The following is a 72089-nucleotide window of genomic DNA, read 5'->3' as shown; positions in this document are numbered from 1 at the left end:
TTTCCACATCAGATGTGATATTCCAGTGTCTTCTTGGAAGGAGAGGTTCAGAGTCCTCCGTGCTGCGCAAGTAACTTGGCAGCCCAGGATCTGCTCTGTTAGATTTGAACATTACAAATAAGTCTTTTAACTGATTGATTTATTGTATTGGTGCCTCAAGTGAGTGATATGGGTCAGCACTTTGAATCTGAGATTGTTGTTATTATTATTTATTACTAGGCATCATGATTGTAACATAGCCTTTAGGAAGTGGTACATATATTTGATATGCCAGTATTCTATCAAGCATAACCAAAGTCCACATATCTGAGTTACTAATATTTAGCACTTCAGTGGTATGTGATTACAATAATTGCAGCAACAGTAATGAAGACATATATGGAATTTAGTTAATAGTACTGTAGTTCCGTCACTGAGCTAGTAGTCCTATTCAAACAAGCTTTTATTCAGAACAAAAAAACCAGCTAGACAGTAGAATTGACAGATACCACTGTGTTTAAGATGTAGTACTTCAGAAGCTATCTGTTTTCGAAGAACAGGCTAAAATATATTAATTCTTTTTAAGGGATATATAATGTGTAAAATATTTCATGCATTGGCTATATTTGGTGGATTGTAATAACATTGTACAATCTTTTCTTTTATAATGATCAATTAATCTGGTGATTTTAACTGACACCTAGAGATGTCTGAGAGACATCATAACAGACCTGTTGCCAAATGACCAGAAACACAAAGCTGCTTTATTATTACATGTATTTTTCTCTTTTATTTATTTTTAAATCTAAACAGGCTTTGGAAAAATGTGGGAATTATTTTTGAACAATATTCATTTGGTTATATAAGACATGAATCAAAATATTCTATGGCATTCAATAAGCTACTATTTTCTAATCGAGTATGTAAGGGGAACATTAAATCAATTCTAAAGTATATTTTAAGAAAAGAAAAAGAAAGAAGACAGTAAAGAACACTTATTTTTTATGTAACAATGGACTTGACCCTATTAAGCGTTGAGGAGGCTATTCCTGGTCAAACTAAGCATATGAGTATGTGATTAGGCACAAACTTCCTTTGAAGTTAACAGCTCTGTTCCCATGTTGAAAATTAAGTACATGCTTAACTGTTTTATTGAGCAGTCAGCACATCAAGAGGATTTTTCCCACCATCCACGATGAGGAAGGACAGCACCTTATTCCAGTCCCATTGAAGTCAAGGAAAGTTGATGCTGCGTAACAAATACAATGTTCTCGTATCTCCGGCTTTTAATCTCTGAGGCCTTTCTGATGCGTTTTTTTTTTGCCATGCAAGTACCTTAGGCCTCTGTTTTGCATCTATAGTTCTGCCTGTGTTTAAATTGAATGTACTATAATGGTTTCGTCTTCTTAGTAAAGTATTTGTACTCTCTCCGATTTTGTGTAAATACAGTATTTCAGAAAAAAAAAGTTGTCTATGGAATCTTTCCAGTTTTACTATCTCCCTTTCTGCCTCCACACGCCTCCTCCCTCTGCTGTTCCACTACAAAAACCTGATGCTTTAGTCTTTCATTTCAGCTGCAACATAAGGACCAGATATCTCTGTGGGGGGGTTCAGTTATTTTTTAGTCAGTTTTGTGCCAAAACGTTTTGATAGACTACAGAATTTGTCTGTGAATAAACATCAGTTTAATGATACCTACAATTGTTAGTGTACCTTTGGTTTCCTAAACAAAATGGTGCTCACTTTAAGAAAGGAATGTGTTACATAAAGTTAAGTGTATTAAACTGTCACCTCCAAGACATAGATGAAACAAAGCTCTACTTTCATTTTTTCTATCTTAGTATCAAGAAAATATTAGAAGAGAAAAAAACTTTAAAGGTATTACAGTAATAAATTTCTAAAGTTTAATTAAACTATACGCTGCATCTTAAAGGTGTAAAACAGGACATAGGTAAACTGCTACATCTGCTATTAAGTTAATTAACGAAGCTTATTCATGCCAGCTGAGGGAGTTGTCATGCACACACTTTACAACACCACTCAACCTCACAAAGCATTGAACATTTCTGGAGGTGCTTAGGTGTAGATGGAGAAAAAATAAAAAGAAAACATTTTGAGCCTGTGCTGGGTGTTTCAGAATGTCTTTTAGATTTAATTTCCATAGAGAATTAGGAAGCTAAGGTCTAGAGTATGCTCCAAATGTAAAGACACCAGAAACTAAGGAAGGGCAAGGATAGCTGTAGTCCTGTCAGTCTTGATTTGCAATGAAGTTTAAGTGCCTTGTTTGGCATTACCAGAAGGCATCTTCCTCTGCTCAGTATGCACAGAGAGTTCTGCAGGTAAATTTTTCTTTCTCCCTTCTTCTCACCACCTCCTCTTCACTCCCCACCAGAGAAGGGCTTGCTCTACTCTTCTAACCAAGTAGGAAATGTTCAGTGAGAGGTTTCCTGATGCAGGCAAAACTCCTGTTAGCTTGGTGCTTCGTTCACCATACTCTGGGTTATTCAGGGAGGTAGGGGGAAACCACACTTTGCCTCCATTTTTTGGCATGCTGCAAAAAGGATCAAAGGATTTAGTGCTATGCTGGAGGTGAGAACATATATCTCACATGATGGGAGCATTCACCAGAGGTGGCAAGGTTGTGGATTCCTTCTTAGTGACATTTTAGATAAAACAAACATTGGATACACAGTCCTGACAGTAGGGTTTAGTTTGGATCAGATGATTTCCAACAAAGCTGAAGTGTGATATCCAAAATGGCATCTTGCCATTGACATACTCTTGCCAATCTGAAGGTAGTGCTCCAGGAAACTTCATCTGCCTTTCCTGCCCAGTAGCCTGGAGTGGCTTTTGCTAGGAGACAAGAGACTGGCAAATAACTGGCAGGTGTCTTGTGGAGTTGGAAACGCCACGGGGGTCATCAGGAACTGCCTCATACCATGACTTCCCTAGCAGAAGGAGCAGTCACCCACCTGTGGCTGCTTAGGGAAAATGATGATGAGTTGTTAAAAAAGAGTGTGAGAGAAGCATCATTTTCTAGCAGCAGTGCCCAAAAAGCTCCTGGGATGTGATTTTTCGGCTCCTGGTCACAATCTGAATCAGCAAAAAAAGTCCTCTCCTCTTTTCTAAACTTGTATTTTGGCTGCAGAGACTGGGGTTGAGAACTGCACCTTCCCTGGGTGACACCCTCATCCTGATGGCAGTCAGTGTATAAACTCTGCAGTACAACAAGCCTTTAATGAGTCCATGCAACTGAAGAGACATTCAACAACTTTTTTTCTTTTAACACACCTCCACCAAAGCATGTCCAAGCCTGACAATTTGGACATTTTCTGGTGAGATCCAGGCTTGAGTTTTGAATCTGCCTTTTTAGAGAAAGGAAGCAAGGCTGCATGCCTGTCCTGGTTTCAACAAGGATGGACCTAGGTGAGTGCTCTGATGTTTATTTATCACAAAGAGAGTTGCCTTTTCCAAAGGAAACAGAAACTTTTTTTTTTTTTTGCCTAGTATGTATATTGCAAATAAACTCTGAGACTGACAGCCAGATGGAGTTTCTGAGGCAATAAAGGTGAAGAAGTACTTAGAGTACAGATTCCCAAAAGGTTTAGGTACGAGCTGGATCCTAGTCTGCTAAGTCCTGACAAGATAGATGTGCTTCAGTCCAAGTGCAAAACTAAAACTAGTTTTCTTGGGTTGTATGATACTGAAAACGTACGTGTCTCTGAGCTTAGATGGCAAGCTGAGCAATGAGGACCTTGGGTTCTGTGAATTTTCACTCCACAAATTCCTTAGCCTCACTGAAGAGCAGGCATATTATTCATCTCAGTAAGTCGGCACCTAATAAACATTTGCAAATAATCTGTGCAGCTCAGTGATTTCTGAATACATATTTACCTTGTCTTCACATGAGTAATGGTGGTACTGAACTTAAATTTCAGAGCTAATTGCAATATTAGGCTTGTTACGTGGTTAAGCATGTGGGAACCAAAGTTCTTTAATGCAAGTGCTCTTATACAACCAGAGAATGATTGTGCTTTTTACAACTATGGGTTAAACTTTGAGCTCTTTGAGAAATTTAGCAGCCTTGAGCCTTGTTGGGTAAAACGACCTGTGACAAGATGTTCAAACTCATCTAGGAAAAGTGCTTAAAAAAAAAACCCCACCCAAACTAAAGAGAACTATCCTGTGTGAGTGGGAAGGTTTGACTATATCACCTGGAGAGTATATTTTCTGTTGTATTTAAAGCTTTTTCCCCCCAAATAATTATGTAATCTGGTGCATGCAGAATGAACAAGCAACCGTGTGTCTGTCTCAAAAGCACACAGCATATTTCAGGATTGTGAAGTGAAAATGGCTGGTTCAGTCTGGTTCAGGAGGACACCTGGTTTGTGGGAGGTGTTAATTACACAAGTAAATTAGAGGTTCTGCTTTTTATTTTTGGAAAGCAGGTCCAATTAATATTTAATAGCTCAGCTGGAGACACAGCAGAGATGACCTTAAGAAAGGTTGTAAATATATGAATATCTTTCAGTGACAGAAGCTTGGGAGAGCAAAATGTCACCTGGCACAGTATATGCAACCCGCTCCTTGTCTGAGCTGGAGCTGCTTTTCCCTGTGGCTTATGGATGTGACAGAGGCCAAATGTCTGGTCCCATTTCTGCAATATCCCTGGCTATTCTCCCTTTACCAGCAGGTTTTCCTTTCCAGGACAGGAGGGTGCATGATGCAAACTAGGTGCTTCTGCTCTTTTCTGTAAGTGAGCAATGCATGAACCATGAGTTGCTCCCAGCCAGGCTTCTCATACATTCTCTATGCAAATGAAACATATTGTAAAGCATGTATGCTAAATGTCATAGGTTCCATATGGTTAAATGTGTTTTTGAGTGTTGAGAACTACAAATTATTCCAGTCCACTCACACCACTTCTTTAACCAGGTACCTTCAGAAATGTTATAAATCATAATTGAAGCATCTTCATTTCTGAGTCCAATCCACTATCACACATTGCCTGTGCAACGTACTGAGCAGCCCACTGTGGGCAGTAAAGACTCTCCAACCAAAACCCAAAAACATCTCTTTTGGGGCATAACCTAAGTTATTTGTTGTGCATGTTTCATCCATTACACTGCATCCTGCTGTTTGCACATGGCATATATGGGTTTGTACCCAGCAAATTTGGAGCAAACTATCCAGCATGTGTTTAAGTTTCCAAGTTTCCTTTCCTAAACCAAATGGATTAAAATCTTGCAATGCTTTCCAAGACCCCTTCTTCTCATGCCTAACCCTAGAGTAGCTTTACTTAATCTACTTGCTTGGTTTGACTTCCCCCCCTCCCAGCTGAAGGCTTAGCACTCTGATTGTATTTCAGTGGAGCCTGACCTTAAGTGGCAGAATCATTACCACCTTCTTTTCACTTTTATGATTCCTGTCTTTACATATCCAACCACTCTGTTCTCTTTGTTTGGGGCTGTCATCCCTGAGGCACATTTTCACACCGTTTTATCAAAACCAAATAAAATACTCAATGCCCTTGCTCCATGGTATAGGACTGGAGATTGGGTTTGTGTATGCAACTTCACAAGAATATTTAAACATATTTTAGGTCTTCCGTTTCATATTTGTCCTTATTCAGGGTAAAACAAAGTGTTGATTGGTGATACATGACCTTTGTTTTACAAATGACTGCTGATCACTCCTTACAAGTGCATAGCTCACACTGGCTTTCAGCTTGAAATCTGGCTTTTCAGCTAATCAGGTGTCCTGGTTTGGCCTAAACCAGGCCAATTTTCCTTTCAGTGATTTTTACTTTCAGCTAAGTCTCCTCTAAGTAACTGCACTTTCTGAAACTAACTGCATGTTTTGCAGACAGCGTCTGCTTCCAGGACTGATAATGCTCGAAGTTTGTAGTTATCGCTGAGGCACCGGTAGGGATGTTGTTATGCAGAAAGGCTCTTGCTGTGTTTATTCTTAGAGAAACCAAGGTCACTGCTGAATTCCTCACTGCTTACGAGTGAAGAGCCGCAGGGGGGTTGCACCTGCAGGGAGGAACGGACAGGGCAGGTGACCCAAAACTGACCAACGAAGGTATTCCATCCCATACATGTCATTCTCAGTATAAAGCGGGGGGATCACGAGGGCCTTGCTCTCTTTCTGCTATGGCCGGTGTCCAAGGAGGACTCTGTTTTCTTCTGCCCCCGATCCTGATCCGTGCATTCCTGAATCCAGTTCCCATCCGTCGCTGGGCCCAGCCTGGGCCTTCCCGGAGCCTGCCCTGCAGTGCCAGTGGTGACGTAGCTGACTTCAGGGGAGCTTGATCTTGGTTTTGTATATATATTTGTATATATTTGATTATTTCTATTATTATTATTATACTCTTTTTCATTATTATAGTTTATTAAAACTGTTTTAACTTTCCAACCTGTAAGTCTCTCTCCCTTTTCCCTTTCCCTTTGGGGCGGGGAGGGGGGATAACAGAGAGCATCTGCCACAGGTTTAATAGCCGGCCCAGCTTTAAACCGTGACATCAGGCTCTTACTGTTGTCGTTACTGATGAAGCCTGTTTTAAGGATTTCAAGTATCTTTTGGGGTCCCCACATAGTAGTCTGAATACTTCATTATCTTTTTATTCTTACCACCTTGCAGGAAACCAGGGAAGTACTAGTACCACTTTTCTCAGGAGACCTGAGGCATAAACAGATGAAAGACCACCCAGCCAAGAAAGGATCAAATTGCGTGAAACATTATTTAGAAGATATCTAGGAATGGACGACAAACACTATCATCTTGAATCTGTCGATCTTTTGGTCGAAGTTTCTCAGGTATTTAGAAATGTGCTTCTCATGATGGCTGGGGATACCTCAGAGTTGACAGTGGAGCTGAATTTCTGGGTGAAAGCTATTTAGAATACAAGAACGAGATCATAGAATCATAGAATGTTAGGGGTTGGAAGTGACCTCTGGAGATCATTGAGTCCAACCCCCCTGCCAGAGCAGGTTACACAGGAACGCATCCAGACGGGTCTTGAAAGTCTCCAGGGAAGGAGACTCCACAACCTCTCGGGGGAGCCTGTTCCGGTGCTCTGTAACCCTTGCATCCATTGCCTCTCGTCCTATCACAGGACACAAGTGAAAAGAGGTTGCCCCTTCCCTCTTGACACCCAGCCCTCATATATTTATGCACATTAATCAGATCCCCTCTCAGTCTTCTCTTCTCCAGACTAAAAAGCCCCAGGTCTCTCAACCTTTCCTCATAAGGCAGGTGTTCCAGTCTCTTAATCATCATTGTAGCCCTCCGTTGGACTCTCTCCAGTAGATGTCTGTCCCTCTTGAACTGGGGAGCCCAGAACTAAGTGCAATACTCCAGGTGAGGTCTCACCAGGGTAGAGGGGGAGAACGACCTCCCTCGATCTGCTGGACACACTCTTCTTAATGCACCCCAGGATCCCATTGGCCTTCTTGGCCACAAGGGCACATTGTTGTCCCATGGATAACTCGTTGTCCACCAGGACTTCAAGGTCCTTCTCCACGGAGCTGCTCTCTAGCAGATCGCCTCCTAACCTGTATTGGTGCATTTTATTACTCCTTTCCAGGTGCAGGACTCTGCACTTATTCTTGTTGGACCTCATTAAGTTCCTCTTTGCCCAGCTCTCCAGTCTGTCCAAATTGTGCTGAATGGCTGCACAGCCATTGAGTATCAGTCAAACCTCCCAGCTTCGTATCGTCAGCAAACTTGCTGAGAAGACACTCTGTCCCTTCATCAAGGTCGTTGATGAAGATGTTGAACAGGACTGGACCCAGCACTGATCCTTGGGGGACTACACTAGTTACAGGTCTCCAGCTGGACTTGGTACCATTGAGCCACTTTGGGCTATGTTGCGTAGCCAGTTCTTAATCCATCTCACTGTCTGTTCTTCTACTTCATAATTCCTGAGCTTGCTCACGAGGATACTATGGGAAACTGTGTCAAACACCTTGATAAGGTCAAGGTAGACTACATCCACTGGCCTCCCTGCATCTACCCATTCAGTCATGACATCATAGAATGCTATCAGGTTAGTCAAGCATGATTTCCCCTTGTTAATTCAATGGTGACTACTCCTGATAACCTTCTTCTCTTCCATGTGCTTAGAGATGACCTCCAGAATGAGCCACTCAATCATTTTTCCAGGGATGGAGGTGAGGCTGACTGGTCTGTAGTTTGCTGGATGCTACTCCTCTCATCCTAAGGAGTTTGCCACACTAGCACCATGTAAAAAAGAGTGACAGACACCCTTTACTCATAAAACACAACTGCATGTGCTGAAGCCATAGCTACCTTTTATACTTTTCTAGATGGAGCTTCAATGGTCTTCACTGGATGTGAGAACTCAGGCTGGGATCTCTCTTCTCCTTATAGAATATCACTTTGGCCAGGCTGTAAGCTAGGTAGAAAGGGGTCCTGCTCTTCCTCTATTCAAATGAGAATTTGAGATGCTGTGTATGAGATGGCACAGACTCCGCGTACATGACAGTGAAGTTTAGTGGGTAGGGCACACATTACAAAGAGGGAGACGATGCTCCTGCTCCTTTTCTGAGGGCTGCTTATATCTGATCTGTGTATTACAACCCACTCATTTTGCTAGTGGGCAGAGGCATAACTGAAGGGGAATATAGGTTAAGGGTGAGATCTTGGCTTCGCTGACTTCAGATGGAGGTAAGCCAAGATTTTACTTGAAGGTTTTCATCAGTGGAGTCCAAGTCTGAATTTGCAGAAATCTTTCCAAAAGACCATTTAAGACCAGCTCAGTTAAGAAGTCTACTTACTGAATTAATCACATTTAAAAAAAAAAAATTCTTGAATTCTTGTATATCCTAGCAAAACATGCTAATGGCACTGAATGGCAATGTAATCTGAGAGGTTTAAGTTTTTCTTCAAATGATAACATAAAGATATCAAGCAGACTGAAAATGCAGACGGTATGGCTATAGGGCAAGCTGCACTCCAGTCCTCTGGCAGTCGCTTACACCTCTGAGACCTGTTTTTCCCTAAGCTTTCTCATTCATGTCTCTCTGGGTATATCCCTGCTGTCCTCTCTGTGATGGGTACCTGGGCTGGCTGAGCAGCCACAATTACTCCAGCAAGCTGAATTTGGCTCTTATAACCTTCTTTCTTCTAGACTCAGAGGAGCACTGAGAGTAGTTCTGAAAAGTAATCCAAACTCAGGGTTTGTTCCTTCCTTCTTAGATCTTGTTTATTCTTTTTAAAGATACATATCACACAGGACAAGGAATAAGAAACCCTCTAACTTCACACTTGGCCCATAGGCTTTCTTCGTATTGTAAATTCCCATCCTACTCTTATTTTCATCACTGGGCTTAGAGAGAGCTGAACAGACACAGGAAGAGCAGCATTTGCTCTTTGCATCTCTGCTAGCCTGTGCTCCCTTTGCAACTATTGAAAGCTCAGTCAATCCCCACCTTTATCACCTTTTAAAGTCTCTACCTGCCCTCTGGTTTCTCATGGCACCCAAAAGCCAGGCTATTCAGACCCGTTCTTTCCTTGATGCATGCCCTCAGGTTATTGTGGTGGCATACTCACATTTTTTTTCTGTGTTTTTTTGTTTTCTGTAGAGGTTTTAATTGTTTTTTTTAAAATTAGTTTTCCACTTACAGCCTTTTCAGTTTTTAATTTTGTGCAGCTGAGCAGGGTAGTAACATGCAAATTAAACTAGAAAGCAGGCTGTGCTCCTCGCTTTTTTTTTTGTGCTCCACTAAAAAAGCACACAAACCAAGAGTCTTACTGAATCTATTTTGTCCCTTGGGATTATAGCCTACCAATTTCTGCAGCTGGTGGCACACAGAAGGGTACTAATATGACTACTGTCACATTTTCACTTTCAGATAAAGTTACCAGATATGCATTTATGGCTGAATCAAGGTGTTCAGCATGACTTCCTCATAAAAATAAAATTCTTACTTATGGAGCTTCAAGAAAACTTCCCACCTACTGTGCCAATAAGCTTCACGAAGGGAAGATTGGGTGGAAATTCAGCCTACCCAATGTGGATGCATAGTGGGTTTCCCTGGGCTCATTCTGCAATGGCTAAATGTCTGTTATTGCCCTAGCAGCTCACACCCTCCACTTCCAGTGCTGATGCTCTCAGGTTCAGCCCTTAGAGTGTCAGTCACCTTTTGACTTTCAATTTTACATGATATGAACTTGTAAAAAAACCCAGATAAATAGATCCCAGGACCTTCTTCCTTGTAATTTCCCATACTGTTGCTGCATTGATTTGATGAGTCTTGAAGGTAGCTGTTGCTTGGCAACTTGAAGCTAAACAGGTCCAGAATAAGGTGGAGTATGTAAATAGCTTGCTTTTAGCTAGCAAGGTTTCTTGACATTCTGACATCTTCCTCACAGAGGAAAGCTGGTGGCTGGACTTGCCTCCTGGTGCAATGTAGTTTACTTCAAGGAGAAAGAAGGAACTATTGAGAGCTGTGCCTAGCACAATAGTCTGTAGGAAAGTGGAAAAATTCAGCTCTTGCAGGTATTTCTCTGTACATCTGTGCTCCAAAGGTGTCCTGTTTAGCAGTGGTTTAAAGGCAGGCCCTGACTAACCAAAATTTTGATGAGTTAATCCTTTTGATGAGCCACTGGTTCTTTTTTGCTCCCTAATCATAGTAAAATAGTAGAGGATAACTCAGTGAAATGAAGAACTGAGGGAAATTTTGCTGATATTTGCTGGGAGGCCTACTCAGCCAGCCATCCTCAGTCCAGGAGGTTCCTCCAGTGCATTGATGATAACTTACTGATGCAAATGGTGGATGAGCCAACTAGGAGAGGAGCGCTGCTGGATCTTATCCTCACTAACAAGGAGGGTCTGGTTGAAGAGGTGAAGGTTGAGGGCAGCCTTGGTTGTAGTGACCATGAGATGGTAGAGTTCAGGATCTCATGTGGCAGGAACAGAATAGCTAGCAGAATCGCAACCCTGAACTTCAGGAGGGCCAACTTTGGCCTTTTCAAGCAATTGCTAGGGGAAATCCCATGGGACAGGGTACTAGAAGGTAAGGGGGCCCAAGATAGTTGGTTAGCCTTCAAGGACTGCTTCTTCCGAGCTCAAGATCAGAGCATCCCAACAGGTAGGAAGTCAAGGAAGGGTACCAGGAGACCTGCATGGTTGAACAGGGAACTGCTGGGCAAACTCAAGTGGAAGCAGACGGTGTACAGATCATGGAAGGAGGGGCTGGCCACTTGGGAGGAATATAAGTCTGTTGTCAGAGGATGTAGGGAGGCAACTAGGAAAGCTAAGGCCTCCTTGGAATTAAACCTTGCAAGAGAGGTCAAGGACAATAGAAAGGGCTTCTTCAAATACGTTGCAGGTAAAGCCGACACTAGAGGCAATGTAGGCCCACTGATGAATGAGGTGGGGGTCCTGGAGACAGAGGATAAAAAGAAGGCGGAGTTACTGAATGCCTTCTTTGCTTCTGTCTATACTGTTGGAGGCTGTCCTGAGGAGCCCCGGACCCCTGAGGCCCCAGAAGAAGTCAAGATAGAGGAGGAATCTGTCTTGGTAGATGAGGGCTGGGTCAGGGACCAATTAAGCAATCTGGATGTCCATAAATCACAGAATCACAGAATCACAGAATGTTAGGGATTGGAAGGGACCTCGAAAGATCATCTAGTCCAATCCCCCTGCCGGGGCAGGATTGCCTAGACCATATCACACAGGAACGCGTCCAGGCGGGTTTTGAATGTCTCCAGAGAAGGAGACTCCACAACCTCTCTGGGCAGCCTGTTCCAGTGTTCAGTCACCCTTACAGTAAAGAAGTTTTTCCTCAAATTTAAGTGGAACCTCCTGTGTTCCAGCTTGCACCCATTGCCCCTTGTCCTGTCAAAGGATGTCACTGAGAAGAGCCTGGCTCCATCCTCTTGACACTTGCCCTTTACATATTTATAAACATTAATGAGGTCACCCCTCAGTCTCCTCTTCTCTAAGCTAAAGAGACCCAGCTCCCTCAGCCTCTCCTCATAAGGGAGATGTTCCACTCCCTTAATCATCTTCGTGGCTCTACGCTGGACTCTCTCTAGCAGTTTCCTGTCCTTCTTGAACTGAGGGGTCCAGAACTGGACACAATACTCCAGATGCGGCCTCACCAGGGCAGAGTAGAGGGGGAGGAGAACCTCTCTTGACCTGCTAACCACACCCCTTCTAATACAGCCCAGGATGCCATTGGCCTTCTTGGCCACAAGGGCACACTGCTGGCTCATGGTCATCCTGTTGTCCACTAGGACCCCCAGGTCCCTTTCCCCTACGCTGCTCTCCAACAGCTCTGTCCCCAACTTGTACTGGTATATGGGGTTGTTCTTGCCCAGATGCAGGACTCTACACTTGCCCTTGTTATATTTCATTAAATTTCTCCCCGCCCAACTCTCCAGCCTGTCCAGGTCTCTCTGAATGGCTGCGCAGCCTTCCGGCATCTCAGCCACTCCTCCCAGTTTTGTGTCATCAGCGAACTTGCTGACAGCGCACTCTATTCCCTCATCCAAGTCATTAATGAATATATTGAATAGAAGTGGTCCCAGAACCGACCCTTGCGGAACTCCGCTAGACACAGGCCTCCAACTGGACTCAGTCCCATTGACCACTACTCTCTGGCTTCTTTCCTTCAGCCAGTTTACAATCCACCTCACTACCCGATCATCCAGACCACACTTCCTCAGTTTAGCTGCGAGGATGCTGTGGGAGACCGTGTCAAACGCTTTACTGAAATCGAGATAGACCACATCCACAGCTTTACCATCATCTATCCACCGGGTAACATCCTCATAAAAGGCTATCAAGTTGGTTGAGCAAGACTTCCCCTGGGTGAAGCCATGCTGAGTGCCCCTAATGATCCCCCTATCCTTGATGTGTCTAGAGACAGCACCAAGAACAAGTTGCTCCATCACCTTTCCAGGGATGGAGGTGAGGCTGACCGGTCTATAGTTACCCGGGTCCTCCTTCCTGCCCTTTTTGAAGACTGGAGTGACATTCGCTTTCCTCCAGTCCTCAGGCACCTCTCCTGTTGCCCATGACTTAGCAAAGATGATGGAGAGTGGCCTAGCAATGACTTCCGCCAGCTCCCTCAGCACCCGCGGGTGCATCCCATCAGGGCCCATGGATTTATGGACATCCAGGTTGCTTAATTGGTCCCTGACCCAGCCCTCATCAACCAAGACAGATTCCTCCTCTATCCTGACTTCTTCTGAGGCCGCAGGGGTCCAGGGCTCCTCAGGACAGCCTCCAACACTATAGACAGAGGCAAAGAAGGCATTCAGTAACTCCGCCTTCTTTTTATCCTCTGTCTCCAGGACCCCCACCTCATTCATCAGTGGGCCTACATTGCCTCTAGTGTCGGCTTTACCTGCAGTGTATTTGAAGAAGCCCTTTCTGTTGTCCTTGACCTCTCTTGCAAGGTTTAATTCCAAGGAGGCCTTAGCTTTCCTAGTTGCCTCCCTACATCCTCTGACAACAGACTTATATTCCTCCCAAGTGGCCAGCCCCTCCTTCCACAATCTGTACACCTTCTTCTTCCACTTGAGTTTGCCCAGCAGTTCCCTGTTCAACCATGCAGGTCTCCTGGTACCCTTCCTTGACTTCCTACCTGTTGGGATGCTCTGATCTTGAGCTCGGAAGAAGCAGTCCTTGAACGCTAACCAACTATCTTGGGCCCCCTTACCCTCTAGTACCCTGTCCCATGGGATTTCCCCTAGCAATTGCTTGAAAAGGCCAAAGTTGGCTCTCCTGAAGTTCAGGGTTGTGATTCTGCTAGCTATTCTGTTCCTGCCACATGAGATCCTGAACTCTACCATCTCATGGTCTCTACAACCAAGGCTGCCCTCAACCTTCACCTCTTCAACCAGACCCTCCTTGTTAGTGAGGATCAGATCCAGCAGCGCTCCTCTCCTAGTTGGCTCATCCACCATTTGCATCAGAAAGTTATCATCAATGCACTGGAGGAACCTCCTGGACTGGGGATGGCTGGCTGAGTAGGCCTCCCAGCAAATATCAGGGTAGTTGAAATCCCCCACAACAACCAGGCCCTGTAATTGCGAGACTGCTCTCAGCTGCCTGTAGAAAGCCTCATCACCCTCCTCATCCTGATCCGGTGGCCTGTAATAGACACCCACAACAGTATCACCCCTGCCAGCCTGCCCCTTAATTCGCACCCACAAACTCTCAACTCGCTCCTGATCTGCCTCTGGATAGAACTCAATACATTCTAGCTGCTCACTCACATAAAGAGCAACTCCACCACCTCTCCTTAGTGGCCTGTCTTTCCTGAACAGGACATAGCCATCCATGACCACATTCCAGTCATGCGAGGCGTCCCACCAAGTCTCTGTAATTGCCACTAGATCATAGCCCCCCGACCGAACACGGATTTCTAACTCCTCCTGCTTATTCCCCATGCTGCGTGCATTGGTGTACAGGCATTTCAGGGAGCGAGCTGGGCACACCGATTTCATCCCAGATTCACCCCCTGATTTCACCCGAAGGGGATGGGGGGCCTCCTGGTCTACCTCAACACTAGAGCATTGCCCCAGTGGTGCAAGCCCAGCTACCACCCCATCCCCCTTCGAATCTAGTTTAAAGCTCTCCGAATGAGCCCTGCTAATTCCTGTCCCAGAACCCTTTTGCCCCTACGACATAAACCTTTCCCATGTATCACTGTCATGCCTGTTGTCTTATAAAACCAGCCATTATCAAAGAACCCAAAGCCCTGCCTGTAGCACCAGTCTCGTAGCCAGGTGTTAATAGAGAGAATCCTACTATTCCATCCCACGTCATCACCCGAAAATGGAAGGAGGGAGGAGAAAACAACTTGTGCCCCAGACTCTTTCACCAACCGTCCTAGGGCCTTGTAGTCTTTCTTCATCCCCCTCAGACTATGGGATGCAGCTTCTTCCCCACCTGTCTGGAAGATCAGCAGGGGGTAGTAGTCTGTGGCCTTCACCAGGTTGGGGAGTTGCCTGGTGATATCCCTGATTCGGGCTCCAGGCAGGCTGCAGACCTCCCTGTGATGGGGGTCAGCTCTGCATATTGGGCCCTCAGATCCCTTTAGGAAGGAGTCTCCAACCACTAAAACTCTTCTCTTCTTCCTTGTGGAGGAGGTAGCTATACGCCCGTCAGGTTTTTCTGACTGTGGTGGGACCTCTGATATAGGTTGCCTCTCCACCACATCCCCGTTGGACCGGCTGTATTCCACTAGGGCTTCATATCTATTGCTCAGAGGCACCTGTGGAGGCAAGGTAGGCAAGGAGGGCACTCGCCTTTGGCCACGGCCATAGACTTGTCTCCACTCACTCCTCTCCTCTAAGTTATTGTTTTCCACCTGAGAGGGGCAGAGTACAGGGGTCCCTCGATCCTGGGAGCTCTCCGGCAGGTGCTCCCATTTTTGTTGCAGGGAGGGCAGAGCCTGGCTCCACCAGTCTATCTCCATTTCAGCCTCCCGAATGCTCCTAAGCCTTTCTACTTTGGCTTGAAGCCTTTCAACCTGGCTTTGCAGCTGTGCCGCTGGGCCCTGATGGGATGCACCCGCGGGTGCTGAGGGAGCTGGCGGAAGTCATTGCTAGGCCACTCTCCATCATCTTTGCTAAGTCGTGGGCAACGGGAGAGGTGCCTGAGGACTGGAGGAAAGCAAATGTCACTCCAGTCTTCAAAAAGGGCAAGAAGGAGGACCCGGGTAACTATAGACCAGTCAGCCTCACCTCCGTCCCCGGAAAGGTGATGGAACAACTTGTTCTTGGTGCTGTCTCTAGGCACATCAAGGATAGGGGGATCATTAGGGGCACTCAGCATGGCTTCACCCAGGGGAAGTCTTGCTCAACCAACTTGATAGCCTTTTATGAGGACATAACCCGGTGGACAGATGATGGTAAAGCTGTGGATGTGGTCTATCTCGATTTCAGTAAAGCGTTTGACACGGTCTCCCACAGCATCCTCGCAGCTAAACTGAGGAAGTGTGGTCTGGATGATCGGGTAGTGAGGTGGATTGTGAACTGGCTGAAGGAAAGAAGCCAGAGAGTAGTGGTCAATGGGACTGAGTCCAGTTGGAGGCCTGTGTCTAGCGGAGTTCCGCAAGGGTCGGTACTGGGACCAGTACTATTCAATATATTCATTAATGACTTGGATGAGGGAATAGAGTGCACTGTCAGCAAGTTCGCTGATGACACAAAACTGGGAGGAGTGGCTGACGCGCCGGAAGGCTGCGCAACCATTCAGAGAGACCTGGACAGGCTGGAGAGTTGGGCGGGGAGAAATTTAATGAAATATAACAAGGGCAAGTGTAGAGTCCTGAATCTGAGCAAGAACAACCCCATGTACCAGTACAAGTTGGGGACAGACCTGTTGGAGAGCAGCGTAGGGGAAAGGGACCTGGGGGTCCTAGTGGACAGCAGGATGACCATGAGCCAGCAGTGTGCCCTTGTGGCCAAGAAGGCCAATGGCATCCTGGGCTGTATTAGAAGGGGTGTGGTCAGCAGGTCAAGAGAGGTTCTCCTCCCCCTCTACTCTGCCCTGGTGAGGCCGCATCTGGAATATTGTGTCCAGTTCTGGACCCCTCAGTTCAAGAAGGACAGGGAACTGCTAGAGAGAGTCCAGCGTAGAGCCACGAAGATTATTAAGGGGGTGGAACATCTCCCTTATGAGGAGAGGCTGAGGGAGCTGGGTCTCTTTAGCTTAGAGAGGAGGAGACTGAGGGGTGACCTCATTAATGTTTATAAATATGTAAAGGGCAAGTGTCATGAGGATGGAGCCAGGCTCTTCTCAGTGACATCCCTTGACAGGACAAGGGGCAATGGGTGCAAGCTGGAACACAGGATGTTCCACTTAAATATGAGGAAAAACTTCTTTATGGTGAGGGTGACCGAACACTGGAACAGGCTGCCCAGAGAGGTTGTGGAGTCTCCTTCTCTGGAGACATTCAAAACCCGCCTGGACGCGTTCCTGTGTGATATGGTCTAGGCAATCCTGCTCTGGCAGGGGGATTGGACTAGATGATCTTTCGAGGTCCCTTCCAATCCCTAACATTCTGTGATTCTGTGATTCTGTGAAATCCTATGAAATTAGAAAAATACAAATCCCTAGTTGTTGTAGGGAGTTAATAGCATGGCTAGGACTATTGGTGGCTTTTGAGCTGGTAAGGGTCTTGTCCTGAAGACTTGTAGGCTGAAGGAGTGGAGAAACCTCTTCAATAGAGTTTAGTTTGATATTTGGAGGATATGGCATTTCTCATATCTGTACAAAACTTAGCAGTCCTGAATCAGATCTTTAACCAGTGCAACATCATTATATCAGTAGCACTATATGAATTTACAAAGGCAGAGGTTTTAATCCAAAATATTGGCTTTTTTTGAAAAGCAGGGAGAAGGATTTGACTAATTGATGGAGCTGTTCCCAGGGTTTAGCTCATGGCTGGTATTGTTCCCAGAGTTTATCCTGTGACTGGTATTTAAGACCCTATAGCCTTTCTCTTACTCTCCCTGACTGCTCTGTTCTTGCTCTTTTGACCTTTCATAACTGTGGCTTTGTCTGCCTTATTCAACTTATTTTTTCAGAAGTGTCTTACATACTTGAAATACTTGTAGATGATTCCTGAATATCCAATTAGTCATTATTTGGCAAGAAAAACCTCTATTCAGTAGCTCAAATTATTTCTCACAATGAGTCAATGCTTAAGCCCCCATCCTATTTGTTAACTTTCTCCAAATCCCTTCCAATTTGTTAATGCTTTTCCTGAAATAAAAACACTCATGCTTTTAATGTCATTGGATGCAAAATAATGTGACAGAAGGGTGGCACGTAGCAGTGCTGTGTGGGACACTAGCTGAACCCTGGAACAAGTCACTCGAGGCAGCCCTGAGCCAGTGCCCCCCCACAGGTACTGTTACAGACTACATTTGAAATAGATGCCTGTATCCAGGATCTAATGACCTTCTGACAAATAACCTGGGGAGCTAAGATGCTGCATATGGGTCAGGCATGGGTTATGCCCATATAGACTTTGATAAAGCTGGGAGAACAGCCTTGAGGTCAGCTTGCCCTCTGTAGAGCAGGTATGCTTTTTGCAATGACTCTGTGGGGTTGGGTATCATGTTGCTGAACACGCTGGCTGCGTGGGATCCTGCATGATCCCAAGGATGGCCTCCAACCTGGTCTCTCCACCTTTCCTAGACCTATCCAGCACTTTGGTCTTCGTCCTTAGTGGGCAATTCAGCACATCTTCAATCTGAGCATGGCAAGTGGAGCTCGTCTGAATACCACAGCTTAGATATAACGTCTTAGAAAGATCGTCTGGAAAAAAATGGACCTTACAATTGTTTTATATTTGGCCTCTGTAGTTTCCACTGATGGTTTGTAAATTCTTTGAATGAAAGAAGAAAATAAAAACTGAACTAAAATTCCTTCCCTGTTAAAAGACTCTCTATTTAGGGGGAACTTAGGCTGTGCCACTCTAAAGACTTGGAACCTTGATATAGAAAACAAATCTTAAGACACTTAAAAATGAACATACCCGGATATTTTGTTGGACATAGACTCTCAGTATACTGATATGTAGTTTTAAAGTGCCTAAATATCTTTAAAAACACCCAGTTTTAACTAGTTTAACAGCCTATTTCTTTTGTCTTTCAGTGAGGCTTGGGTCTTGATTTGACTTGGAAATTTATTCCTGAAAGTGAAGTTGAAATCCGCAGAGCTTTCATGCCAATACCATCTGAAATGGCTACTGGTCCTTGCTGTCTGAGTTTAACATCCAGTTTTCTGGATGGCCTGTTTTTTTGGAAAGTGCCAGGGATCTGCCTTCAAGGATTTGGGATCCGTTAAGTTTTTCCCCCACTGAGTATCAACAATCTAAACCACTCAAAGTCACTTTTTCAAAATGCTTCCCAGCACCCCTGTGAATGTGCAAAGCAAGCCCTAGAGGACTTCTTTTGAATGTTTTGGCATTAATGTTCTGTGAGACAGGGAGAAGAGACGAAGTGAAATGAGTCTCAAAATAGGACTGTCAGGTTCTTTTCTGGTAGAGCTTACATTAATTTTTAATACTCCATCTGTGATCAGAAGAAAAGAAAAACCTTTAGTTCTCAGAACAGATCTTTTTTGAGCACACTTATTTTTCCTTGTAGCCATTATACATTCAGTTCTATGAGTCACCAACTTATTTGTATTAGTTTTCTTGCTTTATGGGAGTCAGGTAGTCACCTTTGGGCCTCATCTTGAACTAAGACCACAAAATCCATTACCAGTAATCTCTTAGCAGTAATCCTGCTTTGCTACTTTACATGTGGGAGTAATAACAAGAGAGCCTTTGAGAGTACAACAAGGTCTTCGTGCCAGTTCTATCTTTTTAATGACTAAGTTTAAATAATATTGTGTGTTCATAGCAGGGTTTGGTGATCAGTGCATGTTATTTTGCACATGTTCTCCTGGATATAGAATTATATTTATTACTGTTGTCCCTTTGTTGTCTCATTCTACCATCTGGTGCCAGGTTCCTTTCCAGTTTCTTGTATCACTTGTGCCTTTGATCATGGCTGAATTTTAACTAGACGTCATTTTCCCCCGTCATCAAAAGAAACTTTCTGAGTGGCTTCATTTCTTACTGATTAGCCCAAGCAAGCACAGAGATCACATGAAGGGTATGCTAAAAGAAAGGCATGTATTCAGTTGAATCTTTCTGGGATAGTAAGACCTTTTCCTGCTTTAATTGCATTCCTCTGCATCATGATAGGATCAGTTCAGTGGATCACCTGGAAGTGGTACAAGGAACTAATTTTGTGGGTCACTGACTCAGTTAATCTGTGACAAGTCAGTTGATGAAAACAGAATTTAATTATCACTGGCAGTACTTGTATCGAATTTAAATAAATTTGCAGCTCTAGAACAAAATTTAAATTTATTTATATTTATTATATTTAACAAGGGAGGGAAGAAATATCCGTGACCCTAATATTAATACGGAAAAAAAACCCCCACCCACACATTATTTGCTTTTGTTTCCAGTGTATGAGGAAAAACTGGGGAAAAGGCATTGGCAAAACATGCTAAAATGACAAAAACAAAAAGCAAATAATTAAAGTCCAATTTTGGAACCATTTCAGGAAATTTGATTTTTGGACTATGGCTAGGTTGGTTTACTCTGGGGACGTCTACCAGAACATTATTCCTCCTCCCTTAGTGCGCTGGTAAGAATATGGACTTGCTCGATAATGATTAAAAATAATTGCTAGAGGCTACATGGAATTTATAAAGTATTTGAGACATGCAGAAAGTTTCAGTCCATGAAGAGTTAAACTCTTAGGGTGCAGTGCAGGAAAATAGGAAAACTCTTGTTCTTGTGGTCTTTTTCTCCACTCTCTGCCTTTACTCTCCATCAAATATCTGATTCTCAATGTTTGTGTGATAGTTTCCAAAGCTGGTTTAATCTTGTGGGTCATAATGGGAACAAACTGAAAGTTGAGATAAAAGGCACTGCTGAAAAAATTCTCTGTGAGAAAGTTAAAAGCTCCCCAAGCATAATGTAGATGGTCCCAGAAGACAGAGAAACATCCCAAAATATCTATTCCTCTTAACAAATGCAGAGCTCAGAATAGCCTGTGTATCTTTACAGTAAAACAACTATTTCTCTTAGACACATGCATGTTAATTTGAATTAGAAATATTTGTTTAGAGAACAAAAGAGTTTTCCTCTTTTAAGTTAGCACTTAACAGCTGGACTTGATAATCTTAAAAGTCCTTTCCAACCAAAATGATTCTATGACTCTATGGAAGAGAAGCCCTCGTGGGCCTTTCCCAGATCTCTGCTGTTGCATGATGCACAATCAGGGCATAGGGGGTTAAGGTCTTGCAAAGATAGGTAGAATAGTGTGTTGTGGTTTTTTTTCATGTGTGGTTTTTTGGTTTGGATTTTGTGTGTGTGGGTTTTTTTTTTTTTTTAAAGTTGCTATTGCTTTGCAGGGAGTCACTGATTCATTCCCTGTCTGTCCTGAGAGCAGATCTTCTTCTCTGCCCTGTTCTGCACAAACTGAAAGAGGAAAACAAAAGCAGGATGGGGATTGGTTTCTGCTGTGAAAATGAAAATATCTCCTGGATTAATTTAAACTACTGTAAAGTCCTAAAACTACGCCTGCTGACTTTGTACTGGAGCAGATGCGATGTGCTGCCATACACCGTTCTGCCAGCTTCACTAGCACCTTGTAGGGGAGAGAATAACAAGCCATGAAGTAGCATTTTGATCTGCTCTCAGTCTGTTTATGTCCTTCAGAAAACAGTTATCTGGACAGCACTGCTTCTGTTTATTGTTCAACCTCCTATCAGCAGAGTCAAAACAAGAAGAATCAGGTAATGAAAGAACCAGGTATATCAGGTCTGAGTCTGATATACCCCTCTACTAAATTTCTCTGTCAATAGTAAGGATCATGAGAATGCAAGCAAGTTAAATGTATTGTATTTAATCCCTCTTTGAGTACCTGCCAAAGACATAAAGTAGTTTTGGTGTTTAGTCCTGTCTGAGGATTTCTGGATTGCTGCTGTACTGCGGACTGTAGGTTAACAGAAAGGTCTGATCAGGAGAGAGGTAGTCAGCAATAAGAGCTAGTAAAATTATTTCACTTAAACTTATTGTAGTGATTCAAGTGCAAATTATTAAACCCAGCTGATGCTGCTACATCTGCTCATCACTCTGGGATTTGTCTGTTCATTTTTAAGATTCTTTTAGAATTGGAGTGAATATATTATATTTAAGCTTAAGACACAACTTGGTGTCAGTTCACTGGAAAGCATACAAGGTTTACTAAAACCCAGAAATGAAAAGGCAGAGGTGGGGAAGCCCCTCTATTTCTAACCATCCCTTCCCTACTTGCTTTTTAATGCTTTTAGGTTTTGGTCATACAACTATGCAACACCTGCTAGTCATCCCATTTGATATAGTCAGTGTTAACACACAACAAACATATGAGAAGAATAAGTGACATATGCAGAGTACTAATAATGGTCTGAAAAATAGCCAAACAAGGTAGAAATCCTGGATGGCTAGAAATATTGTATGGGTGGGAGGAGCAGCAGCTGAACTACTGTTCACCTCAGAAAGATGCAGGTCTACAGGGGTACCCAGAGGCGGCAACCATGCACAGGGGAATGGACAAAGCTTCACAGAAAGACTCACTACGAACCCCAGGTGTTGCAGGGGATGAGCTAACTCTGAGCCACACCAGTTCTCCCATTCTCATGTTTGGAACAAACCTGGATGTGCAAACCTCAGATATGGGTAATCTCTGACAGCAATGCCAAAAGCCTCTGTCTCTCCTCCTGCCCAGTGCTTCCTCTTCATCCTTTAAGGAAGTCAAGAAAAATCAAAAGGGGAAGGCGAGCTTTAAAAGGCTCCTAGGCAGCCCAGTGTGTACCATCATGGTGTGGGGCAGGATATAGCCTTGGGAGCACAAAGAGTGGGTAGAGCTCTGCTCCTGTCATCTGAGATGGTGGCCCCTTAAAGTTACTCTGTAGCTCTAGGCAATGTCATAAAGAAACCCAAAGTGAAGCACAGGAGTGAGAGTACCACGTTGCAGCCATGTGTAAAGGCAGTAGCTCTGGTCCTGGAAAGCTTGCAGAGGCCAAGGAGTCCTGACCGTTGGCAAGGCTAATTAGGCTGAGTATATTGCTGTGATGATGAGACATGTTCTTCTTGTTCTAGAGCTCTTCCAAGTTAATTACTAGGTTGTACTGACTTATGCAAGGCAGAGAAAATACTGTGTCCATTTGATTCTGATGAATATGATATAATGGCTCAAAGGCTGGTTGAACTGGGTGTGTGTCTAGAAATCAATGCATAGACAAGCTAAAATAATATTAGATGGATACAATAATCTTAAGAACAAGAAATAACATAATGTGTACCACAATCATTTATTTCAGGGAAATAACAAATGAAAGTTCCCAAATTACACCAAATCAGTATTCCCAGTGCCATGGGACTTTGTCTCATTAGCATTTGAGATAAAGTATGGAGCACAGTATGAATGTGGAGTATGACAGTAGGGCTAATAGTGCTGGTGAAAGCAGGTGTCAGTGGTTTGCAAAATGTTTTGGGGAATCCTGGTAAAGTGAACTTATGTTTGCTGGTATTTTAAAATATGTGATCCTAAAGTATGTGGCATCTAAACTGCAACTGGTGGCCTGGAGTGTGGTGGAAGGGAGGAGACACTCATGAGGATATAGTACCTAGGCTGAAGGATGGGAGACTGAGTGAGAAATCACAGACAGAAACAAAACAATGCCAACAAGAAAAAGACAGAAAAGGGGAAAGCTGACCGGATTACAGCTACTGAAGGATCAGATCTGCAGCAGAGCTCACCTCGAAGAGTGTTGGGATGTATGGGGGAGATCTTCCATGCTCTTAAGGGCTGCAGATAATTACAAGACAGACAGCATTTCCAAGGACTGGGGGTCAGCTTCTGTTTGTAGGTATAACCTCTGCAGCTGTAAGGAATTTAGCCTCATCACTTAGGTTATATCTGGGCAGCCTGAAACTCTCACTCTTTCCCTTTAGCACAAAAAGCACAGCCCAGGCACACTGCAAGGCTTGGGCTTGGATGCGCCCTCGGCTGTACCTGAGCACATCAGGTACGAATGTGGCAGACTGGCATTCAGAGCAGCCGATTGCAGGCTGCTGGGCAGCTGGGCAGAAGGTGAAGTACTCCTGCCCTTGGAGACCACACTTTCAGAGCTATGTTTGTACTACCTTTGTCTTCTCGAGAGTCCAGACATGCTGCTCTGTGATCAGGGCAGAAAAAAAAAGGCAGCTAAATAATATTCTTGTCCTTAGAAGTTTGTTCTTTGAACCTGGATGGGCCTTGGTGCTGTTTACTCCCAGGACAGAGTTTGCAGTCTCTGGATCTAGTGGAAAATCCTGGAGGCAAGAAAAGCCACCCTCCCTCGCAGAGCTCGGCAGCAGAGGACATACTTCACTGCTGAGCTTCCCAACCCATCTAGCAGTGTAACCTCTTCCAAATGTGATGAGACATCAATTGCTTTTCAACACGCATACAGCTTTCTCCTGCCCTGTCAGCCTCTTTTGTGTGTTTCCCTATAGGGGGATTTATTTGATTACATTATCATATAGCACGTAACTCCCTACCGATCTCTCTAATAATGATCAGCAGGAGACAGTGTGCTCTGACTGCAAGGACAGATTCTCTGCTCTCATGAGTAAGCAGGTATCTGTCCTCAAAAGAACATGCACTGCCTGGAAAGACAGGATGCTTTGGTCTGTTTTGGTCTAGATTTTTGGAGAAAAATCCCTTTTCCTGTGATATAGATGACTTTTTGATGCGTAGGTAAGAAACCAGGAGTTCACATCCTACCTAAGGCAAGCTTCTCCACCATACCTGTAGCGTAGGGATAAAACATACAATACGTAGTTTTCTGTTTAAAAACAAACAAATAAAACCCAAACCACCCCAAAACTAAAAAAAAAAAAAATCAATTTAAGATTAATTTAATGTAAATTTACCATCCAGTTAAAGCTTATATTGTTGTTCTGGGATCTTATCTACATTTTTGTGAAGCGATTTACTTAAGAATAGACAGAAAAGACTAATATCCTTCCAAGTTTGCTTCTGTAAACTGGATCTTATCTTAAGTAAAATGCCCAGGCAGAGCATGCAGAAGGGGTTCCTGGTCGCTATTTTGTGGGTTTCCAATCTTGCAGTGCTGGAGGGGATGTAGCTTAGAGTCCCTACACTGTCGTGTAGTGTTTTAAACTTGCAGTTAAGTGGATTATGAAATACCCTTCTTTGCAATGAAAGTTGCTTTCGATTGTTTGCTTTTCTTTGTCTCATTTCCCCCCCTGCTCTCTCCAGGCAGTTGCTCTCGGCTTCAGCGAGACATGCTTTAACGAAGCTCCCGTTTCCCTTAGGAAAATCGCTGCATGGAAGACCAAAGGCGTCAGACCCTTGGCTGAGGAGCGGGCAGGCGCATCCCTGTCGGGACCCCCCTTTGCTCAAACTGGTCATGAAATTGTAAACCAGGCTGTAAGAGGCAGATGGTCGGGAGGCAGAGGGGAGGGGGGAGCTCATTCCTCCTCCCTCTCTGTCTCCAAGCCTTTTGCTTTCCAAGCTCAAATGCTCACTGAAATCTGACGCCTGGACTGCACGTACTGTGAGATGTGGGCATGCCCTTGCAGCGCATTGATCTCCTCTGCAGCTTGGAGAGCCAGAGCCGCGCTGAGGCTCCGAGCAAGGAGCTGCTCCATCGGGCAGCGAGTGCCACATCACGGTGCTGCCTGCTCAGGGTGCTCCACCATGGTCCTGAGGCTCCTGATCCTCCTCGGAGGGCTGTTTAGGGCCGCTGAGCCAGCACCCCGCTGTGAAACCGGCCAGGAGACCCTAGGTAAGGCTAACCACCCCAAAAGCCCCCTTCTTCTCTCCTTCCTTCTCTTGGAGATGAGCAGGGAAAAGGGCTCCAGCTTCAAGACAAGGGAGGCAGGAGCTGGCACTGCCCTACAGACAAGGGGATCAGCTCTTTGGAAATCTGCAGACTGCCAGTGATGAAATGGGGGTGTGCTTGGGAAGAGTGGAAGGGCAGGGAGGCAGTGGCGTGGGTCTGCAACAGCAAAACAAGACTGTGATGTAAGGGAACACAATATTTCCCCATCGGTGTCTTTTCATGCCATGTGTAGATGTGACTTTCTGTCAATTTATGGAGTTCCCAGTTGGTAGGACCCCCCTTGTTGTCATGGGGAATGCAGGGGATTTGCCCCATCTCTGGCCTTGCCTTCTAGGAACGGGGCAGTCAGATTACAGGAAGATGAACTTTTGACCTTCTGTATGCTTTTCTGCTTAAGAAAAATTCTTCTCCTTACATTTAGCTTTAGGTCACTTATTTCAAATCCAAAGTATGAGATTTATTAGGATCTGACAGCTGTAGGGTGTGTTTTAGCTTGCTATAAGCAATATGGAATTTGTATGAGTTGATTGGCTGGAAAAGCAGATTTACCCATCAGAATAAAGGTTAGATAGGAACAGGCTGCTAAATGGATTGAAAGCTTTTGGTTCAGTACTCAGCTGATTAACAAAAAATATTAACAGTATCTTTTAAAAATAAATGGTATTTTTAATCAAGTAGACTTAATTGAGATTTCATTTATGTAGGGACAGTGGAGAGGTGAATTTCAGTGTAGTGACAAGATCTATTCCAGGAAAACTATTTTCAGAGGATTCAAACTCAAAATGACTCAGTAAAATACTTATTTTATGGGAATACAGGAAGGGATAAGTTAACCTGAAACTGACCTTAATGTTACTCAAGGAAGTTCAGCTATATTTCAGTGCTTAAATATAAGCCGTAGACTGTCACTGGCATTGAACTGCTACACAACACAGCCCATGTGCCATGTACTGCGTATAATTTGAGAGCACTGTTCCCACGAACATCAAAGTGAGGTCTACCGCAGCCTGAAGGGATTTTATTTTTGGACAAAGCTGCACAAAGAGAAGTGTTGTAGACTATTTACTGCCAATTACAGGCAGAGGCTGTGTGGTTTGCAGCATGCCCTTTCTCTGTGAGGCATGATTCTGCTCCAGTTCCAGCTGATCAAAGTTTTGCCATGGGGTATTAATCCTGGCAGCCACAAATGTAGGGATCATCAAGGGGTAACTCTGCTGTGGCAGAATGTTTTCTGTGTGCCAGCAGCTGTGCTGTCTTTAGGGGAGGGCTTGAGGAAAGGCAGGCAATGGAAATATGCCTTGCATGTGTTGGGACTAGACCGCTGAATGTGACCCTAGAGGGATGGCTAGTGGTGGGGAAATGAGCTCTCAATGTCACTACACGGCGTGCAACTTGAGGAAGGGGCACACTTCACACTGGAGGGCTGTTGGACCAGGGAATAAAGTAGCAGCTTGGACTTTGAAAGACCTGCCAGGTTTCTCAAGGGCTTTCCTTTTCTGGAGAGGAGATAAGGTCATGTCAGGCCACACAAAAAGAAAGGGGACTGTGGTACTGCACATGTTCAGGAATGGACCTTGCAGGGGTCTCCTCTCAGCATCCAGGGCAGCAGGTTATGTCTTCAGCTGTAGCAGTGGGAGTTTCTCCCCTTTTTGGGATCCCTTGTTCAGATCTCGGTGGATCTCAGTGGCCAGACCCGCGGTGCCCTGCAGGAGGAGACCAGCCTGGAGCTGCTTGTGCCTGAGAGAAGGGCAGTGGGAACCAGTGCCACTGTCTGACTCCCAGCAAGGCTGGAGCTGATTTCTGCAGACTGCCTGGCCTTGCCAGTGATATTTGCTCTGCTGTGACTAATTTTGCTTTTTTAATAAGAAACCAAAATGAAACATGGTTAGCAATACCAAGATTCTTATAAAATGCTTTGTGCTCTTCTGTTTAGAAAAATAAGGAAATTATTACTGTCATCCAGCCCCACGATATGGCACAGGCATTGCACTCTGTGGGGAGCTTTTTGAGTAGCAGCTGGGAACCAAGGCACTGAGAGAGGGCAGATCCCTTCTCCCCAGCTGTGTCCTGTATCCTTGGGGAGCCAATAAGCCACTCTCTCCCCCAGTGACACGATGCTACATTGCCCCACTGCGAGGCAGCACTTCCAGACCCTAATGAGTTTTACTGGCCTCTCGGCCTCTAGTTTGGGCTAGAAAAGTACAGCTTAGCGTGTTTCCCCTGAAAGGTGGCCAGCCTTTGCTGGACGGAGCTAATAGCACCGATTCCTGTTTTATCCGAGTTGTTCATGTCTCTGCTGCTGATTGAAGTATTGGAGTGGTAATTAGTTAAGTACAGCACTTTACCATCACTGACAACAAAAATAAAAACAAAGCAGAAGCAGGCTGAAGCAGTAACAGCAGGTGACGTCCCTTGCAGCTGGGGCCGGCTCTGCCGTGGGGATGGCACCGGGGGTCAGGCTAAGGCTGCAAAGTGACAGCGGTAAAACCTTGCCTGGTCACTGGTGTCCAGAGAGCGCTTTCCTGGGCACTTCTGAGGCAGAGCTCAGCGCTCAGCTGCGTGTGCGAACCCCCCAGGCTCACAGGGTGAGCGGGGAGGGAGCACCCGGGCGCGTGCCCCGGCCCGGGTTCCGCAGCCGGCGGCGCCGGGCCCCGAGCGCTGCGGTGGGGCCTCTGCCTCGGCCGGCTCCGGCTGTGGTGCCACCGTGTGGGCTCCGCAGCCTGTACAGACGGCTTCTGGGGAGACGCCGGGGCTGGGCTGCGTTCAGAGGGCAAAAGGGGGATGCCTGAGCCCTTTGCTGCCCCTGCTCCCTGCCCGAGCATCTGAAAGGTGTTTCGGGTACATGGCCTGGCCTGTGAGATGGCACCTCTGGGGACAGGAGCTGTTTGATCTGGGGCTGCGGAGGTGGGAGAGCAGCTGGAGCGCTGTGCCCAGGGCTGCTCTGGCTTGCACGCTTCTCACCTGTGGGCCTCCTCTTCTCCCACCTGCCTTGGCATTTCCCACCATCCTGGCTCGCTTTGCTCCAGGGCCAGAGTTTTCCCCATCCTGAGGGTCTCCGAGTTTCACCACTGGAGATGGGAGGGAGTGGGGAGGAATAAGGAAGAGAGCTGGGGAGGGAAAACCCAGCCGCTTGGGGGGCAGGGGTACTGTATTTGCTCGGGGGCCCATGACAGCCTTTGTGGCACTGGCTCTTCTCTAAGACATGGCATTGAGTAAAGTTGATTTTCTTCTGGAAATTTAGACTGCTTGAAAAACTGGCTTCACATATAGATGCAGAGGAGGGCCGCGAAGATGATCAGAGGGCTAGAGCACCTCTCCTATGAAGACAGGCTGAGAGAGCTGGGGCTGTTCACCCTGGAGAAGAGAAGGCTCTGGGGAGACCTTATAGCAGCCTTCCAGTACCTGAAGGGGCCTACAGGAAAGCTGGAGAGGGGCTTTTTACAAGGGCATGGAGTGATAGGATGAGGGGTAATGGTTTTAAACTGAAAGAGGGTAGATTTAGATTAGATCTTAGGAAGAAGTTCTTTCCTGTGAGGGTGGTGAGACACTGGCACAGGTTGCCCAGAGAAGCTGTGGATGCCCCCTCCCTGGCAGTGTTTAAGGCCAGGCTGGATGGGGCTTTGAGCAACCTGGTCTAGGGGAAGGTGTCCCTTCCCATGGCAGGGGGATTGGAACTAGATGATCTTTAAGGTCCCTTTCAACCTAAACCATTCTGTGATTATGGTTCTATGCTGTACATTTCCTCTCTCCTTCTCTGGCGTTCCCATCTCCATAGTGTGCTGTGTTTTATTGCTAAGTGACAAAATGAAAAGCCGTTGCCTTCCATGAGCTTCACGGTGGCCTCAGCTTTATGGGACCATTAGTTCACTTGCTGTTCACATTTCTAATGCTTTTTTCCCTGTGCCTGTGCACAGACATAGAGGCAGAGCCTCGCCAGCTACTGCTGCTCTCATGCGTGTGACAGCACTGGGACCTGGCAGTGGGCTGGGGTCTGCATCTCTGTGCCAGCGCCAGTGGTGCTGGCTGGGTCCCTTGCTCTGCTGTGGCTGGCACAGGCAGGCGCAGACAGCAAGCGTGGCCACAGGACCATGCTGCCACGTGTGGGAAAGCCCAGGCTGTAGGAATCTCACCTGCTGCACCCGAGGTGAGTGTGTCCAAGTCTTGTCAAAACAAAAAATTGCAGAACTAGTGTCTACGTCATGCACACTCACAAGATGAGAATTCCAGCTCTTGTAAACCTGGTTTTCATCGCCGAGTCATGTGAGCTGCTCTGGATTCCCACCACTGACTCTGGTATTTCTACACAACCATTATTTGAGCAACACTGATCTTCAGCTACATTTAACATGGGAAATGGGATCAGAAACAGCCATTGATGTGAGGAAGGTAAGTTTATATTGAAAATATAATACACGAGTACCTTTTACTGCTGAAATAGTTTATGCATGATTTTAATCTGAAGGCAAAATTTTCTTCAGAATACTTGTTTAAAGTACATTTTTAAAGTGTGGGTGTGAAAATACATAGAAATAAAAACTTGAACAAAAACCCCCCTGCCCTAAGGCACAGCTAGGCTTTTAGCAAGACTTAGTAACACTAATGGTCAATCCCCTTTAACATTTCTAGACGTTGCCTTTCTTTTCACACAGTCAGTTAGTGGTTGTTTGGGGGTGCTGGCTGACTGATAGCTGCCATGGTCCCCTTTGAGCTGCCCAGGCCATGTGAGAGCCATCCTCTCCTCAAACTTGGACCAAATGTTGGATAAATGTCACAGGTACCATTGTTTGAGCTGGAGGATGAGCATGGAGGTACTATGCAGAAGTCATGTTGTGAACAGGTTACTGGACCACATCCTGGTATATTTACTGGGCTTTTATGACCCAGGGCTTTTATGACTGATGAATCTTGTTTGGACAGAGTCACCCTCCCAGGTGGATTCATCTGTCAGAGGTCAATGGAGTTTGAAGGCCTTAGGGTTGCTCTGTCCATTGCAGAAATAAAACTGAAATTTCAATCTTTTTTTTCACCCTGTTATAACTCCATTGATTTAATTGGCACTATTTCATTTTTACAGGGTTATAGCAGGACATCCCTCTCTAGGAGACAATATGACATTAAGACACGGATTTAAAATTCCAGTGTTATAAAAATTTTAGTCAAGGCTCTTGAATTAACTGTCAGTCTTTTGTAACATAAAAATACCACATTTTGCTAAAACTCAAGTACCTACAGAAGAACCAGATGTGTTGTTAATTACAATAGTTCTCATACAGTTCTCAATAGATCTCAACTAAAGAAAAGACAGAGTTATGCTAGAGGGCTGCATAGACCCTGTTTAAAAAGGATGGAATGATGTTTTGGGAAATGTTTTGGAAGGGTTGTAGCACCAGAGACAAAAACCTCAGGTTTTGAGACATGATCCTCTGTCCAATGACATTCAACAGAGTTGAACCGACTCAAAGGTAAGCTTCTGGCTGTGGTAAGCTGTTGGCCAAAGCACTTGGAGAGTACTGCATCCTTAGACAGTGGAAACTGAGCTATAGAGAGTACATGGTCATAAACTAAAGCTATGGAGCCATCACAGCTCCAGATTACATGCCTAATAAGTGGCTTCACCCTTCTCCAGTCACCCTGACAAAAATTTGATCCCTTACATGATAGTTGTAGAGATTTCCTGACTTATTCTACCTTCTCACTCCATCTGTTGTTTTGATGCCAGCATTTCCCAGAACTGAGCTGACTTCTCCTTCCTTTGTTGGCCAGACACTGAGACATCGTCTCTATATGTCTCAGGATCATCTTGGTGCATATTGAGGTTCCGCATAAATATGAGGAAAAACTTCTTTACGGTGGGGGTGACCGGACACTGGAACAGGCTGCCCAGAGAGGTTGTGGAGTCTCCTTCTCTGGAGACATTCAAAACCCGCCTGGACGCGTTCCTGTGTGATATCGTCTAGGCAATCCTGCTCCGGCAGGGGGATTGGACTAGATGATCTTTCGAGGTCCCTTCCAATCCCTAACATTCTGTGATTCTGTGATTCATAGGGAATGCATGTTCAGCAGCAGTCCAGCCACTTGTGTGGCCCAGTAAGTCTTCAGTCACTCTGGCAACTCCTGGGCCATTTTGCTGTCATCGTCATTGTTGTTGTTTCCTTGTGTTTTGTTTTCCCAACTGGTAGTTTTTTCCTTTACAACCGGGAAAACATCTCAGATGAGGCCGAAAAAAGGGCACTTGGCATCTTTTTGTTTTGGGATTATGCTTCTGTTCAGGATTTTCAGCTGGGAGGACTCCCTGGAGCAGCACTTACTGTCCAGAGACACAGCTGGGGTGGCACCAGAGATCCTGCCACTAGGGGCACCAAGACAGGCAGTGGGGACAGCCAGCCAGCCAACAATGCTCTTCCTCCATTCTTTTAGGATCCTACAATGCAGCCCTGTTTGAGCTGCTTCTGGACAATTAGAAGGAAGGGAGAGCTACTGGCACCTCTGAGGCTGGCTTTGAGCCGTTGTAGGATGGCAGGTCTCAGTGTGCATCTGCACAGATTTTTGACCTGTGGTCTGCAGGTTATGTGAATTCCCATCACTCATGGGAAAGCTTCAGCACCTTCTTGCAAGCCCCAGACCAGTCCTGTGAGAGAAACAGTCCTGGAAGAGCCAACTGCAATGTCATTTCTGTGGGAACACCTTCAGTAATGCTATGAAAATGGGTGTTTAACTCCATGCCAGGCAGCAGGTGGGTTAGAAAGAAGGGTGACTAATAAGGAACCCTGGCTTGTGTCTTCCTGCTGTGATCTTGCTCTGCAAAGTGAAGGCAGATCAGGTATTAATCTCTTTCAGGTGCTTTCAGGCTGCTTCTTGTGAGGGAACAGGGCTAAACCAGGGCTTGTCTCACTGCCTGCACGTTGGGCTCCTGCATATTGCTTCTGCCTGATTGCAAACACATCACTCTCCTGGGGCAGTTACAGCAATTGCTGCAGTGGAAGATTAGTAACAGGAACTCAGTCCTCTACTCACAAAAGCCTTGATGTATGCAGAAAAAGGAGTCAACCACGTGGGCTGCTTTTTGCAATCATTCCTCTCTCCTCCAGTTTTTCTGGAATTCCTTTTCTGTGGTTGGGGATCTTCCCCACTTCTGCCCCTGTGTGTATGTCTTGGATACGTAGCTGCCTTCTCTCCTGAGCTTTCTGCTTGACCATTTACCCCCTAGCCAAGCTACTCAACTGCCTCATTCCTTCTTCTTCACCCTTACTTCTCCACTCCTCCTGCACCCTCCTTCTGGCAATTCTGATCCATTATAGTATTCTATAAAGGATCTTGTCCTCATGCTGTAGCTGGGAGCTGTCTCCAGAGGCAAGATGTGCTTTGGCATTTGCAGGTGCTGTTGCAATGTTTTGCAGAATGGTACAGCCCAGCAGTGTTTGCATATTACTGCTGATATTAAGTTTTGTTTCTTTAGTGTTACAAGGCAGATTATTGTTGCAAAGACTGACTTGATGAACTGTGTAGAACTGCAAGGAGAGTAACACTAATACGATCAGAAACTGAAATGCTTTGTTTGGAAAAGCAGAGGTTTTGATTATAAACAGACTGAAATAAATACAGACTGAAATAATACTGTCTTCCAGTTTAAAACAGTGTTGTCAGAAACCCAGAAAGCTGGTAGGGGGTGTGCTGGTCTGTACAAGATAAAGTATCTAATCTTGTTTGATCTGTCAGTCATTACAGTGCAATTGTGTAAGCCTCACTGAATGATTTACATATCCTGAATTTAAGACTAACCCTTGGGCTTATTCCATATCTTCAAGTGCACAAGTCTCCTGTTGGCTTTGCACTCGACCAGGCAACCAGCCAAGCCATGGCACTGGAAGTAGCTGTTGAGCTCTATTGTCTGGGTTAGGGTTAATCACAGCAGCTTGCTTCTTTCAGTGCTGAATCATCACAGAGGAAAAATGTAAGCTTGGCAGTAAAATATGTATGTGCTGCATTGAAGATTTTTCAAGCTTGCCTTGCAAATTAAAACCAGAAGCATATATTTTAGAGAGGGCTCAGAAAGCTTGAAGTGGCTTTTCTCCTCTTCAATAAGTTATTTTACCCGTAATCTTAACTAGAAGCTGAGCTACTGAAAGGACTTTTGTAGCTCTGGTGGAATAGTTAGAGTACAAAAATAAACATTAAAAAATTGAAAAGGCTGTTCTGGGTCAGGAAGAAAAAGGTCTCTCTGTACCAACCTGTCTGCAGATGGTACTGTGAGAGGAGGCAGCACTGTCTTCCTCTGAGCCCAGGGAAGCCTCTGCTCAAAAAATGGAGGAGGCTTAGACTCTCTCAATCACGCAAGAAGCAGCGATTGAAGCCTGCCAAGTTAATCTGGAGACATGAAAAAATCTGCATATCATTGCCTGTCATTCCTCTGATGAGAAAGAGAAAGGGAGTGGCTGAACTCTTCTAGCTGGTGTTGCTGGAGCTTCAGCAAAACGAGCTGTGAGGAGTGGGGACAGGGATTTGCTGGTGGTTTCTGTGTGCAGGGACCCAGACCGGCGAATGCAGGGCTCCAGGAGCAGGCTCGGGAGCTGGCCTCCAAGAGTTGCCTGCCGCCTGCTCTTCAGGCAGGCGGGCTCTGGCCCAGCTACGTGCATTCACACTTATATAAATAAGTACACGCACTGGAGAATTATCTTTGGCCCTTGCAGAGCCACACCCTCCAAAACATATGCAAGCATTGGCATTAGGAGACATGGGAAAAGTCCAAACACCACATCAGCACACATACATATTTCAGACTCACTATAAAGCAAGGTCTAGTATAAACCAGCCCTTTTCTCTCTTGCTTTTATGTATATTAACTCCTGAAAGCCTGGAAGCTCAAGCTGTTTCACTCCTGGGTGTTAACATGACAGAGCCGTGACTGATGTACGGCTCACATGACAGCTTGCAGGGGGCTGTGGTGGGGAGAGGTGACACAGTTTGGGCAGAGCTGGCCTCTGGAATGGCAGAAGCAGCTGCATAGCAGTCTCTAGCAGAGAAAGACAGGGAGAAAACAGCATGGTATGCTGAAAAAATGCGAGGCTTAGATCTAAGTTTAGGTTTAGATCTGGGTTTAGGACCCAGGAGGAAGGAGTCAGTTTTGCTGCGAGTCAATGAGTAAGTTTTGGTAGCTCTGAGGTTGTGAGGGACATCCTGGGCCAAAAGTAGTGGAAAAGCTTTATCCTTTGTGGAAGAATAAACCCTGGCTTATCACATACTGAGATTAATATCTTCAGTTGCCATGGGAAAGGTTTATATGGCTTTGGATTCCTCATCTGAAAAATAGATCTATCCTCTTCAGTCAGCATCTTTGTTAATAAGTAATATCTGTGTTGCTTAACAGAGCGCCTCTCCCTGTAAGTGTGGTAAAAATAACAAAGTGTAGAAGACAGTAGCAGACAGTCTGAAACCAGAGCTGTCTTTACCTCTCCTGTGCTAATATCTACTCCTGCTCACAAACTGATCCAGTCCTCTTGTGGACCCAGCTACAGCATACGACTTAGCGACTTTTCACGTGTCTCTTCCATCAGCTATCCGTTGCTTCCTGACACCTCTCCTTCTGGCCAGCTGGGCAGAAAGAGGCATCTGCTAAGCGCAGCAAGATGGCTGCTGCTCGGAGAGCCAGAGCAGGGGGAAGCAGCAGCACCATGCCCAGACCCCCCCTGCCACATTTTCCCTCTGGTTTCCTCTGCTTGTTCCAGCGTGTTGCCAGAATACCTTTTTGTTCCAGCTGAATAAGCAAAATACTGAGACACCGTTGAGAACATATTTCTGCCACGTATCAAACTGACCTATGGCTATAGCACTCCTGCACAGTAATAGCGGTCTGGAAGGTTGTGAGTGCCTCAGTTTCATTGTTTGACCAGTGCATGTCAGAGAGACAAACATAAAGGACATTTGTAGCTTAGTCACAGAGCCAACAAAGGGGAAATGGCTCCTACCTTTGAGGAAATGTGAGCAGCCATGGAGAGACCATTCATACTCCCCAGATGAACCCATGAAGAACTGCTCTCAGCACACATGACCCTCTAGTCTAAAATAATAGCTACAATACAGTCATTTTATGCTGAGGAGAAAAAAAAAAGTGTCAAATATTTTTTAGCCACCCTTCAAGGTATTGAAGGAGATTCATTGCTAATGACCCTGGTGATAACCAGAGATAGTGTCACTCTGCTCGCTGGGACGTGGCTGAACTCAAGCCAGTCCCACCCACACCAAGTTTTCCTTTCTGTACAGAGCATTTGGCTGGCTCCAGACTTGTGTCCAAGGCCTCACAAATTGTTGTGGGTGTGATGGCGTTGGCATATAAGACTATAGATGTTCAGGGAGAGTGACGTCCAATTTTATCAGCAGGATTTATTGCTGGAGCTCTTACTAACAAACAATCGCTCCTTTCTCTTTCCCAGTTAGCACTGTACAAAATGCTATTCCGTGATTATCCCCAGATGTAAAACTACATGCAGTATCTCACTGAGATGAAGCTTTTTTAGAAATGCCTTGACCTTAATAACTAGCTCACTGAGGGGTTTATGCCTAACTAAGGGAAACATTGAAAGCCCGTAATGGAAGGCACTGTTGATGAACCAGGTATTGTTTATTGCTATTAGCATAATGTACCAAGCCAGGAAAGCAGTTTGTATGGGAATAATTTTTTCCAGCTTGCTGCTTACCAGTACTTGCTGGTATTGGAGATTGGCTGTTTCTGCTAGTTCTGATCCCTCATTTATTTTATGAGGTGATGTGGATCAATGGCAATTCATAACATAGAACCAGACTAATTTCCAGTTAAATGTATCCCTTCAAGATAAAATTCCAAGGTTAATTTTGTTCTCATTATAATGATTTTATTTTGGCTAAAGAATGATCAACTCATTAGCAACACATATGCACATGATTACATTTAAACAAATATGCCAGGAGTAGTTTAAACTTTCCTTAGTAGGAAAAAAAGAAAACATAATGGATTTGGTCTTATGAGGACAACTACTCAATTCACTGAGCAAGAAGCTAGATGCCTGTCCCCCAAGTAAGAGTTAGAAGAAATAGCAACATAGCTGGATCCCCAATAAGGAAAACAGACCCACTGGTGTTTAAAAAGCTTGCACATCACAGCTGAGCTCCTGTGAGGCACTGGTGAAAAGAGCTCTGATACCTTCGTAGCAATATTTTTCTTTAGTTGCCAGTATCGCAGAAGGGCAATATACACTCATTGGCTACAGGAGCAAAAGAGGCCTCTCCTGGGTCATCAAACCATGTTCCTTCAAAATCAAGAGAGCTTGGTTTATCTGACATAGCAAATAGCAAGCTAAGGGGATCTGATTGCTCTCTGCAAACACACGATGAAGGTGTGCACCAGGGAGCACAGAGAGCTATTTAAGCTAAAGGACAATGCTGGCACAACAACACATGGATATAAACTGGCCAGAATACTTTTAGGCAGGAAATTAAAAGGTAATTTCTAGCCATTAGATGAGTGAGTTTTTGGAAAGCTTTCCCATGAGAGTAGTTCAGGAGGGAAATAATTAGTTTTAAGATGTTATTAAAAGGATTATAAAATGCAGTTGCTAGAGATAGGATGAAGTAGGATGGGGAAGAAATAAGTCCGCTCATATCCGCCAAAGGCTTACTTGCTTTACCAGAAAGATATGCACAGCATTATGTGAGACCAATAGATTTGTTAGGGTAAGATCTGTAAGGCATCTTGGTATGTACAGAAGGACTCACATGGACTTTTAGACTAAACCAGATTACTGAAGACCTACATTTTCATTAGTGACATTTCCTAGGCACCTAACTTACAGTTCTTAAGCATGCTTAGAAATATTGTCAAGTTGTCAGGGCTGGACAGTTCAACGTATTTTTCAAACATAGGTCTGATTTCTTACACAATCACACTTCAGACGTATGGTCAAGTCCTCCCTTTTTATAGTGGATCAGAGACTGGCTGGTCAGTGTGCTTGTCTGGCCATGCCCTGCACCTGATCCCTGCAGTCTGTCCTGTCTTCTTATTAAACTCCATTTCCAACTCTGCCTGATGAGGATTTCTCTTTTTTTGTGTGTGGATGGGGGTGTATGGGCTCCATATGCCAGTGACTGGTGTGAGACCACAGGTCAGAGGGGCTGGTATGCCTGGGGTGAAGCAGCTGGAGGGACCAGAGTGCACGTGCCTTGTGTGTGTATGTCAGGGTGTGCAATTGCTAGCAAACACCAAGGCGGACCAAGCAAACACCAAGGCAAGCAGTGGACAGGACAAAAGATTTGGGAGTTGGACATTTGAGCAGCTGTGATCCTGGGCTGGATACTGAAGAGACTAGAGGGTCTCAGAGTTGGCTACTGGAGGAACTAGGAGGTCCAAACCAGCTATTGGGAAGACCACAGCGTCTGGGGCTTGGCTACCAGTGAGACCCTAGGCCTGGGCCAGCTACCAGAGAGACCAGCATGTGTGTCAGCACATGAGGCAGCTGGGAGATCAGTGGATCCAGCTACTGGGTAAACTGAGCCTAACTACTAGGGTTCCAGTGTGTGTAAGCTGAGCTACTGGAGGGATCTGTCAATGGTCTTTCATCCTGATTAGCCAGAAAGGGGAACAGGATGGTGCTTTTGGTGCTGGTTATGTTTGCCTGTACTGTGTTTTCTCTTTGTGTATGTATGTAATAAATGCCTGTTGGGAATACGTGCTTGTCCCTGGTATGGTTGGACCTCAGGACACAGAGCTGCAGCAGCCTCTGTAGGGCTACCAGTAAGACAACTCCTTACAAGAGGTACCACAGATACCTGCCCCATAATGTTATTTTTTTCCACTTTATTTGCAGGTCAATGCCAAACTGTACAGAAAGGTATGATGTGACTTTGCTCGCTGGCCTTGGAGAATCTTGAAACCTTAAGTATTTCTTCATTATTTCCTGACGAGTTTTCTAATTTTGGTGCTATAGTAGGTGCTGTTCCTAGAGAGATGATCTCTTTCACACAAGGCAGAATTTACTGCCGTGACAATGGTATTTGTCACCAGCCAGAGACATTAGCAAGAGAAGGAGGCTCAAACTGTAATACCTAGTAATTTTATGATGAGACATCTCTCTATTACTTCCTTTTCACCTCTGAGTAGGTTGAAGGTGTTACCAACGCTTATCCTTCCTAAGACCTCTTAACCTGATCTCTTAAAGTGTATTAGGTTTATGAGAATATACATGTAGCCACATTTGTGGGCCTGCTTACCTGTGCAGCAAGTCCCGGAGTAACTTTTGAACTCTTTGGACAATTTCAATCAAACTTCACAGAGGGGCTGCAGTTTCAGAAATACTAAAGTCTTGCAGATTTTGTGAGGCCTAGCAAAGAAGAGAGATATCTTACTGATACCTTCCCCACTAAAGACAAAAACCTATGCGAACTCACGCCTCATGAGTGAATACATACCTAAAAGGCAAGGACAGGGGACAGAGTGATATCACAAACACACTTTATTCAGGAATCTGAGTTTTTCACATTAGACACAAGCAAATTCACACCTCACCAGGGGATTTTTCTCTCTTATGGTTTTTCTGGTATTTAAGAAGCTCAAACTGTATTCTTAATTTAAATCAAGTAAAGTTTAATTGAGTATGAGGCAGCCTTTCCTCTGGAAGCCAGGCTTTATTAATTTTGATGGTTTCCAAGCTATTTGTTAAATGAATTCCCTTGTGGGCCAGGTATTACAGTGTTTTCTGGCCAGGGATTTGCCCTTTCATTTCTGTTCAGGTATTGAATTAACAAAATAAATCTTATTTTAGGAGCCATGCTTATCAATCAGATAACCCCTGATGCCCCATCAAATTGTCAGATACCATTTGAATTCTGAATGACGTCTACTTGCGTGAAACTGTTTGCAATCAATCTCCAGACCAAGCATACTTTCCATCATCTTTCTATAAGTGGTTTCAGACATCAAATTCATTTGAGAGTATTTCAAACTGCCACCAGCCTGTGAACAAAAAAAAATAAGTTCACTGAATGTGTTATTTGTTATGTTGTCTTTGAACTATTCAGAGTGTCAATGAAGCAAGTTATTTTTCATATGTTCATCTCCTTTCCATAGCAAAATGCGTGGACATCGCCTTAAGTTCTTGTACTGATGTTGCCTATACTCAAACGATGTATCCTAATTTTCTGGATCAGAAGTCTCGAGAAGTGATTGAGTACAGCTCTGAGTACATTCTCATCAGCGTGCTGCACAACTTGCTCCAGGGAGAATGCAATCCAGACCTGAGGCTCCTGGGCTGCTCTGTGCTGGCCCCACAGTGTGAAAAGGACAAAGTTATAAAGCCCTGCAGGCATGTCTGTGAGAACCTGAAAAAAAATTGCCTCCCTGCATTTGATGCAATAGACATGGCTTGGCCCTACTTCTTAGACTGTGACCGCTTTTTCGCGGGGGAAGAAGAAGGATGTTTTGACCCACTGGCAAAGCTGCGAGGTAAGGGAGGAAGCTCTGCTGACACATCTTACTCATCTAGATGGGAAGGGTCTCATCTCACTCAGCTTGATATGTCTATGGCACAAAACCTCTCTGCTTGTCATCTTTATAGACACCTGTAAGGTGTGATTCATTTTGTTCCACATATTTTAAACACTTAATTAAACCATGCTCAAGAAGCATCTTTTTCTCTCCCTCATATACAGAGCATCAAGACAGGCAGCTTGGATCTAGATGTTTGGACTGCCAGTGCGCATTTAGATAAGCCCTGCCCTGTGTGATAGCTGTCTGTATATTTGAAACATTTTATTTTAAAACTGAAATTTTAATGCACTCACAAGTTCATGACTGCTTGACAAGCTTAACAGCTCATTAAAATAATCTTATTAGTGATTGTCACAGATTTTTGTTTAGATGAAGAAGATGCAGATAGCTGAAAAAAGCCGAATTTCTTAAAAAATGAATTTGATCCACCAGATTTGAAGGGAAAAATCTGTATGTTTTGTGACTAAAATGTGCTAAGCATGCCAAAGGCCAGATTATAACTGGAGGTTGCACAAAATATTTGTCAGTGTGCATATGCATTAATATGCTTTCACAAACAAAATATGCCACAATAAACAGCATAAAATGTACTACATAGATTTAAGGTTTTGATTGCAGCTGTATTTTCTATAGTTCTACTACTGAAAAAGTTATTTTGTGGAAGAGTACAGGATTCATGCAATCCTCTGAGCACCATTGTTTTAAACACTGTGTTACAAATTTTCTTTGCAGGAGAAGTAGATGTTGAGGAAGATTTGCCTTCAGACTTGCCAGCAACTTTTATTCAGTTCAAACACCATTCATATTCCCAAATGGTGAGCACATTGAAGAAGACTGCTTCTAAATGCTCCCATATTGCAACAACTTACAGCATAGGTCGCAGTTTTGAAGGGAAGGATCTTTTTGTGATTGAGTTTTCAACCAAGCCTGGACACCATGAACTGCGTGAGTTATATCAATGTTGATCAGGTTGCTTGAGGGAACTCCAGATTATCCTGGTGAAAACAGGTCCTTTTGATGGGATATCACTTAAACTGTAAAAAGCGCTGGTTCAAAAACATTTCTCCTCCATTTTGTTCCTGAGTTACAGCGATAGCTCTCGATTCACTGTAAAAATTACAATTTCCTAACTTTATAACCTCAGTTTATGACCACGGTTGACATTCCTTGTTGCTAGATGTGTGACCATGTACTTAGTTGCAGTGATATGGCTATTATTTGTTTGTGCCCAGTGTACAAAGAAGTTTGGATAGTTTTCTGTTACTGACCTGCCCTCTCCATCATCTACCACTTCCTCAGTCTCCTTTTATTTGTCACTATACCATCAAACCCTACACACTTCTTACAAGTAATGCCTGTGCCTAGTCTAAACGTAGTCCTTCACATCCTAAAATATGGACAACTTGTGAGAAGGCCTTAGATGCAGGACATTAACATCAAAAAAGGGCAATGCAGCACAGAAAACAATCCTCCTGAACAGGTCAGTGCAATACCTGTCACTGTGATAGGTGAATGATACCAGGAATTTATGGTATCATAGCACCTGAATGCCTTTAGGATACAAGCCCTCACAACTTTTCTGCGAAGGAGAACAGTGCTCTTCTCTGTTTTGTGTATTCATCACTGGGACAACAAGGGCCAGATTTTTAAGTGTTCTGAATTCTTCAAAATACAGATAATTTTCTCAGGGAGTATTAAGTATCCTTTTCCAGTTACCAGCTCCCAGCTCAAATATAATATCTGACTAAATCAGGTGGACTGCTGTGGCCATTGCTGCATACCAAGAGCCTCAGGTTGCTTCTCAGCAGAGAAGACAGCAAAGACTGGTTTTAGCTTTGTTTACTGACAGCCACACTGCCTTGCATGATGCAGAGACATTTTGAGGTGTTTTTAAAATTGACCAAGATCCCAGTAGACATCTTTAACAGAGGAAAGATCTATATTACTATTTCCTGGCCTATCAGACTTCCTCTCTTTTGTCTTTTTAAGCTGATGCTCAATTTGCCAGGAAAAAACAAAGCCTATGAATCAGGCTTTTTAAACTAAAACTGTGATATGGCATGATAAAAGATGGTAGTTTAACAGGTTACCTAGCATTTCCTTCTAAGTCTGTTGCTTCATGCTGCTCAGGACAGCATAAAAGAGGGTGGAAATAGCTCTAGAGATGGAGATTTTGCCAGCTTGAACAAGCTGGTGTAATAGCTCTGTGCCAGCCCTCCCCCAGCGTCTAGTGCTTGAGGCTGGCCAGGATCAAAGACAAAGATGAAGGGATAGACAGGAAAGGGTGTCTCCAAAGTGCATCTGTTTTCTACTTTCCATTAGTCTCTAAGGAAGGCTGGAAATTGAGAGAATAACTGCAGGGAATTGTGAAGTTACATGTTTCTAATTGTCTTATTCCAAGGCTATTTAGCCTAAAAGCCACTTTTTATGCACGACCTAATTTCTGTTCCAAATAGAGGGGTAATATATTACGCATCTGGAGGTCATTTCTAGGTTCTGTGACAATATAAGGCATTGAAGCCGCCCAAGGTAAGTGAGAGTGCCAGGGGTGTATTTTGTTCCTTCCCAGGCATGGCTTGACATTTCCGTTTGCAGTGTTCTTTGTTCCCAATTAATGATGAGTCCAGCAAAAGCTCAGAGCAACAGTTGCCTCTTATGGTTTGGAATCCTGAAACTATGGACTTACTTTATTTCACACTATTTAAATTGTCACTGAACTGACTTGTAACGGAGGGAAATTCACCTGAACTGGTGTGCTATTTACAGGAACGTATGCATTAAATTACTGTAAATAATACTTTCTGACTTATCAGTAAGCTATTTGGGTTACTCTGTTTTTGGAAGCCATCCAGGTATAATCAAATTAAAGCATCTGTTACTTCATATTCCACAGTCAAGCCAGAATTTAAGTACATTGGCAATATGCATGGAAATGAAGTTGTGGGGAAAGAACTGCTAATATACCTCGCACAGTATCTGTGTTCAGAGTATCTTCTCGGGAATTCTCACGTCCAGACCTTGATTAATAACACCAGAATTCATCTCCTACCTTCACTCAACCCTGATGGGTATGAACTGGCTGCAGAAGAGGTAAAAGACTTTTTATAAGGAAATGTTCAGTGCTTCATGTTTCTAAAATTCCCCATGGGAAAGAACAAACTGGGAGGGGAGTGTCATGTATGGGAGGGAGTGTTAATAATCGGCAACCAGAATCCCAGGCTGGTTTGGTGGTATGTTGCTTTCCAAAGATGATGTGAACAAAGCTAAGAGGAAATCAGAGACGTGTTTGTCATTTTTGCTTCCTGCATGCAATGACGTGGGAATCACTGTGTTACTTTTTCACACATTTAGCACTCTCTGCTATCAGTTCTAGAACAAAATGCCCACTGACTCACTTTAATGACTGTTAAATTATTTTATAAGGAAATGTTGTTTAATACTGTGGGTAGGTATTCTTCTTGTAGAAGAGCAGGTATAATTGTATGTGGCTATTTTCTGTACTATCATGCTGTAATAATGGATCGCAGTTTTCAGAAACCAGCTGGTGTCTGAAGGAGACCTGTGAAAGCAAAACTTCTATTATATGTTACCTGACATTCTTCTTTTCACCTCACTTTTATCACCAGCACCATTAGCATGAAAATAGGACCTTTCTTTTTCTGCATTGCTCGTGTGTTGAGCTCTGTCTGTTGTATGAGTCTGGGGTTTTTGCATTCTTGTCTTGGAACATCAGCTGTATTTTCTTTTTCTCCTCCTCTAACCCACTCTGCATGCTGCTCTGTGCTGAGTACGAAACTGCTGTGTTCCTCTCATGAGTCACGTCACTGGTGAGTGAAATGCTTCTTGCATGCTAGTTAGTGCGTTAGTGATCATGGGGATAAAAAATGATCAATAAGTGTGTTTTTTTAACAGTATAGACATTTTCAATTTACTTGTTTTAAAACTTCCCCTTGATTAAGATGGCATTTTAAACAATTTCCACAAAGTGATATTTTGATAGGAAGTTATTCTGAGCTTGGCTTCTATGCTGTAAATTAGGGAGCTGGTTACAATGGATGGGTCATCGGACGACAGACAGCTCAGAACTTGGACCTGAACAGAAATTTCCCTGATTTGACGTCTGAGGTTTACAGAAGAGCTGGGATTCGTGGGGCCCGCCTTGACCACATCCCCATTCCACAGTCCTACTGGTGGGGTAAGGTATGAATTACACATTTTATAAATCACATATACTACAGAGCAATTCAGGAATTAAGAACCTGAAATTGCTTGGTCTGAAGTTATTCTTTGGTAATCAGGTTTTATAAGTAGGAATAAACTGGACAGGCTCAGAATTGGCATGAAAAATCCTGGTGTAGGTCTGGCCAAAGAGGCAGGTGTCACAAATCACTGGGAAAATTTGTGGATAATTTGGATTTTTCTATTTTAGATTAAGAATAATTACTTTTAGGAGGGATCTCAAGTGTGTAATGATTCTTCATTAGTGATTTAAACTGCGGTACTATGTTAAAAGACTTTATGGACTTGTCTCTCATTGCACTAAGCTCTGCACATGTTTGATGCAATAGTGGTTTCTGCCTTGGAAAACATACAAAGGCTTCATGTGAAGCTGTGCGCCATCAACTTTCCACAAAAAGGATGTTTGTAAATGACAGTAACCAGCTGGAGCAAAGAAAGCAGCCTGTCAAGTGGCAGTGATGCTGGAGGGGAGAGGCGCTATGAGGTTTCTATGACCAAGTGACCTACTTAGTAGATGAGGGCAGGGCTGTGGAAGTAGTCTATCTAGACTTCAGTAAGGTATTTGACACTGTCTCCCACAGCATCCTCCTAGACAAACTGGCTGCCCGGGGCTTGGATGGGTGGACTCTTAAATGGGTTAAAAACTGGCTGGATGGCTGAGCCCAGAGAGTGGTGGTGAACGGGGCAAAGTCCAACTGGCGGCCGGTCACTAGCGGTGTTCCCCAGGGCTCAGTTCTGGGGCCAGTGCTGTTCAACATCTTTATAGATGATCTAGACGTAGGGATTGAGTGCACCCTCAGCAAATTTGCAGATGACACCAAGCTGGGTGGGAGTGTCGATCTGCTGGAGGGTAGGAAGGCCCTACAGAGGGATCTGGACAGGTTAGATAGATGGGCCGAGACCAACGGCATGAGGTTCAACAAGAACAAGTGCCAGGTCTTACACTTCGGCCACAACAACCCCATGCAGTGCTACAGGCTGGGGGAAGAGTGGTTAGAAAGCCGCCCGGCGGAAAGAGACCTGGGGGTGCGATTGACAGCCAGCTAAACAGGAGCCAACAGTGTGCCCGGGTGGCTAAGAAGGCCAATAGCATCCTGGCCTCTATTAGGAATAGTGTAGCCAGCCGGTCTAGGGAAGTGATCGTCCCTCTGTACTCGGCACTGGTGAGGCCACACCTTGAATACTGTGTCCAGTTCTAGACCCCGCAATTCAAGAAAGACGTTGAGGTGTTGGAGTGAGTCCAGAGGAGGGTGACCAAGCTGGTGAAGGGTCTGGAGGGTATGACCTATGAGGAATGGCTGAGGGAGCTGGGGTTGTTTAGCCTGGAGAAGAGGAGGCTCCGAGGTGACCTTATTGCAGTCTACAACTATCTGAAGGGAGGTTGTAGTGAAGTGGGAGTCGGCCTCTTCTCCCAGGCAGCTAGCGATAGGACAAGAGGACATAGCCTCAAGCTTTGCCAGGGGAGGTTCAGGTTGGACATTAGGAAGCATTTCTTCCTAGAAAGGGTCATTAGACATTGGAACAGGCTGCCCAGGGAGGTGGTGAAGTCACCATCTCTGGATGTGTTTAAGAAAAGATTAGACATGGCACTTAGTGCCATGGTCTAGTTGACATGGTAGTGTCAGGGCAACAGTTGGACTCGATGATCCCAGACGTCTCTTCCAATCTGATTGATTCTGTGATTCTGTGATTCTGTGATTCTGTGCTGCTGTCTCCAGTCCCGGGAAGAAGGATGGAGGCAGCACTGCAGGGCCTTGCACCCATCATCACTAAGCTTCGTGTTACGTGATGTCCAGAAATGCAAAGTTCCATCCTACCTGTGTTGCTGGCAGTCTGGCAGCCCCTGGTGCTGGCAAAATGCATGGGAACTTAGTTCCCCTTAACAGAAGAAACATAGAAAGACAAATCAGTAGTTCTGATATTGAGAGCTCTGCTTTTCTTCTGCTTTTAAACTCATTTTATTCTAATTCAATTTTTCTTGCTAGTACAAAGCCTCGGATAGGTGGGGAACAGGACTGTTTCAGCAGCTGGTGTGTTAGCAGAAGATTTGAGACCATACTTCAGTTTTCTACTCTGTTGCAGGCGATCTCGTATGAGGCCAGGTCTAAATCCCAGAGGCGTCTCTGATGCTGCCCCAGTGTTTTGGTACCCTATTTCACAGCAGTGAAATCTGGATAAAAGCATCTCACTTTCTCAGGATAATACACGTATGAAGATGCAAGGCTGTGAAAACTCAGTAATGCACATTGTATCAGACTGCTGATTTTTGACATAACTAAGCTCGAGAAGTTTATTTTATGCATGTAATCGTACAGATCCCAGCTCATGTCCCTAGATTTCTACATGGTTATAATGTCACAGGCTTAATAGTTTCCAACATTTGACTGAATAATGAAAGGTAACAGTGAGCTGGTAAATGCAAGTAGAGTGCAGAGCCTTAGATGGGAAAGAAGGGTTGAGAGCATATGGAGCAGAGCCTGAGGTCAAATGAAAACATGAAAAAGAAGGAGTTTTAGGAGAAAAGTCTAGAGAGAGAATAGTTTAGGTTCACTCCATTTGTGCATAGTAGTTTTCATGGCTGTACATCTGGGAACCATGTGCAGCTTTCAAACTGAAAGTTTTCTTCAACAAATGAATGGTGTATGAATGAATATGAAGAATCTTGGGAGCGGGGTTAGGCCCAGCCTTACAGATACCTGGCGTGAAACCATGTTGTTTGCAGAGGGGACCTGAGCACTGCAGGTGTGAGCTCTGGGCTGGCTGCACTATGGAGTTTTACCTGGTCTCCCAGAGGGTTTGCTTTCCCACGTAGGACTGAGGTTTGGAGCCATCCCTGTTCTCTTTTTATGAAACCCTCTTCTTCATCCTTTAAAGCCAGGACTTTGGCTGGCGATATCTGTATTTCACAGCAATTTTTGAACACAGCTCACTTTAGTTCAGTATCTGTCATCCTGTTCCCACAGGGCAATCCAAGATTATTCAATTAGTCAGGAACCTGCCAGCTTTTGTAATATAATGTTGACTCAGAAGAACATGATGAATCAAAAATATATAATAAAACAACAGTCACTATAAACATATATATAAGTTCCTAGCTTACTGGGAGTCATTGTGCTATTTCAGACCCTCTTACAGAGCCCATCTCTCTTGGTCACAGCTTCTCCCTGGGTTCCTGATTTGAGAGCAGGAGTTGTCTTGCTCTCAACCTTGTCAAGGTTGGCCATTCCATGCAATTGCAAGTCTGTTATCTGCCAGGCTTTTTGACCCACAGCAATGTATGTACTTTCCTGGGGCATATGCTTACAAGGATTTGTTCCCCATCTTCAGAACATGAGCTCACAATGACTGACTTTAGTTCTTGCCGAGTTTGTGTAGCTCAGCCACCAAGCACAGCCACCAGCCAGCCCGTAAAGATATGGCTGATGAGTGAAATTGTGTCTGTGACATCTCACTTACCAGACAGAGTCCTTTCTTTGAATGGACCTTTGCAGAATCATTAGTGAGGGTGCCAGCCTCCTGGGAGCTCTTTCATGGGCTGTATTGTCCCCTGAGCTACGTACAGACAGGCCACAGGAGTGCGTGGCATGCCTAAAACCAACGTGTGGCATTGGTTTTCCATTGAGGTATCCAGGGAAGCGGCTTTTGCCCTTTCAGACTGGACATAGAGGCTGTGCAGCAGACTTCGAGGTATGAAAAAAGGGATGGAGATCTCCCTCCAGCTGTATGTCCGCTCTCTCTCTGCATCCAGAGGTGCAGGGTTGAACGCCCAAGCACCACTGAGGAAAGACAAATATGGCTTTGGCCCCTTTTCATGCCAGTAGCCAGTACAAGCTGTGAGCTTGTCCCACGCTGTGCAATCCAGAGTCCCCATAACTCTCTGGATTTTCTGGCTCTAACCTCCCTGCTGCCTCATCCAAGTCCTGCTTCTGCCCTGGTCCTTCTGATGGTCTTTGGGATGGTCAGTTGTAGGCAGCCACTTGCAGAAGGCATTTTTACAACCATGTATTTAGCTTTCTTAGATGCTGTGCAACATCATAGCAGCTTATAGAGGGTTGGATGGAGACAGCCTAATGTTTCTCCCACAGTTACCCAACTGCCGTGGCCAGCCCTGCCCCAGATAGCGCATGCCAGTCATACTGGGGTGTCTGTCACCACAGGCAAGGGACCTGGAAACGTTGGCATCCTTGGCACACAACCACCCTCTGTCTGAGCTCTGCCTCAGTAGGTGCAGACCCTGGGGTATAAATACATCCCTTCTTCTGCAAACCTGTTCTTGGTTTTGAAGAAGAAATTGAAATAAAATGATGGTCCAAAGGTTCATTCCTCACGGCACTAAACCTCAGGGAACCTCTAGATGGCCTCCTGACCCTGAAGTGGGTCCTGACCTAAACAACACCCAAAGCATCTCCAAATCTATGTGTTTTGCAGAACAAATGAGGGAACCAATTTGCCTGTGACCTGGATGGCACCATGAAATCTCCTTGACGACTGCAGTTTCACATGGTTCAGGAACCTGGCAGTAAACATTCTCACAGCCTCGAGTCCCTCTCTTCTGCCGGTGGTATCACGGGACAGCCAAATCAGCTCTCTCATAATGAGCTTCAATTTTGTCAGGCAGATGAACCTGTGGCTCTTACAGTAGTCAGCTTTGTGCATGCAAAAGTGTTAGATTGGATGTTTCAACACCAACCTTTCAGCTTTCATTTACTTAATAGTGTTTATTACCTGCCTTATTAAAGTAATTATCTGAGTATTGCAGGGCATAGTATAAAGATCAGAAAACGGAAAGCGAGTTCCCAGTCAATCCCATAAACTCAGGAGAGCTCCTGCCTCCCCATAACCCTTGCAGTACAGTGCATTTGCCTCCCCACTATTAGGAATTATTATAATAAGTGGTCTGAGGGCTCAGACTGAGAGACTTCAGGCTTCACCTGAAATGAAGTCAGTTAAATTGGCTTGATTCAAACAGAATTTGGAAGTCTGTGCCAGTGGAGGCTGGCATAGTCTTGAGGAAAATTAGTCTAGTTCCTTCTAAAAGGGAAAAAAGAAACCTTTGAAAGCCATGGAGACAGTGACTAATTGCAGTATAATCGACAGAAATGAGATTCAGGTTTAAAAAGGGTAGTGACCATTCCCTGTACTTACGCAGAAATAATTTAGCTGTTTTCTAATTGTGTCCCAAATTGTTCTTGTGAGATTGATTTCCTCTGACTAAAAAGCAAGAGCCCTGGTGAAAAAAAAATCAAAACCCAGAAAACTCACATTAAAGGAAGAGTCTATGAATAGTCAAAGGCCAGAGTGACACAGATAGCATCTGATATCATCCGGCGGAGCTGAACCAGGATGTGCACATTTCAAAGCCTTAATCACTGTACGTGATGTCACTGAAGTGCTATTAGGATAAAAATAGTGACACTGAAACTCCCGATTTTCCACAACCTTCACTTCAATAAGACTTTGGCTCTGTGACACAGCAGTGTCTAGTGGCTTATGCAGGTATCTAGTGAGCAAGTTGGCTAATCAGGGGGAGCGACTGAATTTAGGAGCTCTCTAAGTAAAGCTGTGCCTTGCCTTCACCCTTGTCCACTGAATTGCAGAAGCAACTTAAATATCTTCTTATTGAGGCCCAAGACTGCTGTTTGAAAGCAGGGCTGGTTCTGGTGCCAGGCATGTCCTCTCTGGCCAGACGGTGGGAGCTGGGGCAGCTGCAGGCAGGGTAGGGAGCTGCTGAGATTTTGGGGCAGCATCCTCCTGGGGAGCACTGGTGCGGCAGGGCTTGGAGGATGCAGGCTTGGCGCCAGCTCCTCAGCCACCCCGTGAACCCCCAAGCAGAGATCCATGGGGCAGACAGTGCTGCTCGCAGCCTCTTACAAGCCACTTGGGGTCTTCTGTTCTTCAGAAGAGATGGACTTAAAGGATGAACAAAGCGCTTTCAGGGTTCAGCTGAGAGTGGCTGGTTCAGTCCCACATTCCCTCGGGATAAAGATCATTATCAGACCATCCCTGGTGGGCTGTTTTCTTCTCCCACCTCAGTGCTGTGTGAATGGATGTGTGAGACTGCAAAAAGTGCAGAGCATTTGTCCTTTCCTTTCCGAATGCCCTTTATCTGCCTTTTAAAATATGTTTTCCAGGTCATGCCCTTCCTGGAAACTCTGTGTGTAATCTTCCCAATTATACAAAAATCTTTGGTTGGGTTTCTGGTGTGCAAAGTGCATTCTGTGTGTTCCTGAGTTGGTCAGACTTTACCTGTTACATCTCATCTTATATTTAAGTTTCCTCTTTATAATATCAAGGTTGAAAAGATTGCAACATAGAGATTCAGACGCTACCACTAGGTTGATAGATAGAATGGACCTGGCCTGTTTCTCCTGAGGACAAGTGGCACAATCTGACTTGTGTCCATATGCTAACCACAAACTACTGCTTTAATGATTCACCTTACAGCCATGGGAACCCTCAGGTTCCTATTTCTTCCCAAATACAAGGTCCAACCTTTTCAAACAGAACAGCTGCAGTACCCAGAGGCACTAGTTCAGCTCAACAACTACAGAATGACATTTTAAGGAAACCTGAAAGCTCAGACTCAATAACTATGGCATCTGAAGGGAGATATCCTCCTGCCTAGGTCAGGAATGGGCAGGGTCATATCTTCTTAAATCATTCCAAAAACTGTATTTAGACCTGGCTTTTTTCCTGACACCCTTTGCTTTCTACCTCATTGCTAGGAGCTGTAATACATCCATGGTGCACCTTTGCTTCACAGTGTTTTTCTCTGCTCCACACCTTGGTTTGTGCTACCCACTGCATCCCCAAAGCTGTGATTTACCAACAGCAGAATAGGGACTGGTCCAAAGAAAACAGGAATTACTATAATTGCAACCCTAATGTATAGATCTTTAGGGGTTTTTTTTGTTGGTTTGTTGTTTGTTTGGTAGGTTTGTGTTTTTTCCTGCGTATTGCTGACTTGATTCACTATTACTAGTTATGAGCCACTCTGGGATCCTGGCTGGATGATTTTTCTAGTGGCTGAGGGAACCAAAGCAAAGAGTGATATGCAATGTTAGCAGCCCTATATAGATTCTGGACTAAGTCTGTCATAACAGATCTGCTCATTTTTTTTTTTAAACCTGCATATCTGCACTTGTGCAAAGCACAGTCCGGTTTAGCCTCTGCCTTCACCCACTTTTCCCCGGTAACTTCACAAGCTGCCAGGAAAGGAGCCTCACCTCCTCCAATGTCCCCGGCGTGTGTCTGGGCTTGCAGGGACCGGCCACCAGATGACACTGTTACCCCTAAGAATTAGCTGACACCGGCTCAGGTCCGTGAAATTACTCCTGGGGAAGAGGGGCTGAAGGAGCCTCCTGCATGGTGGGGGCATGAGGGGAGCCTGAGCATCTCTGGGAGGCCAGTGCCCACTCCCTTGGCGGCAGTTACTGAGCATGGGCTGTCAGAAAGACAAATTTTGTGACTTCTCTTCAGCAGTTCTCTGCAGGCAAACTGCAGTCATTGCTGTGCTTTATATGCATTAATTTTCATTATTTACAGATGAACCTGCACCAAAGGATAGCAAATGAAACAACGTATTTCCAACAAGTGCTGAGAATTACAAATTGATCTCCGTATTCCAGTTTGTCCATACAAAGTCAGTCCTGCTGATTCAGAAATTAGATTAGATAAGGAGTTTGGTTTGCAAGTAGTGGTACAGCACCACAATTTTTCAAGCCTAAATTGCTGCCATCATCACTTTGAACTGTTGAAAATGTCACTGTAATAAAAAGTTATTCTTCTGTCAGATTTTTCTCTTTCTTTTTTTATCAGTTTTTCCACAGTGAACAGTGTGTCTCGTCCCTGGAGCAAACCGACACTCTTCCCCCACTAACCTTTGGGGTGGAAGAGCCCGCGACCCTCATGGTTCTCCTGTCTGACACACTCCCTTCTCTGCTGGGCTTCATCCTGCCCAGGACCAAATCCCTTTGGAGCTGCATGACTACTCACAGATTTTTTTTTTCTCCTGGATTTCAGGTGGCCCCTGAGACGAAGGCAGTCATGAAGTGGCTGAGGTCTATCCCATTCGTGCTCTCTGCCAGCCTCCATGGGGGTGAGCTGGTTGTGACCTATCCTTATGACTATTCAAGACATCCTATGGAAGAAAAAATGTTCTCCCCCACACCTGATGAGAAGGTAATATTGGTTTTGCAGGGTGAGCATATCAGTATGGTTTCCATGTGTGGAACTATGGAAACTTTTTCTTTTAGCAAGTAACAAACTTTGATTTATTTAGATTGTATATATGTGTGTATATGTATACATGTGCATATTAAATCGCATGTATATATATGTAATGCATGTATATATACATATATATATTATGATTTATACACTCAGTTAATGTGTTTTAAAATATAACAACATTTACACAATATCAGTTTGATCTGTAAAGATTTCCCCATGTTTTGTGAGACCAAACCTGATTTGACAAGGCACAGACTAGGAAACGCCAGGCTCTTACTATTTAAAGGATGAAGGCTATGATATTTCCACTGATTTCCAGAAGAAAAGGAACAAGCCTGACCAGCACTATTTTCTGTTGAAATCTGTAGGAAGGAAAAAAAAAAGGCTGGCTGCCATATGGGGGCAGCCTTGTAACATTTATTCCAGGTCAGAAGACAGGAATGGTTTTTCCCTCTCTGTCCCTGGAAAGTTCCCATTTGGAACTCACTGTAAATCTTCTGTGAAATTTTTTGCCATCTTTCCTGTTTCTCTTTGGTTTCCTCAATCTAGTATTCATTACCGACATGCCCACTAGCAGAACAGCTAGTTCTTCAGCCTTCTGGCGTATGTTAAAAGTGTCCCTGGTCTATAAGAAAAAGTGGTTCATTATGTAACAAACAGCAGCTGAAAATAGTCAGAAGCTGATCTTTGACTTGAAGCATCTGTTATCTTTGAGCATATCTCTGGGCTGACTTCTAAAGTGACAGTTCTCACCAGCACCTCTTAAACATTTAAATATTTGTGACTATTAAACATTTTCTATATCAATCCTTTTTTTCTGAGCTGTACAATACCTACTGACTGTGCATGTGTGACAATGATTTAGCAGTAAAATAGACCAGACACTGGACAGTAAAAAGCCCATGTAAGAAATGTCTGGTGTGTGGAAATGAAAGCTACAGAAGCTCTTGGTGAGGACTGGGGGAAATCATAAACCTGTGCACTTATATCCCATCGCCTGGGCTAGGGGTATCCTGATTTACGTGTAGATGGTGGAGGAATGTGACCATGTGTGCCTTATCAGGCAGTTCACCTCTGGGATGGAAGGACAGCAGTCCCTCCATCATGTCCAGTCAGGGACAGCATGTGAGTTTTGAGTGAAACAGTGCAGTTACATGGACAAGGCACTCCATCTCAATGCAGTGCAGAGCTGGGCAAGCCCTAATGGCATCCCTGGTTTGCAACAGTGTGAGACACAGGATCTCACACCGGTGGCTGCTGCATAGTCAGTGGTGGCAAAGCCTGGGAAGGTAGCTACAAACTTGGAGGTTTAAAACGTACAGGGAAGGACTGGGGATGTCCTCAATTAAAAGTAATTTTTCAAATGAGTCAGTACAGGAACCTTAACAACACTACCAGTATCACTTTAAATTTTGCCCAGAAAGTTATAAAACCCGTACCCGTGAAGTGACCTGCATTTAAGTAATGTCATCTGCAGCTGCTGCTGCAGGAGAACTTGCATCCTGAAAGATAGCAGCTTGTTTTAGCTGCCATACATTAGCCATAACCCTAGTTCTGACCACTAACCTGTCAAATTCACCGTGCAAGGGGAAACGAGACAAGTTTGCACCCTTGGCTGCAGCCCAGGGTGAAATGCTGCAGTGCAGATAATGACCAGAAATTAAAAAGTCAAATTCTGCAAAGTACATTGAAACCAGGTTGCCCAGTTTGAAAATGCATCTGGGTGCTGCCACCTCCCCATGTCCCTCATGGTGTCTGTGTGGTATCACACGGATCCAAGACACTGTGGATGTCAAGCCTCTTTAGGCTGCATCACAGCCTGGGCTGGTACCTGCTGGGACCAAAGACTCTCAAAGCTGGACCATGTCCATTCACTCACATTCTCGCATCTGGTTCAGCCCACGTAACCCAGAACTTTCCCTTTTTTTGGCTTTTGTGGAGATGCATGTTTTTATCAGTCTCGTGCTGGTTTGTGTTACACAAGAAGCTGCATTGATGCCAGTGTTCATGGGAGCAGAAAGGTGCACACCAAGTCAAGTTCTCTCCCTTTGGTGAATGGAAACAGTCCCTTCCCTCCCCCTGAAAAACCCAACCTGTCACAGTCAGTGGGGTAAAAGCGCTGGCCAAGATAAGAGCACTGATCCTATTTTACAAAATGAAGCATCACGCTTCCAAAGACACAAGGATTCCTCTGTGTTTTTCCCCTTTTTGTTCCACTGTATTACACCTAAATGTCTAAGTTTTTTTGAGGTCCATGAGTAGTCATACCTTAGCTGCTAAGTGGTAATAAATGTATTGCTATCTGAGAACATTTTAACTTTTTTTTTTAAAAAGGTTAAACTTTTTTTTTGTATCAAGTTCACTTGATTTTGGATTTCTCACTTTCTCTTCTCACTACCACCCATTTCGTTCACTTGCACCAGTGGCCAGGCAAAAGACTTATGCTTCTTGTGTGAAACAAGAGAAGACTTGGTCACTGAAAATAAAACATCTGCAGATGTCTTTGGGAAAGGTGAGGAACACACTCCTAAGTCACATAGGCACCTTCTAAACTTTTAGCAAATATCTTCGACAGAAGGTTCAGAACTGGAACCCAAATTCCTGTAGAAATTAAAGATATCAGGCCTGGCTCCAAACTATTGGCAGTAAAAGATCTTCTTAAAATATTTAATCAACATCCATCTCTTTCCAGCAGAAATTTGAAGGAAACGTAATTGTCTGGGCTGAACAATACTTAGACAACATAGAAACTCAAGGGAGATGCAAAAGCATTTTGTATTAAGTCAGGATTTTTAGTGTCTGGTCATCAGAAGTATTTTGGTAAATTATCTTTACGCTTACATATCACTTTCTTTCCACCTTTCCTTGATCACCTGCCTGATCCCATAATTGGCTCAGCTTTGTGATTATTAGAAACATTTGTAAATATTACATCAAAATTGTGTGCTAGGTCATTGTGGTCTTTATTCTTGATGACAACATCAAGGATAAAGTTTTAGGATCACTTCTAAAAACAGAATTTTAGCCACTTAACTTCTTGCACATGTTGTCTTAAGCAATATGCAATTAAACTCATGATACAGAGTAGTAGGATCCAGTAGCATCTGATAATTGCTGTCATTTCAATGTTGAAATCTGAAATTATAGCTTTTGTAGGTGAGGTTCAAATAAACAAAAAGGAGAGGGGGATTTTCTGTACAAATTTGAATAAACATTGGAGAAAAACGGCAGGAACCTGATTCAAAGAAACGGTTTCTGCAGATCACTGCTGTTTCTTCTGTCTTCACTACATGTACCTATCACTTTTCCTTTCTGGGTGCTGACTCCTCTCCTCTTCATCAGTATCAACACTCTAAGGAAATCAGTGGTGACATCCTCCATCACCACATCCTATCCTTCACTTTTTAGGAATGGTTTCTACCCCACGAAGAAGCAACTGTCATTGAGATCAAACTGGCAGGTTGTCCTGTATGAGTGATAAGTGCAAAGCAAGTTGACACAGTCTATTTTAAACAGCAGTGGCCAATGCAAAGATCTGGTTGGGATGAGGCTGGTGTAGGTATTTTTGAAAGGATAAAAATAACAAGAGCTGAAACATAACAGAAAGAGCTAATTTCAGCTTTAAAACTTGGGACTTGAAGTACAACCAAACAAGACCTCTACTTCTGCCCCAGGTGATATTTTGAAGCCAAGTATCACAAAATCCACTGGTATTTAATGTTATCTCTGGCTAAGTGTATTGGATTGCAGAGAAGGACCTTGGAGAAGAAAAGTGAAAACTTCCTGGCAGAATATCCTTGCTCAGAGGCTCACCCCCTCCATCAGCCTCGAGGACACGGGGTGGCTCATTGTTTGGGCTCGCAACAGCAAGAGTTACTAGAAGCAACGACAGTGTTTACAGTTTGTAAAAGTGAATGTATTTCAAACCCTTTTGTTACAGATGTTTAAAATGCTGGCTAAAGCCTACGCAGATGCACATCCAGTCATCTCAGACCGATCCGAACTTCGTTGTGGTGGAAATTTTGTAAAACGTGGAGGTATTATAAATGGTGCTGAGTGGTACAGCTTCACTGGAGGTAAAACCACTTTACCATCATAGCAAGTGAGGTAAAACCTCTATATGACCTTTATGAGAGACACAAGGTTTTGAAAGAAATAATTTATCCATTTCAGTTTGCTTTAGGTCAGACCCCTGCAAAAAGTAACTTGTGAGAGATTTAAGTAGCAAAATGTATCTTGGTAACATTTAAGTTCAGATACCATGGGGTGTATTCAGCCCTGATATGACCTGAGAAAATATAACAGGTTATAGAAGGGTCAAATTTGTTATTGCATATAATATCGCTCTAGTTTTAAAATCTGAAATGTAGAAATAAATGCTTAATGCTATGTTCTCATTCCTTACCAGCATGAATTTGAATACATCCTGCAGACTGTGCAAGTACAGTTTAAATAAACTCTTTTTTTTCAGGAAAAACTACAACAGAGACAAACATCTCGTTTATTTGTGCTTAGGTTGCTAATTTGATTTCCCCAATAATAGCATTTAGTTTTATTCAGGATTTCTGAAATACTGGCAAAGATGAAATATCAGTGTTCATAAAATTTTATGCAGTGTTTCAGTTGTGTTTTAAAATAGGACTCAGCTGGATCTCCAAATAATTATGTTGAAACTAGGCATTTAGAGAGCTTTGGGGCATGAGTGAGAATTAGGTTTAAATATCTTTGGCTTACATTCTTCTGAAAATTATATCCAATGTCTTTTGTACAGAAACAGTTTTGAACATACTAGTGGCGAAAGGTCATATCTTTGCTGGTGACCCTTGGCAATCACCTCCGATACAGACAATTATCCAATTACCATGATTAACTAATCCTTATCTCTCCATCGCTACTTCTTGGTCAGGTGTCACGGTTTAAAGCTGGGCTGGCTATTAACCAGGTGGCAGATGCTCTCTGTTAACCCTCGCCCCCCGCCAAGGGAAAGGGAAAGGGAAAAGGGAGAGAGACTTATGGGTTGAAAAGTTAAAACAGTTTTAATAAACTATAATAATGAAAAAGAGTATAATAACAATAATAATAGAAATAATCAAATATATACAAATATATACAAAGCCAAGACTGAGAGCTTGGAAATCCTCCTCAGGCAGAGTTGCTCCCCCAGCACAGGCAGAGGGGAAAATGCAGTACCTCCCCCCAGCACAGGCAGAGGGGAAAATGCAATAGCTCCCCCCAGCACGGGCAGAGGGCAAAATGCAATAGCTCTCCCTGCCATCACACCTGCAGGCTTTTAACTGGAAAATTGGCAAAGCTGGTACCAATCAGTGGGAGACAGGAGGGCCTCTCCCTCCTGGGCCCCACCTCCAGGAGGCAGTGGGTTAGTGATAAATAGGAAAGTGAGAATGACGTGTATGGGATGGAATATCTCATTGGTCAATTCTGGGCCACCTGCCCCATCTGCTCCTCCCTGCAGGTGTGACCCCCTTCGGCTCTTCACTCATAAGCAGTGAGGAATTTAGCAGTGACCTTGGTTTCTCTAAGACTAATTGGCCTGGTTTGGGCCAAACCAGGACAGTCAGGTGAATAAGAATTTAAAACTATGATTTTTTCACAGAATCACAGAATCAACTAGGTTGGAAGAGACCTCTGGGATCATCGAGTCCAACCTTTCACCTAACACCACTGTGTCAACTAGACCATGGCACTAAGTGCCACATCCAGTCTTTTCTTAAACACCTCCAGAGATGGTGACTCCACCACCTCCCTGGGTAGCCCATTCCAATGCCTCATAACCCTTTCTGTGAAGAAATTTTTCCTAATGTCTAACTTGAACCTCCCCTGGTGCAGCTTGAGGCTATGTCCTCTAGTCCTGCTGCTAGTTGCCTGGGAAAAGAGGCCGACCCCCCACTTGCTACAACTTCCTTTCAGGTAGTTGTAGAGAGCGATAAGGTCTCCCCTCAGCCTCCTTTTCTGCAGGCTAAACAATCCCATTCCCCTCAGCCGTTCCTCGTAGGACATACCCTCTAGACCCTTCACCAGCTTTGTTGCTCTCCTCTGGACTTGCTCCAGCACCTCAATGTCTTTCTTGAAGTGCGGGGCCCAGAACTGGACACTTTTTTGCCTGAAAGAAGTGTCATTGTGATTAGTTAATTTGTAGTTGAGATGAGTTGTAGAATTCTGAATTTGTTGAATACTTTTTATATATTGGCTGTGCACACTCTTTACAATATGTATATCCACACCCACAGGGATTGCATTCAGCTGACTGCAACAGCAAAGCTCCAATTAAGGGTTAAATGGCTTGTTCATGATCTCTCCTTTTTCTTTTTAAACCTGTAGGTATGGCAGATTTTAATTACCTTCACACAAATTGCTTTGAAGTTACTGTGGAGGTAGGATGTGAAAAGTTTCCTTTGGAGGAAGAACTGTTTACTATCTGGCACGAAAACAGAGATGCCCTTCTGAATTACATGGAAATGGTACAGCTCTGCTTTTACAGACCCTTGTGCTTATGGTTTTTCTTCTTCATTCTTTGTCAATATTTGCTTCTTTACTGTTTCCCTGGTTAGTTATCAACGAGACAGCACCAACTCAATCATCACACTCCACTCGGGACCCCACTCCCTCAGTTTATCTAGCAGGACACACAGATAATATTTTGCCTATCTTGTGGGAATGATGGAGACTGAGGACTGTAAAGGCCTTGAAAACAGTGAAAAAGGGAATTGTCTGGAAATACTTTGTTCAACATTATAAAAAGGTTTTAGTTGGAAAGGACCTTTAAGATCATCGAGTCCAACAGTTAACCTAATACTACCAAGTCCACCACTAAACCATGTCCCCAAAATCAACTTATAAATCAACTGTCCAAAATCTAATGCTAGAGAAAACCCACATATTCAGAAAAATATGAATCAACCTTTCTCTTGAAGAATAAACCAACAAGATCTACTTTCCAGAGAGCTTCTTGGAACTTCTTCCTTTCCATATTCCATATTTGTGGCCCAAACCCTACTACACAGCAGCAGGAGATTTAGATTCAGTTGAAATGGAGAGGTTCTAAGAATCTTGCTAGAAATGCCGTTTCCACATTTTTCAGCTTGATTTCTTGATGAAAATAGTTCAAAAAGATCTGAAGCCTGATCTTCTAAAGGAACAACTGTATGTCTCTAAGCATTAAAACATGCCATTTAAAAGCCATTTTTAATAATAAGTCTAAGCTCAGAAAAAACAAATACCTCACTGACAATAAGTAAGTGAACATAGAAACAGAAGCTGCTCATCTTTCTCTCAGCCATTAGTAAATTATCTTTCTGACATGCCTTATTTTGATAGAGTACGCAGTAATTTAAAATTGTTAGGAGTGTTTTTATGGCCTTTCTAAGCAACCTCTTGCTACTTGTGGTAAGTATTATCATTCAATAAAGTCTACAGTACAGACCACCAAACTCATTTCATTTTACAGCTGTCTGATGAAAATGAGTTTTAGTGAATCCAAATGGAGCTGGGTTAAATCCATATATATTGCAGCTGAAGTCTTCAAGATGTAAAGATTTTTATAGTGTGACATACTGTAGAAGTCTGTGGCGGAAAAGCTTTTTGAGTAAATGCAGGACAGTAAGCAAAACAACTTTGTAGATAAGGATGACTGAATTACTCCCGATAAGGATTAAGTCTGCCGTAACCAATTCAACCTTTTCTTATTCTGATATATACCAGGCTGTTTGGTGTGTGTACAAATCTACTTGGCTTAGCACGCACAAGTAGAATTAATTTTCATAAACGCCTATCTCTTCTCCCCATCAGAAGTAGTATCAAAACACTCTCCCAAACTTACGTGGCACAGACTTGAGGCAAAACCAAAGATAGTATATTTACTAAAGCAAAACAAATCATCATTGTTAAAGAAATTTCAATTTTGTCATTTTTATCCCATCATGATGTAATTGCAAAATTATTATTGAAGTTGGATGAGGTCATACTACTTTGAGTATGTCTACACTGTAAATTAAATTTGGGTCTGAGACGAGTCTTCTGACCAGATTTACCCACTATCCATATGATAAATCCTCAAGTCCATGCTGAAAAGCAAATTGCAGTGCTTCATCATAATAGTTCTTAAGCGACAGTTTTCAAGTCCTTATACTGAGTTGTTTCTAAATCCTCCAGTGAATAGCTCCACTCAGTATGGAACAGCCGTTTAACAAGAGCAGTGACAACACAGCCTCACCTGAAATAAAAAACTGCTGTCAATAGACTAGACTAGACTTATTTTTTCCAGCTTCATATTAAGAATTACGGTAAAGTTGGATAATTCAATATTTATTTTTAAACATCTCTATATTCCAACAGAAAAGAAAATATACTTTTTCCATTGTTTTGATGCTTTGTTCTTTCTTCTGTTCTTCTTTTGTGACAAAGGATAATTGGGAGGGAAAAATGGGATGAAGAGAAAGAAGAGTGGGGGGAAGTGAAGTAAAGAACAACTCAAGCTGATCATAGCAGTTCAAGGGGACCAATCAAAATGGAATTACTTTTCATTGAAAAAGGTCATATAGAGTTTCCAATAGAAAATGTTTTCATTTTGGAAGGTTGCAAAAAAAGAACCTGAAGGGGTTTAATATTTAAATACTTGGATTTATTTCTGTTTTGTTTTGTTTTATTGAACTTCAAATATAGTGAGCTGTTTGTGCACCTCCTGGTATGACAGAATTCACACCACTCTTTAGTTTGTCACCAAGCACGTTTCTCATCAGCTCAAGCAGCTGGGTTCTGTGCTTGTAGAGAAGGGAAAAAGGATATTGTACACACTGCTGTCATGACATTCTGACATGTAATGAAGTGTAGGCAGCAGAGCGATGATGAGTCCCAAGTAGCTAAAGAATTCCCTCACCTATTCCTATTCACTGATATGAAATAAGACTATTAACAAATTAATAATTTTATTAAATATTATATAGTCATTAATGTGCATCAGTGTGTTTGAGAATTATTAACAAATATTGTGTTGAATTGTACATTAAATAATACTAATATAGAAGTATCCATCTTATTTCATTCTTATTCTTCTCTACTTTAAATTAGTAACAGTACGTCTATCACAGGACAGTTTTTCAGTTTTGGTTCTTTATCTCTAAGCAGTTTGGGATCCTTTTAGATGTGATAAAAGAAAATGAAAACTACGTATTTCAACTAATACTAAAGACCTCATTTCTTTATACAACCCGCATTAATTGATTCTGCTGCCAGGATGGCAGTGTATTGTTTGATAAGTGGTACTGTCTGAAAGCTAATAATTCTTCTTGATTCTGATTTATTTCACATACCTTTTCGTGCTGCACTTTGAATAGATTAAAGGGCCGTTGCTTCATGCTGAATTAACTTCACTCGTAGCATCAATGATGCCTTCTCATTATGTATAGAGCATCAGATTGTTTTCTAAAGCCCTCATTTTTCATTTCTTTATGGTTCTGGGTCTAGGGCAGACATTCAGAAACAGTCTTTAAATACTGTGGTCAGATCATGAGGTGCCAGTGATCCGTGCAGAAAAGGGATGCTCAATGCAGAGCCACATACCTAGCCCAAAAAAGCTCTTGTTCATTTATCCCTTTCCCTCAGCCCCCTTGGAGCTCCTAAAATAGAGAATGTGATCTGAAGGGTGTTAGTGCCTGACAGCCTCTATAATGGATTGAACCTCTTGAAAGTTGTTTCCCCTCTACAGGGGTTTCCTTGTAGAAGATGAAGAGGTGGTGCTGTAATAAGTAACTCCCATCTAAGTTTTCTTTGCTTTGCCAGGTTCATCGGGGGATAAAAGGAATTGTGTCTGATAAGTTTGGCAACCCAATAAAAAATGCTCGAATTTCAGTCAGGGGCATCCAGCATGATGTCACCACAGGTAATATTTTTAGTATGAGCTTTTTCCTGGGGCAGGGTGAAAGCACTGAGAGCTTAACTTGCAGAAGTCTTGTCATGTTTCATAGAAATGGCAGCTTAATGGAGAATTGAAGGCTCAGCTGTGGGTTTGTTTCTAGAATAACAAGAGACAAGACATGTCAAGCTGGCTGTTGAGTCTGTCTTGTCTCTGGGATGATGCAGTACTTGCCATTAAAACTTCCACCTGGAGCTGCCAGTTGTCCATCAAAGTCAATGTGTCTCCAATGAGATTCAGAAATCCACCTTTATGTTTCATGTTTGGAGGAATGTGGCAATAGCCCTACTCAGGGCAGAGACAACTCTGTCTGTCCTCAGACTCAGCATATGGAGGCGTGGAGCCCTAATAGATGAAATATTGTGAGCAAGAGGTGTATATCTGTCACCAGCTGGTAAACATGTATTGAGGCGTATGCAACTGTTAATTTTCACAGTCATAAAGTTCTGAGCTTTTAAGCTCTCATTGAAATCAATGCTTTCATTTTATTATTGATTTCAGTGAGAACAGAGTAGGCCATAGGAGTGCAAAATAGAAGATGTGAATGGTAACATTTTGCTCTAATGATAGTTGTTGAATCAATTTGGAAAGCCAGAATGGTTTATAATGTAGTGGATACTTTCCAGTTTTCAAAAAAAATAACATTAGAGGGGATACAATAGTGGAGATGATGCAGATTCTTGAGGCTGGTGGGAGACTCTGGCATGAATTAGGGTCTCTTTCAAACTCCTTCCCAGACAATGGCTTTTCATTGGCAATGGGCCTTTAAAGAATTAAGAATTTAATTAAAAATGTGTTTACTTTGAAGGAAAAAGGAGTATTTGTTCTTGAGTTAGGTGGGGTTAATAATGTCACATGATTAAAATGTCTTTTAGTTTCAGTGTTACAAAAGACCGAGAAATTCCATGAGAAAATAGCATTAATTCAACATTAACTAACTTAAGAAACTTACCATTCAAAATAAAGGAAATATAAAATGAAGAATCAATACTCTGTTTTAAAACTCCCTGTTTGGCCTGCAGGCTCTAACCTTTAGCTGGAGGAAATTTACACCCATTTTACACTAATGGCAATTTATACCAGCTGCAGCTCCTGCTCCGTATTCTTACGTGCTACAATGTCTGCAAAGTAATTGAATGTAATATAATAAAAGCAGGGATTTCTTAGCTCCTTAGACATGCTGTGTATATACACTGCAGCTTGGATTCTGCTTTCACTTTCTTAAGTTTCACATAGTTTTAAATTAATTTGTTTTCTTCAGAGTTATTCCTTGTACCCCTGGGAAAGCAGCATGAAGGAAAGCTTCCTTTCCCTGTGATACAGGCACAGCAGTTACTGATATTTTGTATGTGAATTTTACTCCATTAGTTCCCAAAGGCCAGATTTTCACAGGTGGAGTGTCTTTTTGTCATTCAAGAGTTTGCATCTGATTTTTTTCAAAACCTGAGATGCTTTCAAAACCTGCCCCCTAAATGCTTGTGCTATCTGTGCGTGCAGGTATTTGTGAATGTGTAACTATAAAGGATGCAAGACTAAAAACTAAGCTCAGTTTTACTGTGCCTTTACTTTTCCTAAGCTGCTGATGGAGACTACTGGCGACTCCTGCCTCCAGGGACGTACATAATCAGTGCCCAAGCAGCGGGGTACAGCCGGGTGATAAAGAGGGTCACCCTTCCTGCCAAGATGAAACGGGCTGGGCGAGTCGACTTTGTATTGCGACCTGTTGAGGCTTGGCCCAAGCTCCTCCGCCGCTCAATGGAAGACATGTACGACCCATACGACCCACTGGAACTTTTTGACCCTCATGGCCAACATGGGCAGCGCGAGGCTCAAGGTGGGTCACCACCAGGCAGGGAGAAGCCTTGGTGGTGGTCTTACTTCAGCTCTTTAGACCTGCACAAACCTCTGTGGCTGCTCAAGCAGCACTGAAGGGCATCACGGTGCTCTGCTCACCTCGCTCTGCTGCCCTTCCACGCGACTCCAGATGCCCTCACTGCTCTTGGCAATATTTAAATCTGTTTCATTTGAAAATATAACGTTAATTCAAGCGCGCTTACTTCTTTTGTTTTCTCTTCACACACAACTGAGTATTTTCAAGTGTTTTTATATATTAAAAACAAAGGTGCACACCCTTTCAAAGGCCAGGTTTTCTGCAGTTTTTTCGTGGTAATGCTCTGTACTTCTGCCCATGTAGTTAATCATCACGTTCATTATTTATTAGGTTCTAAGTACCTGCAGGAAAATATTCCTGATCCTTTAATGCATTTTTGTATGTCTTAACACCTTAATGACTGTATACTAAAAACATCTTTCAGAAACATTCCAAAAACCCTTTTCTTTCCTCCTTTTACATTCTTTTAGCATATTAAGTTCAGTTCATTAACTCTTCTAATACAGCTCACAATGATTTTTTAAAAATCCATTACGTGATATTAGCATTGATTTCGGACAGCAAAGAAAATCATTAGGAATTTGGGAATAAATCTGCATCTGAATATGTAACATGTTCAGCAGGATAGGCTGCTCATAGGCAGGTCAGTATCAATAATAACATATTTTCCCGAGTAAATTTTCAGAAGTTATCCTATTTAAAGTGTTAAACCTGTACAGCCTTCCTCCTTTGAAATCTCTTGCACCATGAGTAGGCCCATCAAATCAAGGAAAATTCTTGAAAAATAAACTCTGTTCCAAGGAGTCTGAATATCCAATCTTTGTGATATTTAAATGTTAATATAATTTGAACAGTTTTTAATCTGTTAAGCAAATAGATTTTTAATCTATTTCAGCAAAATACTGAAAAATACTTTTAGTGCTGGAAATAAAACCACCCTATGACGCAGAAAAATGCATGACATAATTTGTGAGGAATTTAGGTTAAAATGTGACGTATTACACTAAGGTTGTTAACACCATGAACTGTTTTGTGTCACTGTGCTTGTTAATGAAACTTATAGACACCAAAGTAATCACGAACTTCTTTTCCAGATAGTTGGGTAAAGCTAGGTGAATAGCAGTCTTGCAAGATGCTGTCCTCTCTCAGACATCAGATGTAACGTTATTTTAGAGTGATTCAAAGAAAATCCTTAATTTTGATGAAACACATAGGCCCACACTTCCTTTTCGTTTGATCTGGTTAATGAACTGAACTCTATATACTCACAGTATTTCCTCATGTAAATGCCAGAGTGTGTGAATAGGGTGATTGTTTGGAGCTGATGTACTTACTGCAGGAGTTGCTGGATTAGCTGTCTGGATTGCCCTTTGATTTCTAAAAACTTTTTTGCTCATCTTAGGTAAAGAAGCCCACATTGCATGAATCCTATAGTCCATGTGAGCATATCTCATACTATAATTGCCTAAGAAGACCCAAGAGATTAATAATCTTAATTCTGCGATCAGATGCACATGCAGTTATAATCTGATTGAAGGTAGGAGTCTGTTATTCATGTCCTTGAATGTCAGCAGGTCTGGAGACTATGTAAAAATGAAATAAAACAATTTCATGGCATTAACAAAAAGTAATTATACAGAAGTGAATGTACTACATGCACATGGATAAGTGTTCCTTGACCAGGCTTGCCAAGTTAAAGAAACTCTGAATCCTAAATATGCCAAAGATAAGCGAGCAAGAGATACACCTCCAGACTTTATTTCCAGTAATAGGTATTACTGCTGTTTTCTGTGGTCATTTTTTTAAAGCTGCCATCCTGTGAAAACAATGGTAAAGCTAATAAATTCAGAACAATATGCAAAATTGCTGGCTATTAGCTGCTCTTTTTATGCTCATGATGTCTTGCATACTTAGAAAGGTACTTTCTGTAAGTATTTCTTAGATTCTTACAGGGCTATTTAGAATTTTTTCAAGTAATCACAGTAAACCCAAGCCCACTGAAATGCAAAACAGAATGACTGTGCAGAAAATCCACTTCTTTCCTGGTGTCCTGAGTTGAAATAGAAGATGGCAGTCAAGACATGGGAAAAATGATTTTCTGGGAAGATTGTAAAGATGTGTTATGCTTGAGAGTTTGAAAAACTAGTATTCTACACCACTAATGTGAAATAGGTGTGATAGAGCAAGAGTAGCCTCCCTGTATCTCTACTTCATCCACAAAAAGAGGTGTCCAGCAGAGAGAAAGTTAAGATCAGACTTCTGCTAGTTCACACACAACAGCCTGTATAGATGTGATGTATTAAATGCATTGAAGCAACTATGAGACTCTTGGGAAAAGGTATGCCTCAGTCTTCTGGAACTACTTCATTTTTTCGTGAGACAAAATCTTCAGTTTTCAGTTCCTTGGAGGTGGAAGAGACTGACAGAATTCCCTGGGTGGCTCTCAAAAATCCATTTGAGTTTAGATTAGATTTAGGACATCTTTATTGGTGCTGTGAGGTTAAAAAAGAAGAGGAAAGGAAAGGAAAGGAAAGGAAAGGAAAGGAAAGGAAAGGAAAGGAAAGGAAAGGAAAGGAAAGGAAAGGAAAGGAAAGGAAAGGAAAGGAAAGGAAAGGAAAGGAAAGGAAAGGAAAGGAAAGGAAAGGAAAGGAAAGGAAAGGAAAGGAAGCAAGAGAGAGAAAGAGAAGAAAGAAAGAAAGAGAGAAAGAAAGAGAGAAAGAAAGAAAGAAAGAAAGAAAGAAAGAAAGAAAGAAAGAAAGAAAGAAAGAATTGGTCAAAAAAAGCCAGATAACAATGCAACCAAAATTAGTATAACTTTTCCAGTTTTATTTGAGATTAATATAGATTCTGTTCTACATTTAGCTGGGAGAGAAAGCATTGTCTTGAATTTGTATCCTGGACTGGATTACATAAATCTTCTTCAATATTTATCTCAATTAAGAAACATGTGTTTAATATCAGATAGTTTTGTTTAAAAAATCAACCAAACAACCAAAAAAAAACTAAACAACCTACCCCACCACTGTAATATGGTTAAAAGGATTTTAAGTGGTAGTGAAATTCAAGCAGCTAAAGGCAGCTCTGTAATTAATGCATGAAAATGAACACAGTGATCAGCTCTCTCATGTACCTCTCTGGAAGATGCTCATGTGCAAAGTTTAATAGAACATAAAGGTAGGAGCATATTAAATACTTTCTGAGTAGGAAGAGAGATTGAAACGCCGCAGTGAAGCATGCCCTCCTACAGCTGAAGTACAAGTAACATCAGAAAGAAGTGAAAACCAGCCGAAGTTCCCTGGCAGTCTCCATCATGCTTAAACCATGACTTATAGACTGGACTTGGCTTTTTTCCAGTGCTTCTTTAGAGTGTGACAGGTTCAGCAGCCAGACGATGCTGTCAGGAATTATAGTGTGTGTTCATGAGACTCCCTCTCCTTTTAAGTCAGAGTGTACATAATTTTTTTCAATTACCTTCCAACCACATATTGAACAGTATTGATGTATGTTTTTGTAACATCCTCCTTAATAATTAATTTCCTAGTCTCCACATTCTTTTCAGAGGGGATCTTCTCTACTATAGAGCCGAACTTTTTCTGCACAAAGCAATCTCATTAATAAACGTTCTGACCTGCCAACTGCCCAGACCTCATAGCTCTGCCAGCAATGAATCTTCCCAGCAAGTCAAAGCATGCAAATCTAACTAATAAACAACCTTAAAAGCTTAAAAAGCAAAGAGAAAGGTCTGCTTATGTCATACGTGTAATTTCTCTTTCATTCGTATGGTAGAAAAAAGTCAAGAACACATAAAAAAAATAACAGGAGATAAATCACAAGCTGTGTGCATGAATTATATCAAAAAAAGATTTGTGTCTGTTTGGTCCATTCATAAAAACTTTTTAGATCACAAATGAGAATAATAAACAAAGGCAGAAAAGTTTGCAGCTGTTGACATCTTCGTCTCCTGTAACAAAATGATATTCCAGTCTAGGGCCACCCATGTATAGGAAGGAACATCTTTATTTTCCTGAAGAGAAAAGAAGAGAAAAGTGTCTTAAGCTAACTGCCCGAAAACAAAATTTGCAAGTGTCAAAATCACTGAGTAATAGAAGCTCTTGCTGGTATCATTTTTCATAGTGTTTATACAGTTCTTCTCCCTTTCATGCCTCAGTTTAGCAGCTAAAGGGAAGCACTCCAAAACAATATTGTAGTCTGTTTTGAAGTCCTGCAAACCAGCTGTCGAGAAGAGTTTGCCAAGCCATTGCCTTTTCTCTGTGACCACCACTCTAGTATTGCACTGCAATTCAAAAACAAGCCAGAGATGTCTTTAACGGTTATGAAAGCAGCCGTCAAAGTGAGACAAGACTGTATGTCTTTGCGGTGATGCCTGCAGACAGACTGGGAGATCTCTGTGAGGAGTGGGCATCCCCCCCACAGCAGCGAAGCACTGAAGATTCAGCCTTCAGGAGACAAGGAACAACAGGGAACGGAGCTGTTTGGGTGGCTTGGATGGAAATGTGAGCCGAAGGTGATACACCTTTCTACAAAGCTCCTGTCAGAGGTATTCTCACGCTGCCTTCCTTTGCTGTGTAAGATCTGTCTTTTGAAGGTACTACAATGTAAAAGGAGCAGATGGGGAGGTTGTAGTTATACTTCCCCTGCTGTCTTTGTCTTCACAGCATGTTGGAGGAGAGCTTCCATTTGATATTTGCCTTTCCTGATGTGTAGTCTCAAGTTGTGCTTCCAAAGAGCTTCACATCAGCTTTCTTGATGGGGCAGCCAGACCTCTGCGAGGGTTTACTGCTTCCAGCCACCCATCACGTGCAGGGGGACACCAGAAGGGCTTCTCTGTAGGGGCTTTTTGGTGGCCATGTTGTTTCTGGCTCCAGGTATGCTTAAATGAGTGTGTGATGAATGGGGGATTTCATCCCAGTTTGGCAGCTCCTCCTGGCTCCCAAGGTCCACCAGTGTCACACTGGTGCAGCAGCACTAGTGTCGGCGTGGCCATGGTGGTACAAGCGAAGAGGCTGAGCACCTCTGCAGCACACCATCAGTAAGCATATCATTGTAATACTGAGACTGACACAGATTGCATTTATGGGCAGAGCTTGGAAGCATAACACCACTTTCCCATCCTGTTCAGAGATGTTAATAGCAAGTAAGGCCAACTAGCAAGGTGTGGTCATATCACTGAAGAGGCAAATTAATTTTATAAATATATTAATTTTTGGCAGGTGCTTGCTACTGCAGTGTCCTTGTGGAACTAGATTATGGAAAGGGATGTAGCATTTTAAAAATATTTTTATAAATTTATATATATATCTTTGAAATACATATACAATTTCAGTATGTAGGTCCTCAATTCAAAAGGAGGCAGGAACAACAAAAAATTCATCAGTATGCATCTGTAACTAATCTTTGTTATCAGGGATTATTTTAAATAATGAGAGCACAGACTTAGAAGTTAAATATTTCTCTAAGCTGTTATATCATCTAACAACAGAGTTAAAAGAATAGTGATAGTGGATGCTGATATCATTTTTAATTTCTTTCTTGCAAAATGGAATTTAAATATTTTTATGCACTCAGTAGTGTAATGCACATGCATCCCTTTCAGTTTTCTCTTTCTGCCACAAGATACGTGTTCTTTATTTTCATGCAATTAGTACTGGCATTGCTCTACTCTGGATATGATTAAGCATTTTTAGGATTTTTTTTTTGTTTAAAAAACTGTAAGTCAATGAAATCACCAAGAAAGAGTCAGTGGAAAATTCCTTTCTGGTGAAGTCAGGATATTTAGCTTTTCATGATTCACTTAGAAGCACAGTTCTGAAATATCAGTTTCGTGCAGGATGGAAACTTCATTTTACAGCTTGTACCTGGTTACATTTTGAGGAAGATCTTTCTAATTTCTATTCCTTCCCTTTTAGGAACTGTGATTTAGTGTGTGAAAAACAGGCTTGTTCTTCTTTTCTACCTCATTAGTAATTGTTATTTTGAATAATCAGATAAAAGTCTTAAATTACAGTATTTGATTTTGTTTTACTGTTTTAAGGAAAGTTTTTTCCTGTCGTAATGCAAAAGTTGTTAATTTCTCATTAAAAATCCACTGAGCAGCCTCAGACTCTTCAATGTAATACATGCTATGCAGTATATGCTGGGTACCACTATTTATCCTGCAGCTACATATGTAAAAATACCAGCAGTGTTGCAATAATTAGAAATTAAACCTTGAACAGTTTAAGGCGTAAATTTACAAGAAACTTTAAGAACATAATTGTAACTCTTGGCCCAGAAGTTCAATAAGTAAAGGCTCAAAATCTCTGCCTGACTTTGAAGGCTTTGTGTTTCCTAACTTACAGCCAGTGACATGCCGTAGCTATTTGAGCTTTGCTGCTTGGCACGCACAGCACTGCCCGCTCTGTAGCAGGGCACCATCACAACCCTTTCACACCACATCATCTGAACATCCCAAATTAGTTTTGCCTATTCCTTCTTCCTGCTGCTGAGCCCAAGCAGATAAGCCAGACTCTGCACCACATTCCCCATGCAGGGCAGTGGCTGCCCCATGCTCAGGCATCTCCTTTATGCCCTTGACTTCGAAGAGGGGTAGTTCAGCTCCGCAGGGGAGTGCTCCTACTCCTGCTTCTCATACGCAACTCTCTTCCCTAATTTTAATGTTATTCCTGATTGCTTGCAATAGAACAACACTGGTGATGCCTCTGTGATAACATATTTAAGAAATGGTAAAAAATGCACTGCAGCTATGAGAGAGATGAGTGAGAATATATGAGAGAGATGAGTGAGAATATGTGAGAGAAACAACTCTGCAGACACCCAGGTCAGTGAAGAAGGAGGGTGAGGAGGTGCTTCAGATTTCCTTGCAGCCCGTGGTGAAGACCATGATGAGTCAAGTTGTCCCCCTGCAGCCCATGGAGGTCCATGGTGGAACAGATATCCCCCTGCAGCCCCTGGAGGACCCCGCACCCCAGAGCAGGTGGATAAGTCCTGAAGGAGGCTGTGACACTGCAGAGAACCCGCGCTGGAACAGGCTCTTGGCAGGACCTGTGGCCCATGGAGAGGAGCCCACACTGGAGAAGGTTTGCTGGCAGGACCTGGGGCCCCATGGGGGACCCACACTGGAGCAGTCTGTTCCTGATGGACTCTACCCCATGGGAAGGACCCACATTGGAGCAGTTCCTGAAGGGCTGTATCCCATGGGAGGGACCCCACTCTGGAGCAGTTCCTGAAGGGCTGTATCCCATGGGAGGGACCCCACTCTGGAGCGAGGAAACAGCATGAGGAGAAGAAGCACCAGAGGTGAAGTGTTATGAGCTGACCACAACCCCTATTCCCCAACCCCCTGCACTGCTCAGGGAGGGGGAGGTAGAAGAGTCAGGAGTGAAGCTGAGCCTGGGAAAAAAGGGGGCAGGGGGAAGGTGGTTTTGGTTTGGGTTTTCTTTCTCACTATCCTATTCTATTTTTAATTGGCAATAAATCAAATGAATCTTCCCCAAGTCAAGCCTGTTTTGCCTATGACAGTAATTGGTGTCCTTATCGTGACCCACAAACTTTTTAATCTTATTTTTATTTCCCTGCCTTGCTGAGGAGGGGCGAGAGAGCGGCGTGGCGGGCATTTGGCAGACTCATAGTGTCTGCATGTCCCAACGAATTTTGCACTGAATGACATGTCCCTGCGATTGTGAGAAGGTATTTAACATGGATTTTTAATTCCCCTAAGCATCAGGGCCTTAAATAAAATGATGTTGTAATGATGAGGACAACATTTGCTTGTGAATCTGCATAAGCAGGCCTGAGGTGTCTCTTAACGAGTTTCTGGCGGTCCTTT

At 43.3% G+C, this 72089-nt stretch overlaps 1 protein-coding gene across 1 annotated transcript; it reads left to right on the top strand.

Annotated features, from left to right (window-relative positions):
• The first annotated feature begins 25296 nt into the window (after positions 1 to 25296).
• Positions 25297 to 64281, top strand: CPZ (carboxypeptidase Z). The gene is made up of 11 exons (XM_068403703.1): positions 25297 to 25384; positions 38275 to 38298; positions 39534 to 39908; positions 40686 to 40898; positions 42847 to 43043; positions 43992 to 44153; positions 52215 to 52373; positions 56365 to 56500; positions 58764 to 58903; positions 62220 to 62319; positions 63929 to 64281. The coding sequence occupies exons 1-11, from the start codon at positions 25297 to 25299 to the stop codon at positions 64279 to 64281; spliced, it is 1947 nt and encodes a 648-aa protein (XP_068259804.1).
• Positions 64282 to 72089: the final 7808 nt, after the last annotated feature.

This window comes from Nyctibius grandis, chromosome 6 (assembly GCF_013368605.1).
Source record: "Nyctibius grandis isolate bNycGra1 chromosome 6, bNycGra1.pri, whole genome shotgun sequence".
Taxonomy (NCBI): domain Eukaryota; kingdom Metazoa; phylum Chordata; class Aves; order Nyctibiiformes; family Nyctibiidae; genus Nyctibius; species Nyctibius grandis.
The sequence above is the reverse complement of the archived record's forward strand: the minus strand, read 5'-3'. Positions and strand labels throughout refer to the sequence as shown.

Coding starts and splice junctions, on each gene's coding strand:
- CPZ (XM_068403703.1), top strand. CDS start 25,297: ATGGTCCTGAGGCTCCTGATCCTCCTCGGAGGGCTGTTTAGGGCCGCT. Junction 38,299..39,533: donor ATGCCAAACTGTACAGAAAG/GTATGATGTGAC, acceptor TCCTTTCCATAG/CAAAATGCGTGGACATCGCC. Junction 39,909..40,685: donor CCCACTGGCAAAGCTGCGAG/GTAAGGGAGGAA, acceptor TTTTCTTTGCAG/GAGAAGTAGATGTTGAGGAA.